At 49.2% G+C, this 65883-nt stretch overlaps 2 protein-coding genes across 3 annotated transcripts; one reads left to right on the top strand and one right to left on the bottom strand.

Moving 5' to 3' along the window:
* Positions 1-13573: 13573 nt before the first annotated feature.
* LOC127057773 (cytochrome P450 1A5-like) lies at positions 13574-28400 on the bottom strand. The gene is made up of 8 exons (XM_050966835.1): positions 28335-28400; positions 24612-24655; positions 23246-24110; positions 22252-22378; positions 16326-16415; positions 16111-16234; positions 15775-15861; positions 13574-13880 (listed from the first exon to the last, which is right to left on the bottom strand). Exons 3-8 carry the CDS (start codon positions 24089-24091, stop codon positions 13574-13576), a joined length of 1581 nt encoding a protein of 526 aa, XP_050822792.1. The 5' UTR covers positions 24092-24110; positions 24612-24655; positions 28335-28400.
* A 30191-nt stretch (positions 28401-58591) lies between these two features.
* Positions 58592-64939, top strand: LOC127057775 (cytochrome P450 1A5). 2 transcript variants are annotated; one of them, XM_050966837.1, is made up of 6 exons: positions 58592-59446; positions 60523-60649; positions 61189-61278; positions 61367-61490; positions 62251-62337; positions 64575-64939. In XM_050966837.1, exons 1-6 carry the CDS (start codon positions 58601-58603, stop codon positions 64879-64881), a joined length of 1581 nt encoding a protein of 526 aa, XP_050822794.1. In that variant the 5' UTR covers positions 58592-58600; the 3' UTR covers positions 64882-64939. The 2 variants fall into 2 exon arrangements, with proteins under 2 accessions (XP_050822794.1, XP_050822795.1); XM_050966838.1 differs by lacking the exon at positions 62251-62337 and having other exon boundaries at positions 58676-59446.
* The last annotated feature ends 944 nt before the right edge of the window (positions 64940-65883 follow it).

Here is a 65883-nt window from a genome sequence, read left to right as displayed (position 1 = left end):
ACGGCCTCTGCCCTGCGTGGCCCCCAGCTGGGCCTGCTCTGTAGATGTATTGGTAAAGGCATTGGGCTGGTACTCTGAGGGTCTGTCTACACTGCACACTGACCCTGGGTTCTGACTTAGGTTTGAGCCCAACCTCCCCTTCTGTCCACACACAAATCAGCCTGACTCGGATCAGCAAACACTCAGGACTCGGGTCTTAGGTCTCTGCTGGTGAGGGGGTCAGAACCTGAGTGGGTGACTCAGGGCCAAGCCCTGTCGCTCGGCAGCATGGATGCAGCTCAAGCCACACACCTGGGTCAGAAGTTCTGCACAGTATGGACGCGTTAGGGCAGCAGTGAGATCCAGGTTTACAGTGCAATGCAGTTGCTCAAGTGCAGGCTTGGAAAACCAAGGTCACTAACCCGGGTCCCCCAGCCACGGGTTTATAATGTGCTGTAGCCGTATCCAGAGGGGCTAGTTCTCTGCTGCCTTGAGCATTTGCACTACTGCAATGTGGGTGTCGACAGTGATCGTGATTGTTTATTTGTATTACCTTAGTGTCTGGGAGCCCCAGTCATAGCCTAGGGCCCCATTGTGCCAGGCGTTGTACAAACCGTTCCTGCCCAAAGAACTTACAGTTGTTGCCAGTCTGAGTCACTTTGCATTGCAGCAAATAACCACACGTGGCGCAGGGCAGTGGAGACACCAGCCCAAGAAATACGGGGTCAGTTCTCAGCTCTCCAGCAGATTTCCTGTGTGACCTTGAGCTGGCCACTTAGTCCCTCTGGGCCTCCATTCCCTCACTGTAAAATGAGGATAAGCAGATCCCTTTGCCCTGCCTACTTAGACTCTAAGCTTGTTGGGGCGGGGACTGTCTGGTACTATATATCTGTTCAGTGCCTAGTGCAGGGGTCTGTTTGCAGTTGGGGTCTCAACACGCTGAGGCCCAGCTCCTCAGAGGTATTTCGGCTCCTATTGATGTCAGTGGAAGTGAGGAGTCTACACACCTTTGAGGAGCTGGCCCTAAAGTAAAACAAATCATTGATAAGACCTGTGGCCTATGCTCTTCAGGGCTGTGAAGCCAGCACCCTGCACTGGCAGGACATTCACAGAAAGCATTTGTAGAGGGGGTTTTTACTTGCTGGGTGACCTTGGGCAAGCCATTTCACCTCTGTGTGCCTCAGTTCCTCCTCTGTGAGAACACAGCGACATAGGAATCGCCACAGCAAATCAGACCGGTGGTCCAGCTAGTCCTCTATCCTGCCACGGACAAACCAGGCCTTGTAGATCTTCATATGGCTCCTCTTTGTCTCAGAAAGAGACTCAGGAGCTTCCTTGGCATTGTGCTCCTCCTTGAAGCCCTCGTAGGGGATGATTTGGACTTAGCAGTGGCCAGCACCAGATGCTCCACAAAACTCCCTAATTGATAGCTATGGAATGGCCTGTCCATAGGGGACGTTTCTTCCTGACCCCATCACTCAATGGTTCCCTTATTCCTGGAAGCATGAGGATTTATATCCCTTCTAATTTAAAAAAAATTGAATTACTTTTTAACCCCTCTAGTTTCACGTGGGATGTTCTCATTATTCATATAAACATTTAGTCTTGTGGCAATGAGTTCCACAAGCTAATTACAGGTTGTGTCAAAAAGAAGGCATGCTGAATCCTGCCCTGCTCCATGGGGGAGGCGGGTTTAGTTTATGGGGAGATGGGGTGTTATGAGGGTTCTGAGACATTTACTAAGGGATCAGGGAGTGTTGCCCTGTTAAGAGAACCTGGAGACATTTCTATTGACTTGAATGATGATCCTCTATCAGCCAATTCATTTCAAAGCCAGCAGTAAAAGCAATCAGCCTTGGAGAGATAAGGGCTCCTCCTCCTTATCACAATGCCAGTTCCAGTAAAGAAATAATGGAGCTGGCAGTGTATACCGGGGATTATGGATTGAATGGTTTAATGAGGAAGCTCACTAGGAAAAGACAAAGCCAGAGGGAGGGCATCTCTTATCTAGGAACAGTGACTGAGGCTTTCATGAGAACAATCAATGGATTTGTTTATTTCAAGTCCCTGACTGAGAAGGTGGCAAAGGGCTGACTCTGGACTAGAGTGAGCAGAGAGCATGCTGGGAAATGGAAATCCTCTTTCTAGCTCTGGGTAGTAAGCCATCAGAAGCTGATCTCTGCTGGGCTGGTGGAGAGAGCATGGGCCTTGACTGGGCAAGTATTAATTGCAGCAGTACTAGAAACCCACGCCCAGATCAAGGTCCAAGTGTGCTAGGTGCTGTAGGGACAAGCCGCAAAGAAGTCAGTCCCTGCCCAAAACCACCAATGGTTGCAGCAGGTGAATGAAGCAAATGAATGGGGTAGCCAGGGGAAGCTGGAAGCGGGAGGGAGCATCAAAGCAAAGTCACACCCCTCCTATGCAGCATGAGTAAAGGGATGTAAATGAAAATGTCCCATGGAGCAGGAGGGAGTATGGAGTCAGACCAAGGTCTGTCCATTTGTCTTGGGACCGAAGAAGATGGCGGGTAAAACCCTAGGCTTTGCTCCATCACCGAGAAGCATCAGTCCTTCCTGACCCCCAAACTTTCATTTCCCAGCCACATTGTTGCACAGGCAGCCAGGTCTAGCACGCTGGGAGGAGAAGGACTCCTGAGTCGAGCTTGTAAAGAAAGATTCATGCTGGAAGTAAACTGTAAAGAACTGCTGCGAAGCTCAGGAGGGTTCAGAACACTTACCTCTGTGATCTGGGTGCTGCAAATAACACATCTAGTTCTTTCCTTTATGCTTTGATCATTTACCACCCAGGCAGAGGGCCAGAGTCTCTAAAGTGACCTGCATCCACCCTCGGGGCAGAGTTCCAGAGCGGCTCAATTCCCATTGACACAGCAACGTAAGTATCCCTAGGCTGGCTATGGATAATAATGCTCCTTATAAAGTGCTATAGCTGTATATAGCAGAAGATGAGGCATCATTATTAACTAACAATACAAAACTCAGCCCTTATGCTGTAGAACTAGTGGCATTATGGAATGCAGGGCACCTGTGAGTCATCAAACTATTTCATTCTGTTCTAGATCGGTTCTTATGCCATGTTCATCACTGTAGTATTTAAATAGCTTCAAATGGTGCCTAAGCAACATGACTAAGATCTGTTCTACACAGATACTATAACTATGTCTGTTAGGGGGGTGATTATTAATTGATATAGTTATACCAGTGCAACCCCCAGGGTGGACACATTTATACCAGTATAACGTGCCTTATAGATTTCCCCTTCCCATTCAGGAGTAGCTATACCGGCATAAATACCTTATCACCTGTATAACTGCATCTACACTAGGGAGGTTGTACGGCTTTAAGTCCTAACACCACTCAGTTACCCATCTCAGCAGGCACTGGAGCCAATGTAAAGCCAAGGAAGGACTCCTTAGGAAATGACTCTTTTTCAGATTTTACAAAATCCTGGGCTCAGGTATCTGGAGGGAACCTGCTTGGGGTGTTGTAAGCCAAGTCTTGAGAACTGTGCTGTGCCGGCAACTGTAGCACCAAAAGCCGTCAGTGCCGCACCTCTTACAATCAGCATAGCAATCACAAGGATGGTTGCATTGCCTGACCTCTGAGGACTAGCCCACGTACATAGTGATGGGACAATCAGGCTGCTGGGGTGAGGGTTGAGTTCTGATGGGTCCCTTACAGCAGCAGATCCAGCCACTGGTGAGATTCCAGGGGCATGTTTGGAAAGTACAGCAGCACTTCCAAGCAGAAGCCCACATACCCTCTGACGTTACAGGCCTTTGTAGCTAGGGCTGGTCTATACACCTTGAAAAGGAGCTACCCCCCACTCTCTCCAACAAACCAGTGAGTGTTTATAGTCTAAGGGCCAAGGCAGTTAAGCACCATAATACCTTTAAAATACCTTTGAAATCTGGCCCATAGTGTACCCCACACATCCCTGGGACCCTAACACCCTAAATCTGGCCCATAGTGTACCCCACACAGCACTGGGCCCATTAACAAGCCTACTGGAAACTGTATTGACCAAGGGCTGTGAGATTGGATGGGTCCCAGACAGCAATGAGTCGGGGCCAGGGGCGGCTCCAGGCACCAGCACGCCAAGGACATGCCTGGGGCGGCAAGCCGTGGGGGTGCTCTGCCAGTCGCCACAAGGGCGGCAGACAGGCTGCTTTCAGCAGCATGCCTGCGGAGGGTTTGCTGGTCCCAAGGCTTCGGCAGACCTCCCGCAGGCTGCCGCAGAATCCGTGGGACCGGGGATCTCCCGCAGACAAGCTGCTGAAGGCAGCCTGCCTGCCGTGCTTGGGGTGGAAAAATACCTAGAGCCGCCCCTGGTCGGGGCAGAAGAGCAGAGGGGAATGCAGCATTTGCTGGGCTAGCTAGGGCACCTCACTTGGGAGGAAGACCAAGGGCTTAGGAGTGAGCAGAAGATCAACGTCCACCCAAGGGGGAAGGGCAGGGGGCAGTGTGCTCAGCTACAGGGAGGAGTCTTGGGCAGGGCAGGGGGGTGGCTCAGTGTTTTGGTGTCTCCAGACTCCATTTAGCCTTGATCGCAGTGTTATTTGTGGTGGCCCAGAAGTACAAGCCACATGGAAATTCTGTCTAATTACTTCTCTGCTCCCCATCACTATAGTATCTGAGCACCTAGACACCAGGTGTGCAATGCACGGGAGAGGCCCCAGGCCCACCAAGCACATGTAAATTGCCATTTCCACAGTGTAAACTCTATAGCTCAGCTGGGCACAAGTTCAGTCACCAACCAAAGCACCCAGCTCCTAATTTCAGAGCCTGCTTCTTGTCTGGGTGGTGAGCCCAGGCAGGGCCAGTGCAAGGATGTTTCACGCCCGAGGTGAAACTTCCACCTTGCGCCCCCCTGCACCGCATCCCCGCCCTAAGGCGTGCCCCCCCATGGCAGCTCCCCCCCTACGCCCTGAGGTGCCCCCCTTGTGGCAGCTCCCCACCCTCTGCCCTGAGGCACTCCCCCCACCCCAGCTCACCCCTGCTCTGTCACGAGCATGAGCACCCTGAGCACACCATCACTGCTTCACTTCTCCCGCCTCCCAGGCTTGCAGCACCTAAGCTGATTGGCGCTGCAAGCCTGGGAGGCGGGAGAAGCGAAGCGGCCACGGTGTGCTTGGGGAGGAGGCGGGGCAGGGGTGAGCTGGGGCGGGGAGTTCTCCTGCGTGCTGCCCCCCCCCCCCACTTGCTGCAGGCAGCCCTCCCCGCGCTCCCCTGCCCCAACTCCCTCCGCCTAAATGCCGGCAGCGACCAGGGCAGCCGAAGATCCGGCTGCCGTTGTCACTGCTGAAGAAAATGGCGCCCTCCAAATCCCAGCGCCCTAGGCGACTGCCTAGGTTGCCTAAATGGTTGCACCAGCCCTGGGCCCAGGGGAGTTCCTGCTTGGGACGAGGTGGTCCTCACAATGAGACAGAACGGTGGAAGGGGGTGTCTAGCTCAGGGACTGACAGGCGTAAAGTGGTTACACTAGCTCTCATGCAATCCGCGTCATTGGAGACTGAGCTTGTGTCTGGGTCACTGGCTCATCTCCTTGTCCCAGTGAGGCTCATTATTCACTTGCATGCCAACTCCACCAGTGGGCAGAGAACAACCTGGGAACGAGTCTAACCAGGAGAGAGGAGTCATGGTTCAGGGCTCATGCAACACGCCCCGTCTCACATCTCCCCAGCCATATCCGCACGCCCTAGCAGTTAGAGCTAGTGAGGGCTCCTTTCACATCCTTCCTTCCATCACTCAACATGCATTGCACAGACAGCTCCTTGAACAAAGAGGAATGAAGCAACAGGGTGCAGGGAGGGAGTGTGGAAGCCAATAGCCCAGGACCCTAAGGAGATTCCAAACACAGAAGGAAGAATTTACACCCCCCTGCCTGCTCTGCATCAAGCAAACCCAGCCTGACCCAACGGAGAGAAATGCTTCGTGCTTGGTAAAATCAAAGCCCAGGTGCAGCCTCTATGGCCTTGTCTACACTACCCGGGGGAGATGATGATTGGGAAGTTAAAATAAATGCACAGCTCACAACATTGCTACCATCAGTGGAGCTACCTCATGCCAGAGCAGCGCTGGGGATGTTGATAAAGAAGTCACAAGTTGGAAAGGGGGGAACCCTAAAGAGACCCAGGATTCTTCTTTAGCCCATGCCACCAATTGGTGGTGCAACATCGCAACACAAACTCCTCCAGCACACTGCAGCTGAACTTGCCCATGCATGGGGTCAGCTCAGCAGGCCACGTCACTTCACTGAGCCCATTCAGAGACTGGTCTTAACCATCCTGTGATGCAGCCTTAACTGTGCAGCATGGAAAACAAAGGACCCTCTGTAACTAAACGTAGTCTTTCAGTTCCCTTGTTAGGTCCCTATCTGGCTGCAAGGTGCTGACTGCCCCGCAGCTCCCATGGATCTGAGGTGACTCAATGCCTCTCAGGAGGCACTAAGAGACAGGCCTCATAAGAAACCAAATTTCCTTGGGCTGCAGTTCCCAGTGGAGCTGAAGCTGGATTGCAGTGCAGAAGCTCCAACATGGGGTCAAAGAAGACTGAGATGTGTTGGGATAAAAGGCCTTGTTCACTGGAGCCAGTGTGCGACTTCACTTCCTCTACCTGGCTTAGGTCAGATGCCTTCACTGAACCCAGTGATGGTTGCATTTTCTGATAAGGGAGCCCAAGGCATTATCCCTCCCGCCTCTGGCCCCAGAGACACAAGCGCAGATAAGGAAGCGGCTGTGTTCTTTGGTGGGAATGAGCGTTTTATTGCTGCAGGCGAGATAAGCAAAGCAGGGCATGAATTCATGCTGCTGAAGTGAAACCACCCCTCATTGACAGAAGACTTCTCAGACTCAAGCTTACTGGAAGCTGCCATTAACCCGCCATGAGACCACTGCTGTTGTCCCTCACACAGGTGCACAGAACAGAGGCCATGAGCACAAGCTTCTCAGCAGAGGATGCGTTTGGGGTTAAACACCAAGAGCTAATTTAGAGCAATAGCCAACACACCAGGGACTGAACCAGGGACCTCCAAGGCTAAAAGTATGAGTTGCTACATCGTGGGCTGAAACTCCACAGCTGCCTACCTGTAACAGACTCAGCCCCTCTGCGGATTGGCACAGAGGGAAACCTGTAACCCACACTCACCTCTAGGTTACACACACAAGCATTGAGAAAGAGAGAGAGAATGGACATGGCCTAGATGAAGGAGTTGCAAGCAGTTTTAAGATACTTCCCAGCCAGATACTTTTGCCCAGCAGAAGGTCCATATCTCCCTTGGGCCCCCTAGCTAATAGCAGGGGGAAATGTACGGAGCTTAAAGGGTCAGAACCTCTGCTGGTGTGAATCACCATCGCTCCTTTAATTGCAAGGAAGTTCCAGTGGGGCACAGCATGAGAGAGCCTGAGAACTCCTGGGCCATGTGTTGTGATTCTGTCCCCAGCTAACACGCAGGAACAGACACTGCAGACGCTCAGCAGCTGCATTCAATTGCATCTTTTGCAGGCAGGTGCCTTCAGAAATCTCCCTCTAGACAGAGCTATGGCCACAAAGCATAAATAATCAAACATGGATCAACAGTCTGGAGCTAATGCAAATACCGCAACATTGGGGCTGCTAGACCTAGACACACTTTACTTTCTGAAAACACAGTATAAACCTTTCTGTGGTTAAGTGCAGAGCTCCCTCATCTATTGTAACATAATATGCCCCAAACTCTTTAATAGCTGTTACTCCATAGCCAAAGGGCCAAAATCTGCTCTCATTTACACCCATGCAACCCCAAGTAACTTAATGACAAAGACAAGGAAGACTTGGGGCATGGATACAATTCATTTAGGCCCCAGTTTAGCAGCGCATTTAAGCATGTGCTTAGGTCTAACTGAAATTAGTGGGACTTAAACACAAACTTAAATGTGTTGTTCAGTTGGGCCTTAATGCAGCAGAACGGGGTTGGGAATACTCATTTCTTTCTTCATTCTGTTTTGGTAGAACAAGTGGAACATAATTTGAATTGCTGGCATCTAACCCCTGGGATGCACAGTGCAGTCTGAACTGTTTTATCTTTGCAAATTTCAATTATCCCCAGTAAATCCTTATTATATCCATGAGGCTGCAGTCGCTCCCTCTAGTGGTCAGATGACAATTCCCGTGTTCTGGCTTTTTAAAGCTGTGTGGTGGAGAAAGTTTCTGGCTTACGACTGAAAACTCCAGATTCAAATTAGGACGGGGGTTCATTTTCATGGAAACTGTCCTGTGTTAATATTATTTTGTCCTCCGTGTGCTGTGGATAAATAAATACTTGCCGCTTAGTTACTTTTCTAAACAAAACAAATGTATCTGATCAAAAATATCTAATATGAGTAAAAAGCCAAGCCTGAAAAAGGAAAGGCCAGCATACTTCAGAGTTCCTTTTGTAGTAGGAACAGAGCCTGAGACATAAGCCTTTGTAGCAGAGGCTTGGTGTGAGGCAGGAATTGCTCACAGAATCTGTCAAGAACAGGGCTGATATTGCAGAAATACACATTGCTAAGAAGCACTAGTCACAGAATACTCACACAAACACATCCTGATATCAAGTGATACCAGAACATCTCAATAGCCAGGGTGGTACAAAAATATTCCCTCAGGATAACAGGAACACGCTGACCCCTCCTAAAAGATAAGGTCAGGATAATAGTATGTAATAGAGATGTTTTGATTGAACCAACATATACAAGGTGATAACTAGCCAGGGGGCAGTTGGGGCAATGACTAACTATGTCAGAGGCAATACGTAAGTTGTTTGTATCAGCATATAAAGATGTATCTCAGAGGGAGTATCTTTGCCCAGCCAAGGGAGGAATGGAAAGTTCTGCCATTCACAGAGCTGGTCCATTCTCACAGGCATATATGTCTTAGTATCCTTGTAGACAGGGACAGTGCTACCATTTAGGCCAACTAGGCAGTTGCCTAGCGGGGCAAGATTTGGGGGCGCCAAAAAGGGGAGGCCTCCCCCAAATTTTTTTAAAGTGTTTCAGCGGCTGCTGCGCTGGGAGGGAGAGGGAGTCTGAGCCGCCGCCGGCAGCCCAGGGGTTCCCCAGGGTCAGCATGCAGCCGGCAGCCTGGGGGTTCCACCGCGCAGTTGTTGCTTCACTTCTCCTGCCTCCCAGGCTTGTGGAGCCAATCAGCTGTTTGGCGCAGCAAGCCCGGGAGGAGAATTAAAGTGGGGGCAGGGTGCTCGGGGAGGACACGGAGCAGAGGTGAGCTGGAGTGGGGATGTACCACACGGTTCCCCGGGCCAGGGGATGGGAAGCTGCCCGGGGGGAGGTGCCTCGGGTGGGGGGGGGAGCCGCTGCAGGGCTGGGGGGGCATAAGGTGGAAGTTTCGCCTAGGACACGAAACTTCCTTGCACCGGCCCTGCTTGTAGAGTCTACCAGGTGCCATTACTGTGCTTTGTTGACAATAAACCTGGCCTGGCACCTTCGTACCTTAAAGGATCTTGTGGTCATTGAGTGATTCGCTCGAGGTCTTTTGTGCTGGCTGACTGTGCAAAGCTGCAGCAGCACATGGGGATAGGGTGACCACATGTCCCGTTTTTAAAGGAACAGTCCCGTTTTTTGGGACTTTTTCTTATATAGGCACCTATTACTCACCACCCCCTCTCCCATTTTTTCACAGTTGCTATCTGGTCACCCTACACATGGATAATACACACACACAGCTGAACATCTAACCACACCTTTCACTGCAATAGCTAAGCTAGAAGGCAGTTTTTCTGGGTATGTGGCCACTTAAGCTAATATCAGCTAGTCCGAAAAAAAATACATCCTTGAGCAAAATGCTGGTCCTTCATAACTAAACTGGAACTATGAAGTCAGGGAAAGGGTGGTGGTATGGCCTAGAGAACAGGGCACTGGACTAGGAGTCAGAAGACCTGCATTTCATTCCTGGCTCTGCCACTGACCTGCTGTTTGACCTTGAGCAAATCACTTCCCCTCGCTGTGCCTGCATTTTTCATGTAGAGTACCAGTGCTTCAGGTGTGTTGGCACCTAAAGAAACAGATGGCTGCCTTGTAGGACTTTCAAAAGTGCATAGGTGACTAACTCCCACACGCAGCTATGCACTTCAATGCTTTCGAAAATCCCATTCAGGGCCTATGTGCATCTGTTGGCACCAAGATGGCTTTAAAAATCTGGACCTGTCTCTTATTATGTGTGTACAGCACCTGGCACAAAGGTGCGCCAGTCTACGGTTTCTGAGTGTAACTGGAACACAAACAATCACAATAATCTCTTGCACTAAAATGCACCAGCAGAGCTGACTCTACCAGCAGGCAGAGTGAGAGACCACCTGTGCCTGCAGATAGTGGGGGTGCAGAGTGAGGGCAGACAGCTTCAGTAGTAAAAACAACAAGGAGCCCTTGTGGCATCATAGAGACTAACAAATGTATTTGGACACAAGCTTGCATGGGCTAAAACCCACTTCATCAGATGCAGAGAGTGGAAAATACAGTAGCAGGTATATATATATAGTACATGAAAAGATGGGAATTGCCTTGCCAAGTGGGGGGTCAGTCTACCGAGACAATTCAATTAACAGCAGGATACCAAGGGAGGAAAAAATCACTTTTGTAGTGGTAACGAGAGTGGCCCATATCAAACAGTTGACAAGAAGGGGTGAGTAACAGTAGGGGGAAATTAGTATGGGAGAAATTAGTTTTTGTAATGACCCATCCACTCTCAGTCTTTATTCAGGCCTAATCTCATGGTATCCAGTTTGCAAATTAATTCCAGTTCTGCAGTTTCACATTGGAGTCTGTTTTTGAAGGTTTTGTTTGTTGAAGTATTGCCACTTTTCATTCTGTTATTGAGTGCCCAGGGAGATTGAACTGTTCTCCTACTGGTTTTTGGTGTCAGATTTGTGTCCATTTATTTTCTGCATAGAGACTGTCCGGTTTGGACAATGTACATGGCAGAGGGGCATTGCTGGCACATGATGGCCTATATCACTTTGGTAGATGTGCAGGTGAACAAGCTCCTGATGGTGTGGCTGATGTGCTTAGGTCCTATGATGGTGCCCCTTGAATAGCTATGTCGACAGAGTCGTAAATTGGGGGAGCACATGACCCTGCATGAGCCTCCCTGGGGACTGAAGGCCCAATCAGGTACTCACAGGGACATCTATAAATGCAACTCCCGAGGCATTAGAGGGGTGTCCCGCCCTTTGTTGCTAGAAGGCTACATTGTAGCCTGAATGTTTTTCATTGCATTTTACATATTTATGAAAAACACTTTTGTTATAACCCATGCATGGGAAGAGCCTGGTCCCCTTCTCATGCTACCATGGACTGGAGTTACTCTTGACTTGTACTGGTGTAAACAAGATTTAAATCAGGCCCTGCAGCTCAAGAATGAAGTCTTGGAAAAAAATGTGCCTGCCTCATGAAGATGATCCACCAGCTTTATTGCCAGAACAAAGAACTGAACACATATTGCATTTATCATGTCAAACAAATCTAACTGCTTTCCTAATACCAGTCATCACCGTGAACAATTGCTGGGTGTTACATGATGGCATATGGGAAGAGAGATCACCCACGCAACTCCAAAGGGCAGAGGAAGTGGTTGGTGCAAAATTGGTGGGGCTAAGGGAAAAGTGTTGTCTAGGACTGTGATTAGGAGGGGAGGTGTTCAGGAGGCTATGTGCTGTCATCCCTACTTTATGGTTCAGGGACTCGGAATACATACGCTAGGCACGTCACGAGACTGAATAGCTTCCACATGAGATGCCTGCATAAGAGTCTGAAAATGAAGTGGGAAGACGAAATACCAAACAGAGGTGCTGGAGCGCGCAGGACTGACATACTTAGAAACCACTATCAAGAAGAGGAGGTTGCAATGGCTCGATCATGTCGGGAGAATGGGAGGACAGGAGACCATATCCCCAAGAATATTTTGTACAGCGAGATTCGGCACGGCTCTAGAAAGTTGGGGTCTTCCTTTATAGAGGTACCAGGACATGTGCAAAAATGATATGAAGTCATTCAACATCAGTGTAGACAGCGCAGAGAAGCATGCAGAAGCCCATTCAATCTGGAGGGAACATCTGGCACTGAGTGGAGTGCAACATGCAGTGGCTCTGAGCAAGAGGATGAAAGCCAAGCAGGAAAGAAGAAAGCAGCATGCTGTCATCTTGGACTCCAACTCAGACAACATCTAGAGCTGTGAAATTTGTACCAAGCTGTGTCGTTCTTGAATTGGGCTTGTCAGCCATAAGCGGATTCGTCAGACACCTGATCAGACCTCTTACCAGTTTGGCAGGGATGGTTGCCAATGATGCTCAGGAGACAATCTCTCTCATAAGAGGGGGCCCATGCTAGGAAAAAGTTTGAAACTCCTAGTGACAAAGTTAACTGGATTCCAGCAGCTGGGGAGATGCTTACCAGGGCTCTGCTCTCAAATGCAACTTCCAGTGGGGCAATGTTGCCAAATGGATAGAGCACTGGACTGTGCCTCAAAAGATCTGGGTTTGCTTCCCAGTTGGGTGATCTTGGGCCAGTCACTATCCATCTCTCCATGCCTCAGTTTCCCCAGCTGTAAATTTATGCTGATCTCATTTGCAAAGTGCTTTGGGATCTATGGATGATACGATTTAGGGTTGACTATTATTTCCTTTCACTTGTTCAGAGATGCAATATCATTTTGTCCTCACTTTCTTCTCATGGCACCCATAGCGTTTCAAAGGCTCTTTGGAACCTGCAGCAGCGTCATGTGACCTTTTTAGCATACGTGAGACATGGGTCTGAGCAACAGTTACTTGCTAACATCAAAAGGTTAATCTACCGTGTGTTCATGGGCTGTCTTATAACACAGAGCTCATTCATCGAGGCAGCCTCAGTTTCTGGGGCTCTTTGGGGGAAATCAAACAGGTCCGAGAAACCAGAAAGCTAATCCATGTAAACAAGTCCATTGTATTACACATATTCATCTGGGAGTGAGCTGCTGAACTCCTTTTTACCTTCCTTGACAAGCCTAATCTCCTTCTACAATGTAATAGACAAGACTGAACACAAGGATTAGTCGTCAGTTGTCATTGTCCTAGCTCCAGTAAGGAGTTTATTTCAGCTGAGGATCTGCCTCCTAAGATGTCCATGGACCTTAATACTCTACCTGGATGAAGGTCATCATGACATTTGGGACAGGCTTAGGTTCCAGTTTAGCAAAGATCTTAAGCACATGTATAACTTTAGGAACATGGGTGGTCCTGACACCTTCAACTTTTGGCTATCTGTTATAAGAAGGCATTAAGAGAATACACCTTAGTAGCATTCGAAGAGGAATTCAGTAGAGAGCCCCAACTATCATGCATCACCCCCAAAAGCAGTTACACCTGTGTGAACAAGCCAGGCTACCCTGGCATGTTTGTTGTGATTCTACAGGTGAGGGTAATGGAGCTAGTTAACAGACGAGCAAGACAAATCAATACAGATTAGTCAGATAGAAGCTATATTGTGTCCCATTTATCTTAGCATATGTCCCCTAAGGGTAAAAATTCAAATGGGATCTCCCCTTTCCCTCATCCAATGTCCAGAGGTAACTCACTCTGAACTCTGGATTGGGAAGCGCTGCTTAACCTGGAAGTGCTCACACCTCTTGTGTTTCATTAACAGGCCGTACAGGGGCGTCATGTCCACCTTCTTTCCATTAGAGACGCTGAACTCCAGCTGCTGCAGCAGAGTGGTCAGGAAGAGGAAGACCTGCCATCTGGCAATGGTCTCACCAATGCACCTCCTCTTCCCTAGGCCAAAGACCAGCACCTTCTCACCATCCGCCTTGTTTACTTCAGTCCCTCCGGCATGGAGGAAACGCTCTGGGTCGAACTTAGATGGTTCTTTCCAAAGCTTCCTAGAACAGCAAGAGCAAAGCTTCTGAAACTTCCTTTCTACCACTGCCTGGAGAAGGGATGCTGGAGAGCAGGGAATTCAGTTTGGATGGGTGTCAGGAACAGCTTCAGAACTGGACCTAGGACCAACTACTATCAACACACCTTTCTCACTCAAGAATGCCTTTTCCATTTAAAATAGCCATCAGAAGGCATTGGGACAAGATAACCTCTGCCGTAAGGCCTTGATGTTACTGGTTGGCTTTTGCACTGAAGCCTGAGGGGTTAGATCCCTTATAAACATGTTCTTAATTCTCTCTGAAGTTACAGTTAATGTTCTCATTATCCACTAATGTCTAATCCTTTTCTGAATCCTGCTAAGCCCTTGACCTCACTAGCATCTTGTGGCAATGCTTTCCACAGGTCAAAGTTGTGTATGCCACAGATTAATAGGCCAGAAGGAACTGTCGTGGTCATCTAGTCTGATGTCCTTTATAACAAAGGCCCTAGAACTTCCCTGAATTAATTCCCGTTTGAACTACAGCAGATCTTACAGACAAATATCCCATCTTGATTTATAAATTGCCAGTGATGAAGAATCTACCACATGCCTTGGGAAATTGTTCAAATGATTAATTACCCTGACCATTAAAATTTGCACCTGACTTCTAGTCTGAATGCATCTCGTTTCAGCTTCCAGCCATTGGATCTCGTTGTGCTTTTGTCTGATAGATTGGAGAGCCCTCTATTGTTAAATTTCTGCTCCCCAGGTAGGTACTTGCAGGTTGTGATCAAGTCCTCTGATCAGTTTTAAATTTGCTGCTTTCTGATGCTATGGAATATCACCTTCCTCCTTTATTATAAGAGGGTAAATAGAAGCACTCTGTACCAATCATTATTTTGTATGCTCTATCACGTCCCCTTCCTATTCAGCTGCCCACTCAACTAAGTAGCCCCAGTTTTCTCAGTCTCTCTCCATGCACAAATCTTTCTAACCCTCTAACCTTTTCCATTAGCTGTTTCTGGATCCTTTTCATCCCTGCTCTGTCCTTTTGGAGATGGGGTGACCAGATCTGGACACAGTATTCCAGGAGAGAGGGTGTCACTGATGTACAGAAGAGCAGTATAATCATCCCAATGTTTTCTACATGGGGAACTAACGGGAATAATTGCCATTAGCTATACCAAAATCACTATAGGCCAATAGTTATTCCATTATACCAGTCAATTTCCACATGTAGACAAGCTTTCAGTGTTTTTCCCAATCTCATTCCCTATGCACCCTAACATTCCGGTTGCCTTTTTCACCTCCGTTGCACACTGAGCAGAGGCTTCCATTGAGCTGTCTGCAGTGACTCCCAAGTCTTTTCCCTGTCTCACAAGAGATTTCTTCCTGATCCTTTCATCAGCAAAGACTAGGGTGCAAATCAGGCATACAGATCCAGCAGATCCAGGGAGAAGCTTGATGGGGACCGGGGCCATTTGCGTGGAGTCTGTGGCCTCATCAACTCACTCAGTGCTCCTTGGCAGCTCAATTCCAATGCTCCACACACTCCCCCCCCCCCCCCCCCCCCCCGCCTGGCCATCTCTGTGTCTTCCCACAGCAGAAATTCCCAGTCCTGTGGAGAATGGGGAAAGCACAGAAATACAGCCAGGGCCACCTCATCTAGGTTTGGTTTTTTTGATACAATGGGGCAGGGAACATTCCTTCTTGTGTGCTTGGAAAGTGGCTAGTACATCATGAATGACACCACACAAACAGAGCATCATCCTGATCTGTTTGTCCAAGTGCCAACTGCCAACCAGTCATATTGAAGGTACATGGTAGTGACATGTTCTATGTGACTAAATGGGGACTGGTACATTCATCTGGATGGATTGCACACTATTACCCTAAGGGACTCTGCATATACTTACTCATCATGATTGACTTGCCATTGGTTGACAAATACACAGAGGTCCTTCGGGATGTAGTAGCCATTCAGTACTGTGTCTCTTGTTGTGCTGAAGGACGAGAGTGAGATTCTTAAGTTTAAAAAGCTGCCTCTGTGTTCTCATTTCAGTCAATTCCTGGGCCCAGTTAAATCAGGATTGGGCCCAGAGGAGATCATTTTCATAAGCATTATTGTACTTTCTAAGGGCTGGGATTTGCCTGTCTCACACTGTGAGGACCATCAATGGAGCGACAAGCTGAATAAAAGTACCACTCAATGTGTTATGCCCCTACATCTCCTCTGCATCCATAGCACTTACCAGTGAGGAATGGTGAAGGGCAAGAAGGAGGAATGTCTGAACATCTCTAAGATAAAGGCTTCTGTGTAAGGCACCATGGGCCGGTCTGAGAGTCTGGGTCTCCTCTCTCTGCCAATGGTCTGATCTACAGGTTATAAAGAGGAGGAAAAGAACAGTTGGAATCCAGCCTTCTAGAGAGATGCATTTTAACTCTGTGACTGAAAGCATACAAATACCTAATTCTTCCTGAATCTTCTTCTGAATGTCTGGATAAGTCACAAGATACATAAGGCTCCAGGACAAAGCTGTTGTCACAGTGTCAAAACCTGGACAGACAGAGAGGAAAGACAGATGAAGACAACTCAAGGGAAAAATACAAGCCCCAGACTTTAGAATGTCATCAGATTTTCCTTGCTTGCATACCAGTTTTTGTCCAATTCAGAAAGCTGTGATAAGAAAGTTCCTAGTTAAGAGTTTTTACACTTGATCCACTCTGTGCGTAGTGATGCTGATTCGTCACTGTGCTATTTCAGTTTTATACCGGTGTAACCTCTATGAAATCAATGGGGTTTCCCCAGTGTAATTTAGTGATGAGTCAGGACCAGTACTGGTAAATAGAGATACATAACTGTCTTTTGGGAGATTCATTTTCCCTGAGCACTGTCTTTCTATAAACTCTTCCTGGAATAGTAGGAAGCCTCTTGGGGTCATTGCTGGTAAGTGTCAGGGTGAAAAAACTAATGTGATTTGTTTTCTGCTACTGAGAGCATCTGGATGGAGTGTTCTTATGGAGGGAATGTGGCAGAGCTCTGACCTTGCTCCCATGGGTCCTGCGCTTCTAAGTAGTTTATGCTAGCCTCAGTGGCTCACTGTGACCCTCCACATAGCCCTTCTCTCTCTAAGGCCAGGGTCGCAGTCTGCTGAGCCCTTTTCATCATATCAGCAGGACTTTAATTAGAGTCAGGTGGTCACATTAACTTAATTGCCTCACCTGACTCTTTACAGGTTAATTAGAGTCAGAAGTTCTCATTAGCCTGGAGCAGCCCCTGCTCTGGTCAGTTAGGGAACAGAAAACTGTTAATCCAGTGACCAGTATATCTGCCTTCTGCTATACCCAACTGGCCTGGGTCTATCACATATCCCTCCCCCCTGCTCAACACCAAGGGGTTGGGCAGCTTGGGATGCCAGACAGTGTATGTGTGATAAGCCATCGGCATTGCCATGGCGACTCCCTGCTCTGTGCTCTATGCGGAACTGGAATGGTTGGAGGGATAAGAACCACCTGGTTACCCTTGTGTTCTTTTCCTTGTTCCATTGCATCCATTGAAGAGGGGCATGGTCATTCACAAGGATAAATTTGCGCCCCAGCAGGTAGTAATGCAACTTTTCCATGGCCCATTTTACCACAAGGCACTCTATCTCTACTACTGCATATTTTTGTTCCCTCAGAAGGAGTTTCCTACTGAGGTAGAGAACTGGGTGTTCCTCCTCCCCAACCATCTGCGACAGGAAGGCCCCTAACCCTACCTTGGATGCATCTGTCTGTAGGATGAAGACTTTGTTGAAATCTGGGGATATCAATACAGGGTTACTGCAGAGGGCCGTCCATAGGTCCGCAAATGCCCTCTCTGCTGCATCGGACCATCTGACTGGATCAAGACCACGGGCCTTCACTAAGTCCGTTAGGGGACTTGCCCTTGTAGCAAAATGGGGGATGAAACTCCGGTAATACCCCACCACCTTTAGGAATGTTTGGACCTGCTTCTAATGACTCGGCTGAGGTCAATTTTGGATGGCCTCTAACTTATTCAGTTGGGGTTTTACCAGACCTCTTCCTACCACGTAGCCAAGATATTTGGCCTCTGTGAACTCTACAGCACACTTAACAGGGTTTGCCGTAAAGCCATCTCGCCAGAAGTTATCAAGGACCACCCCCACTTTTTCCAAGTGGGTCTCCCAGTCTGGGGTATGAATCACCATGTCAGCCAAGTAGGCCACAGCATAACTGGTATGGGGGCGTAATAACTTGTCCATGAGGCGCTGAAAGGTAGCTGGAGCCCCATGTAGTCCAAAGAGAAGGACCATATATTGGAAGAGATCCTCTGGTGTAGAAAACACTGTCTTTTCCTTTGCATCTTCCGCTAGGGGAATCTGCCAGTACCCCTTTGTCAAGTCTAAGGTTGTCAAGTACCAGGCATTCCCCATACAGTCCACTAGTTCGTCTATGCAGGGTATAGGGTAGGCATCAGACTGGGATATCTTGTTTAGTGGAAGGAAGTGGTTGCAGAACCTTGTGGTGCCATCAGGTTTGGGCACCAACACTACTGGGCTGGACCACTGACTGTGGGATTCTTTGATGACCCTCGTCTCCAGCATTTTCCTGACTTCAGCTTTTATTTCCTAACTTTTGGCTGCTGGCACCCAGTATGGACTCATAGTTACTCTGGCCCCAGGGTTTGTGATGATGTAGTAATATGTCCCGGTTGTGCGACCCAGCTTTGTCGAGAATACATCTTGATATTGGGCAATCATCTCAGTTACCTCTTTCTTCTGGGCTGTCGTTAGATCAGGAGACACTCTCACCTATTCAGGATTTTTGTTTCCTGGGTGCAGCTCTTCTTGAATTACTGTGCATGCCTCTCGTGCATGCCATGGTTTCAGAAGGTTGACATGATATGTCTGCTCTACTTTTTGATGTCCTGGTTGTCGCACCTTGTAATTTACTTTTCCTATGGGTTCAACTATTTCGTAGGGCCCTTGCCACTGGACCAACAGCTTACTTTCAGCCATGGGTACCAGTACCATTACTCAGTCACCGGTTTGAAACTGATGAAACTTGGCTTGACAGTTGTGGTACGTTCTCTGGGCCTCTTGGGCCTTCTCTAGGTGATCTCTCACTTTGGGAGTGACCCGGGCTATCCGGTCCCTCATCAGTAGTACATGTTCTATTACGTTCTTCCTCTCACTGGGTTTCTCCTCCCAAATTTCTTTGGCTATGTATGCGTCCATACAACAGCTCAAAGGGGGAGAATCCAGTGGAAGCTTGGGGGACCTCACGGATGGCGAACATGAGATACGGTAGTAGGTTGTCCCAATCTTTCCCATCCTTGCTTACCACCTTTCTTATCATGGCCTTGAGGGTTTGGTTAAATCTTTCCACCAGACCATCGGTTTGTGGATAGTAAACCGAGGTCTGCAGGGTCTAGACATGGAGCAGGAAACACAAGTCCTTCACCAACTTGGACACGAATGGTGTTCCCTGGTCTGTGAGGATTTCTTTTGGTAGCCCTACCCGGGCAAAGATTGCCACAAATTCTTTGGGAATGCTCTTGGAAGCTGTGTTTCATAAGGGGACAGCTTCTGGGTACCTGGTTGCATAGTCTAAGATGACAAGCACATACTGGTGGCCTCGGGTCGTTTTCTCTAGCAGCTCCACAAGATCCATGGTGATCCGCTTGAATGGAACTTCGATGATTGGCAGGGGTACCAGAGGAACTCTTAGATGTGGACAAGGGCTGTGCAGTTGACATTCGGGGCAAGAGGCACAGTACCGCCGGATGTCTTCATGTACCCACAGCCAGAAGAACCTGCATAAGACTCGGGCCTGGGTTTTCTCCACTCCCAAGTATCCTCCATAAAGATGACTGTGAGCGAGGCTTAATATTGCCTTCTGGTGTTTCTGGGGGACTAGAAGCTGGTGTACCTCTTGCTCCTGCATTTGCATGACCTGATATAGGAGATTCCTCTTGATCATAAAATAAGGTCCTGGCCCCTGGGCCTTTCCCTCTATGGTACCCATCTATCTCAGCCACCTCCTTCCTGGCGTTCTCGTACCTTGAGTCTTCCACCTGGTCCCGTCCAAAAGTCTCTCTCTCTGGGCTTAACAGCGCGAACTCTGAGGGATTTGCCTCTGCCCTCTCGGCTGGCTCCGTGAGGTTGGGGTTGGAAGTGGTCTCTGACCCCTCCTCTGTCTCTGGACCCTCTCCTTCAGTTGCCCGTGTACGTCTGCCTTTACAGGCAACCCTCTGTCCTTGTTTCAGGATTCGGGTACTCAAGGCCTTGGACACCCTTCTTTCTCCTTTGGTCTTCCTGCCTTTCCCTGAGACAGAGAATAGCTTCTGGGACATTTCCGCGAAAAATGAGAGGTGACATTCTGCCACGGAAGCCTCCTGAAGTTCAGGGAGCTCCTCTCCCTCTAATTCCTCCGGTGGGAGCAAGTTTCCAAACCCAGGGAAATCTCTACCTATGAGCATGGGGTATGGGAGGTTTGGGACTACCCCTGCTTTCACCCCGGTGAGATTTCCCTGAATTTCAATTTTTACTGGTATGATGGAGTAGTAGCTAACAGTCCCATGGACACAGGTTACTCCCGTACGCTTGGCCTGCATTAACTGGCTGTGCTTCACTAATTTACCCGAAATTAGGGTGATAGCACTCCCCGAGTCTACGAGTGCCATGGTTTCTACCCCATTCAACTTAACCTGCCTTGTATATTTATGTGGGGTGACTGCGACCCCTACAATATTGAGTAGGTTGCATGGGTCTGCCCTGTTCCCCAAGTTACACTGCATTGGCTCTATGACATTGGGGCATTGGGCAGCTATGTGCCCCAACTCCCCGCACCTATAACACCTATAATTGCTCCTAGTCACTCCCCAACCACATGGGTTAGGGGGTTTAGTCCCAGGGTTCCCCCCACTCAGGCCTTCCCCTTCCTTGTGGGTTCCCGACTGGTTTTTGACCTCTCTCTTCTTCCACCTAGGACTTCCTGGGGGTTTGGCCACCCAACCCTCCATGGTCAGGGTCGAGTGTTTGCTTCGTGAGGGGCCTTCCTTGGGTAGTTGGGTTAATTCCCTGGCTGTTGTCCATTTTTCCATCAATGTGATCATTTCATCATAGGTGGATGGATCGTTCTGGCAGACCCATTTGCAGAGATCTGGCGGCAGTCCCCGCATGTAATGGTCCATGACCAAAGTCTCTAAAATCTCCTCTGGGCTGCATGCCTCAGGCCGTAACCACTTCCGAGCGAGGTGTATGAGATCGAAAAGTTGGGACCTTGGAGGTTTGTTCTCCCTGTATTTCCACTCCTGGAACCTCTGGGCTCGTACTGCTGCCGTCGTGCTAGGATCTCTGCTAGGAATTGTGCTAGGATCTGTGCTCTGAATCATGCTAGGATCTCTGCCCTCAGCAGGGAATAGTCAGCAGCATCCTTAGCGGGCAGATCAAAGTAGGTCTTCTGGGCCTCTCTGCACAAGAAAGGGGTGAGAATGCTGGCCCACTGCTCCAGGGGCCACGCTTCACGCTGTGCAGTTCTTTCAAATGAGAGGAGATACGCCTCTATATCATCGTCTGCCATCATCTTTGGCAGACAACTGGTGACCCTTAGGGTTCACTTCTCATTGGACTCCCGGGCCTGGGTTGTGAGGATCTTCAGCTGGTCCACAACCTTGCGCAGGAGGGCTCGATCTTGGGTCTCCTGGCTCATTAATAATTGGTTGGTTTCCTGTTGTAACCTCATGGACTTCTGTTGCGCCATCGCCTGAGCCCAGGTTGCCTCCTGCTGGGCCGCTGTGGCTTGCACCAGCACTCTCATCACCTCCTCCACGGTGGTACAAACGAAAACACCCACAACTAAAAACCCCAGTGCACTTTTTTTTTCAGTAAAAACCTCTTTGTTCCGCCATGCTGTGAACAATCATGATCTCACTGCTAACACCAGTTGTGGCAAAGCTCTGACCTTGCTCCCGTGGGTCCTGCACTTCTAGGCGGTTTATGCTAGCCTCAGTGGCTCACTGTGACCCTCCATGTAGCCCTTTTCTCTCTAGGGCCAGGGTCACAGTCTACTGAGCCCTTTTCGTCATATCAGCGGGACCTTAATTAGAGTCAGGTGGTCACATTAACTTAATGGCCTCACCTGACTCTTTGCAGGTTAATTAGAGTCAGGTGTTCTCATTAGCCTGGAGCAGCCCGTGCTCTGGTCAGTCAGGGAACAGAAAACGGTTAATTCAGTGGCCAGTATATCTGCCTTCTGCTATTCTGCTATACCCAACTGGCCTGGGTCTATCGCAGGAACAAAAAAGGGCTAATATTTATCAGAGTTAATTGGAATGCAAAAATAGAAAGTGGTTTCAGATTTGAAAGTCTGAACTGGAATGTTCTTACCGGCTCCAAAGAGGTCATTGATCAGGTTGACAATTTTTTCCTTCGGGAGCTGAATGTTGGCATTGGCTTCCACTTTATTCTGCTGACTTTGTTCAATCAAGGAGTCCGTGATGTCTCGAATGTTGTCCTGAAAGAGGAAAGTCCAGAAGAAGATGGCATGAAATTCCAGACCAAAGGGCAGGTAAACTGAGAGGTAACAAAGAGCAATCTACTATGGAAGAGACACTCTGCTGGAAAGTTCTGTATCTCCATGTCACAGAAGTGCAAGTAAATTCCAGTCATGACAGGAATAGGAGGTCAGGAAAATATTTTCTTCCCCTTCAGTCAGTAGGTAACATTTCACTGAGCCATAAACATAAGGAGATGAGAATATACAGCTTGAAAGCGCAAGATGTCAGAATGATCCTCTTCTTGGAAAATACAAGACAAACATGCTAAACAAATTAACTCTCAATATGTGCCTAGGGAGAGAAACTTATTGGTATAGAAACTAGGGTAATTTGTGTCCTAAGAGGGTCCTACAATAGGTAAGATGAAGATTCATTTGTAAAATTCATAGAGGTAATAAAGTGCTATTTTGGCTAGACAGGTTGGCAAAAAAGCAGCATAACCTTTCACCTTGCACCTTTCCAGACTTTTATTTAGGTAGATGCTCGAACCAACAGGCTAGTGTGTCAGTGCACCATTGCTCTCTATTGATTGACATCAGTACTGTTCAACAGTGTGTCATAGGTACTACGCCCTGTGTTGCTAATAGCTAATGGATATTCTTCTTTAGCTCAGTTGGTAGGGACCTGTGTATTTGGACAAGGGTATCAATTCTATCCCACTCTTTCTTCGAAGTTTTGAATGGCCATCATAGAAACACCGGTGAGTGTTTAGATTTGCTACAGGACAGCCTGCTGCAAGAGGAAAAGTAACTCGCAGATGCTGAAGGGCACAGTACAGAAGCTCATCTCAGGTGTGAGCGAATTCCACCCCCCCAGGCTCTTACCTTCTCAAAGCTCTCATAGTGCTCTTTGACAATGTCCTGCAGGAGCCTGAGGAACCTTTTGTTGAATTCCATAAATTTCTTCATGGTGCTGTTGGGGAGATACTGGAGCACTGGGATGAAATCTACTGCATTGCCAGAGGAAGCCACCTCTTCAAATTGATCCGTCACGTTCACTATGCTGAGCAGCTCCTGGTCATCATGGTCATAACGCTTGCCAAAGCACATGGCACAGATGACATTGGCCACAGAGACCACCATGTACCGATAGAGATCAAACCTCTTCTTCTCCTCCATCAGTTGCAGGAACTTTCTTACTAGGTAGTCAGCTTCTTTGGAGACATGCTCCTCGAGGAGGCAGGTGGATGAAGAGTTGGGGCTGGGTGAGACAGAGAAGGTCTTCAGGGCATTCTGGGCCAACTTCCTGCGAGCTCTCCACACCTCTCCTGAATCAGTGCTGAAGGTCAAGCTCTGGCCATCTGCAATATGGCGAAAGCTGTAGAGATCAGGGCGCCCCATGAAGTCCTCCCCTTGCTTCACCAGGGCTTGTTTGATGGTGTCCAACCCACTCAGCACCAGCACAGGTCTGGTGCCGATCTGTATCTGCATCACATCTCCATAGGTCTGGCTCATCTGAGTCAAGGTCAAGTGTGGATTGCTCCCCAGCTCCAGCACGTTGCCTATCAGGGGGTAACCCCTTGGTCCTGGAAGCCTCTTCAGCCCCTTGGGGATCTGCTTCCGGAAGGATCTGATGACTATGAATGTCAGACAGAAGACAGCAGAGGCAATAAGGATCTCAATGACTGAGATAATGCCCTGGCTTCCCACCAGTGACATTGCAGCCTTCATCTTCAAGGGCCTAAGAAGCCTGAGAAAATTAAACAAAGGGAGGGTGTTGGGTGTCTCACTTCCTCAGGTTGCTATGGAAATGCTAGCCTTAGGCCTCAAGTGGGCCAGACTCCACACAGGGCCATGACACACTCAGGCCTCCTTGCATTAGAACTTTGAGGGATCCCTTCTTCATAAATCCTTCCCGTAGGTTGGCCATTAACAGGGATCCAGCCCTTTGACCATAGAGCCTCTTATCTGCTGGGACATTTTTTCTACACTAGTTCTAGTTCCAAAAGCACAGGACAGGAGTCAGGAGATCTGGGTCCAAATCTTGGTTCTGCCACAGACTTCCTGGGGAACTAAGGCAAGTCACTTCATCCCATTGTGACTCTGCTTCCCATTGGCAAAATGGGAATAATCATACTTATTACCTCGGTGTGTTGTGGAGCTAAATTTATTAACGAAATGTTTATGATGCTCTTGGGGATTTGCAGGTAGAAAGAGCTCAAGAACTGCAGGGACTTGACGTGCCAATTACCATTTCACTTTCTTCTTTGTGGAGTTGATTGGTTTACTGCGGGCCTGCCATGGAATGAAGAGAAATTGATAGGGCAGTTTGAAATACACAGGACCTGTCAGCATTATCTCAACCCTGGGACAAGTGGGGGATCAATCTATTGTTCTATCATTATCCTCTCTGGCCACTGATTGTTAGGTTTCGGGACATAGACAGCCTGGCCTAGGGGTCAGAGTCAGGAGCTGAGCCAATGATCAGAGCAGAGATTAACAGGCAATGATCAGGAGCGGGACATAGGGGCAGGAACCAGAGATGAGGCTAGGAACAGGAGCAAAGGCAGGAATCGGGTGCAAGGGCAGGAGCCAAGGACAAGACGGGAGTGGAGCAAGGTTGGATGCAGATTGCAGGGGAGAGGCAAGGAGCAGGGTCCAATGCAGGTGCAACAAGGAGTCTGCATAGTTTCTCAGACAATCCACCCAATCATAGACGATTCGTTCCTCCTGATACTGGGGGGGGGGGGGCACAATGTAAAGGGAGGTGTCACCTGAGGCCCCGGTGTTGCCTCCAGGAGGAAATTCCAGGCCCACCTCCCTGGGCCACAGTGACCATTCCCGCTTGCTCCTGGGGAGCTGGGGCCACAGGAGTGGGGAGCATCTGTGCCTGGCTGGGGTGGGGGCCAGCCCAGGGAGACTTCACAGCACCAGTGTGCCTGGAGCTCACAGACTCCTCAGCAGGGGCAGGGCGGGGCACAGGCAATGCTCCGACCTCCAGCTGAGCAGAAGCCAGGGAATCTGTTCCCAGCACCTTCCCCAGCAACCCATGTGCCCAGTCTGGCGACCACTGTGCTCTCCTCACCCCACCAGAGTTACCTGCAGGGGGGCAAGAGGCTCTGTCCTTCTTCCACTGCACCTCCCACAGGCAAGTTTAGGGCTCACTCAGCCACTGTCCCTGGCAAATGGGCCTGGGTGGGGAGTGGAAGGGATGGGCTGCTGCCAAGTCCACAGCTGAGTTCTCACAGGAGCCACAGCACTGGACAGAGCAGTGACCCAGAGCCACGACCTTCAGCCAGTGTGATAATTGACTCCATCCCACCCCTTCCACTCCCTGTCCGGGCCCAGCTGCCAGGAACAGGGGCCGAGCATGCCAGGGGACAGGCACAGCAGGAGAAGGACAGAGCCCCTCTCCCCCAGCAGGCTAAGCAGAAATCTGCGGGAGCAGGGAAGGGGCCAACTTGACCTCACACACCCCACCACCTGCATGTGTCACCTATACAGCCAGCTCACTGCCTGGCTTAAGTAGTGGATGTGAGCCAATCAGGTGATCCAGTGTCTGTCTTGGGAGTCCCTCTAGGACTTCCTGTGGGGCCTGACTTTGCAGGAGCAGTAAGGGGCTACTTTGTCTGTCTCTCTTCTGTGGTGGTGATCAGGGCCAGTGCAAGGATGTTTCGCACCTAGGTGAAACTTCCACCTTGCTCCTCCCCCACTTCCCCACCCTGAGGCGCACCCCCCCCGCAGCAGCTCCCCCCCTCCACCCTGAGGCACCTCACCCCTGCCCCAGCTCACCCCTGCTCGGCACACGAGAACGAGCACCCCAAGCACACCATGGCTGCTTCACTTCTCCCGCCTCCCACGCTTGCGGTGCCAATCAGCTTAGGCGCCGCAAGCCTGGGAGGCGGGAGAAGTGAAGCAGCCGCTCTGTGCTCGGGGTGGAGGCGGGGCAGGGGTGAGCTGGGGCAGGGAGTTCCCCTGCGTGCTGCCCCCCCTCCTTACTTGCTGCAAGCAGCCATCCCTGCATCTCCCCCGCCCCAGCTCCTTCTGCCTAAATGCCGGCGGCAACCGGGGTGGCCAAAGATCCGGCCGCAGCAGTCGCTGCCAAAGAAAATGGCACCCCCCAAATACCAGCATCCTAGGCGACCGCCTAGGTCACCTAAATAGTTGCACCGGCCCTGGTGGTAATGCAGCAGTGTCTGTAACCCAGGGCCTCCCTGAGCCTCGGTCCTAGACCCTCTACAGCTGAACACTCAGCTCCTTCCATTGTTTGCCCTTAATGAGTTGGGGCCAGAACCTCAGCTGGGATAAATCAGTTCAGCTTAATCGATTTAAAGGAGCTAGCTCAGGATCTGGCCCTAACATTTACCCCCAGTGCTACAGGAGATACAGCAGGTATTCCATAGAGCCAGGGTGCAACTAGTGGCTTTGAGATAGCACTGCACTCCTGAAACTGGAGATCCTGGCCTGGAGTCTCACTGACTGGTCTCTTTAGCCTTCTCCCAGCTTGGAGTGGGACACCTGACAGCAGGGATGTTTGCTGAGGGAAAACCCAGAGCTCAGCTAGGGCCCCCAGGGTTTTATGTTGCCCCTTGTCACTGTAGTATCTGAATGCCCTAAAGCCAGTATCAAAGTCTCCACTGGATTTAATGGCGTCTCTGGCACTTCTCTCTTTCCAGAGTAAAAACTCTGCTCGGAGTAAGTTTTTTATGTATATTTTTGGCAGGAGTTTGGCGGTAGAAGGAGATGTCAGTGTGCGGGTCATTCAGAGCGTGGAAAGCCATTCTCAAAGAGGAAGGTTTTGCAGCATTTCCTATAGGTAAGGGCACGTAGAATTTTGTCAGGGATGTTTTTAATAAAAGTCCTGGACAGGTCACTGCAATAAACAAAACATCGGGGAACCCTGCCCTGCCCCTGACTTTACTAAAACATCCCTGACAAACTTGGGAGGATCTGTCACCCCGCCCCACCTGCAGCGGCTGAGAGCTGCAGGGAGCCCATTGCCCAGAGGCTGGGGAGCCCCCTGCTGCTCTGCGGGGCTGAGAGCTGCGGGGAGCCCATTGCCCAGGGGCTGAGGAGCCCCCTGCTGCTCTGTGGGCCTGGGAGCTGTGGGGAGCCCGTTGCCCAGTGGCTGGGGAGCCCCCTGTTGCTCTGCGGGGAGCTCTCTGCCAGCGCTGAGCAGCTCCGGGGTCCCTCTGCTGCCCCAGTCGTGACTTCCAGCTACTTCCGAGCCTGAGCGGGGGGCAGGGGACCCTCCCCCAGCTGTCCAGCAGTGGCGGGTGGCAGGACCCCCGCAACTGACTGGCTGCCGCCGTCCGGGGCAATCCCTAAGCTGCCCAGTCGCCATCGATGGCAGCCCCCCAGCTCCCAGCCTGTGGCAGCAGAGGGATCCTGGAACTGCTTAGCAGGGGGAGCTCCCCAGCTGCAGCTAGCAGCCCCTGCCAGAGGCAGAGGGACCCCAGAGCTGCTCAGAGCTGGCAGGGGGCTCCCTGCAGCTCCCAGCTCTGCAAGGCGGCAGGGGAACCCCACCCAGCCACTAGGCAATGGGGTCCCCGCAGCTCCCAGCCCCGCAGGGCGGCAGGAGGACCCCACCCAGCCACTAGGCAATGGGGTCCCCGCAGCTCCCAGCCGCTGCAGGGTGTGGGAGCTGGACTCTCCTCCCTTCCCATTTTGTCAGGAGTGTTCTTAGTAAAGTCAGGGACGGGGAAGGGCTCCCCTGATTTTTTTATTTATTGCAGTGACCTGTCATGACTTTTACTAAAAACATCCCTGACAAAATCCTAGCCTGCTCTTACCTATAGGTGATCAGGCTCCATTGGCCTGTTCTTTCCTGGAAGTTTTGTTCCATAGCCAGATCCCCTCAACCAAATGAAGCTACCTCTGAACTCAAAGGACTGCAAGGACTTGGGGCGGGGATCCTGGTGAAATTCCCTGAGGCGAGCTTGACAGAGAAGAGGAAACTGTACCTTCGTCTTACCTGGGAAGGAGGATCCGATAAAGAGGGAGAAGAGGAACCAAATCCACCTACTGCCTGCCCCAATCTCCTGATATGGCCAACAAGAAACACAGCTGAGATGAAGTATTGACACTGACACGTATCGATATACACAGTCTCTCTAGCTGGGAAAACACACCTCCCATGGTAACTAACAGTCCATGGTTTTCAAACTGTTTTTCTGGCAATGTAGCTGAAGAAAACTGTTAATGCCCAGGACCCGAAGGAGCTGGGGATGAGGGGGTTGGGGTGTGGGCGGGGCTCAGGGCTGGGGAAGAGGGTTGGTGTGAGGGCTGCGGGGTGCGGCTGGGAATGAGTGGTTCAGGGTGTGGGAGGGGGCTCTGGGCAGAGGCAGGGGGTTGGGGTATGGGAGGGGGTCAGGGCTCTGGGCTGGGGCTGGGGATGAGGGGTTTGGGGTACAGGAAGGGGCCTCCGGGGTGCAGCATGGTGTCAAAACAGGTGGGAACTAGCCTGCCTTAGCCAGGCAGCACCTCCGATGGGACTTTAAACGGCCCAGTAGGCGGTGCTGACCAGAGCCACCACGACCCATTGTCTTCCATTCCAAGATCCAGTACTGAGTCGTGACCCCAAGTTTTAAAACCACTGACCTATGAAATGGAGAGCACTTCAGATCCCATCACCCCACTGAAACTGTAACTCTAACCTACCCCTTTTGCAGAGCCAATAGAACCAAAAGGTGGCCACTATACTGTTGAGTTCAAAGGGATTTTAATCGAAGTGTTTTCTGTGCCTAAATTGAGCTTGTATTTCACTATCGGAATTAATGCTAATGATTTATTCTTTGCATTGCAGGAGCTGTCATCTGGATCAGAGTCCCATTGCTCTAGGACAGAAAGACACAGCCCCTGCCTTAAAGAGTTCACTAGTTTGAAACAATGTAATGTAACCAGATGAGGGAATTGGGGAGGAAGCATTAGTGGAGCCATGAGAAGATCACACCATTGCATAGACCAGACAGTACCTGAATCATAAACAAGGTGCATTGGTCAAAAAATGCAGGAGGGAGGGAAATTGAAAATCAAATTAAACAAATAAATCCAAGAAAATGTTCTCCGCTTTTGGTCAACATTTTGAAGCCGTTGAAATTTTTCAGCAAGCTGATTTGTTTGATCTCTGTAACCTCAGGGCTCCGTGAATCTCAATGACCCCGGCCATCTAAAATTGGCTAGTTTCTTGAAGGTGGCCCAGGCTGAGAGGGTGAAGGAGGAAAGGATTGTGACTCAGTTCAGAGAGGGTGTTTTGTGCCCGGAAGGAATTGCAGTGATATTTGTGAGACGAGTGGAGAAATGCCTGGGTGACCGGTGAGCCAATCCCATGAAAAGTGATGTTTTGTTGTGCAGAGCAGTGCACTGAACTGTATTGACTGATCTAGGATTGATTTCCTGCTGTCAGGACTAAAAGAAAAACCTATTTTACCTCCCTTGTGGAAAGATCCTGTCGACTCTATTATCAAATAATCTCCTCCCCATTGGTTTTGGCTCATCCTCTAGAATTTAATCCAACATGAGATCTCTGCTAGAGAGTTTTAGTGGCGGGGGGGGGGGGGGGGCCAGTCCCAAAAACCTATAGCAAAGCTCTCTCTGTTAAATTATATTGGTTTTTACAGGGATTTTTATGGAACTCTCTTAGATTGCTATAGAATCCTATTGGTTTCTTCCCTGTTAAATTCTATAGGGATTTGCATAAAGACAGGTCTCCTGAGTTCTGAGTAAGTTTTCTGTTTTGAAAGAGCCCCAGTTATTTAGGCTATTGGCTAATTACAGCCTTCACATATGTTCTATGAGCTGAACAGTTAGTGTTATTTGGACCTTGTTAGCAGAATACTGGCCAAGCTTTCCCAAAGAGACTAGTGGTTTTGAATGGGCCCTGGTTTTGGGTGCCCTGGGGGGCTGGTTTTCAGAGAGTGGGGGCGCAGCACTTTCTGAACATCAGACTCCCTTTTAAGAAGTCTCGGATTGGGCTCCTATAAAATGGAAGTCCCCAAAATTGCTTTGGAATGCCTGGACCAGCGATGCACACATACAACACATCTGAGAGAGACCCGCCCTGGATAGCCACGTCCCATCGTCCCCCACAAGCATTTAAACTAACTCTTGTTTTTCAATATATTGCAAAGATAAGGAGCTGTGTGAAGCAGCCTGCGGTACCTGGATGTCCCGGAGGAGGGATGGTGCTTGGGCTGGAGTTCCCACCTGTGGCTAGAAGTTCTTTGATGGTGTGAGGAGTCTCTCCCCAGTGTGTCTGGAACTTGCTGTTCTGGACAGTGAAGTAGGTTCTCCTCCCAGCAGCTGGAAGGATCAATTTCAGACAGCTTTCTATGCACCTCCCCTGAAACCTGGTTGGTCAACCATCCTCCTGTTGCACTGCAAAAGTATCCCCCAAGCCACCTGTCTTGGAACTCCAGAATGATTAGCTACAAAATAATCAACAGTCTCCTCCTTGTGCTGGGCCTGATCCAGAGCCTATCAAAGAAGTCAGCTGGGCATCTTTCCATTGACTTCAGTGGGCTGTGGGGCAGACCCTTAGTCTGCATGGGCAGGGGCCATGGCCAGCCTCCAGCTGACCAATGCATATTTCACCTTCAAAAGCAAAGGCTGGATGGCAGAGACTAGGGTGCATGTGGCACTGTGGTCGGGAGGACCAGAACATGCTCCTTTGCTCTGGCAGGATGTCCCCTGTCTCAGGTATATGGCCACCTGCCCATTGCCCAGCCAAGCAGTTCTTTTCAGTAAAGAACTTCATTAAAAGACCATCTTCTCTGGATGTGGTGTTTTGAACTGATTCATGAAGAGTTTGCTCTCTCCCAACACAACTTTAGTGGCTATGGTGCTGGAGGGCAGAGTGAGCATGTGGGGCTGGGGGCAGCGAGGGGGAGGCAAGGTCATGAGGGCAGAGACAGAGGGCAGGACAGTCCAGAGGGGTTTGTGGTCTGCAATCAGGACAGGAGAGTGTAGCGTGTCAGGAGCCCATTCAGAAGCAGCCCCCCCCTGCCCCCGGATCAGTATCAGGTTAAAGATTGCCCAGGTTTGCGTGAGAAGCCATTTGGCTGAATTTCACCACTGTTTCACCTGCAGCCAAACAGGGTGAGTTTGGGAACAGAATGGGGGGAGAGTTCAAGGGGGACTGGGAGGTGGGGGCCAGAGCAGAGGCATTCGTTCCTCTGCAAGCACCTTTGACACATGGCAGGATGTGATATTGCGTGAGAAGGCAGCAGGGGCAGATAAGCAAGAGCTGCACTTTGGGAAAGTCCAGGGCAAGGTGCAACCAGCAGAAAGACCCTGACTCGTCCATGCCTTTCACACATGGAGTGAGAATCCACTGCAGACACAGAAGCAGAAGACGCCTACCTGACAAGTTCCTTATAAGAGAAGAAATTCTCCCAGAGCACAGGGGAGGTGTGTTGACTTTGCAGCCTTCAGCTCCATAGAGGGGCAGCTTTTCACCCCAGTCTCTGGGCTGACTCGCCCACTTTGTCTGATATGGCTACACTGATACAGCCCCCATGTAAATGGGTAGATGTAATGTGGGGACGGAATGGGGAGATTTCCCTTGCCTGTTAGATATAAGATACTTGTAAACCCTGTAGCTAGGTCTCCAAAAACTAGCTTCGACGCCTGGGCTTCTAAAAATTGATTGGGCCAAGTGCTGTGTTTTGGGACCTGGAATCAGCTACGGAAAGGTCAGCGGAGGGGAGAACGAATATTGATTTTATTTGTTGGAGAACTTAGAGAAAACACAGATGCGAGAACTGCAGCCTGTGAGTCAAATTTCTCGGGAGCGGCCTCTGGCTTTGAATGTCTCCATATTTTGGGTGCTCATCTTGAGCCATCTTGCGATTGATGTTCAGAGGTAGAGTGTAAGGCAGTGGTCCCCAGACTATAGGGGGAACATTAATGGAGGCACGGCGGTGCCCAGGCCAGCCCCCTCAGGGAGTGGGGAGGGAGCGCGCCCCAGCTCTGCTCCTGGCCCCTACCATGGCCCTGCTCCTGTCTGTGGCTCCTGGCTTCTGGTTCCCAGACAAGGCTCCTGGTTCCCAGCCATGGCCCCACTCCCGGTTCCTGGCTCCTGACCACGGCTATAGTCCTGGACCCGACTCCCCACCATGGCTTTAGTCCTACATTTGGCCCTGGCTCCCGACCACGGTTCTGAGGGACCAGGTAAGGGGAGTGCATGAGCAAAAATGTTTGGGGACCACTAGTGTAAGTGGTTTGGGGCAAGGACTGTCTGTGTTTGTACAGCGCCTAGCGCAGGAGGGTCAAAGTCCAGACTGGGACTCCTAGGTGCTACCGCAATACAGTGCTGATCCCTGGCAGATCAAATGACTCCAATTCAGTTCTTTTGGGGGGAAATCTGACCCAAGATGTCTTACAAAATCAGATGGTTGTTTAAGGTTTCTGCTTGGTTATATCTCACTGACTGAGCTTTTCCAAGGGGTACAGATAAGTGTCCCCCACAGCAGCCAGATGTCCCACAGGCACCCTGCCACAGTCCTTTCCCCCACACACACACACCTCTAAGGGTCCTGTCAAACACACCTCCCATACACTTTCAGGCTGAGAATCTCACAGGTGAAAGTCCCCCGTTGCAACTGAGAACACTGCTGGCTCTGCCACCATCCATCACTTTCGACTCTTCTCCAAACCCCAATGTTCTTTCAAACGAAGGGCTCCTGTGTGTCCCCCTATATCCCCTACAGGAACTCAAAGGCAGCACTAATGCAAACCACATTCACCCACCATGAGCCTAATTAAAGTCTCATGTCCCTCCTGGGTTCATCTCCCGACTCCTGGGACAGTGGCCACATGGCCGCTCTCCTGGGCCTTCACCCCGGCACTCCCAGAGATTGGCAGGAAATGCCCTCACTACCACTGTGCAGGCCCTTAGCTGCCTTCAGCCTCTGTTCTCTCCCAGTTCTCTGATCCTTATACAGAACAGCGGCACCCCCTGGACCTTTCTCTGGCCTGAGTCTCCAACACTCAGGCCTCCCTGTTCCTGGCCTGATTCTCCTTCTCCCAGGCTCCCAAGCCTCCTTATATATCTCCTGACCACAGGCGCTTCCCTGCCCCCTAGTCAGGTCTAGCCAGGGCACCCCTGTGCAGTCAGGAACCCAAATAGATTTTTTGACGTTTGCGCTTACCCCCAGGAGTCTGAGTAACATGGAGGTCGAGGCTCCAACAGATGCTCTTCTGCAAAGATCATAGGACTATAGTCAGTGAAGGAAACAGAGCCCAAGGGCGAAGAATGTTTTGATGCCCATAGGGGCTTAAGAGATTGCTGCTCAAATGTGTGATGTTCATGCCAGGCCTCAGCAGCAGCACCTAAGATAACAGGTAACCAGGTCTGTAATGGGAATCAAAGCAGAATTGCCTGAGTAGCCAGTGCAAGGGAAACTTTCACAAGGCCCCTGTCTTGTCCATGTCAATGGCAGAGATGTGTGTGTGTGATGGGGCTTCCCAATCCCACACAGCGACTGAGGGAGGGAAGAAGCGGTGCTGGGCCCCTCAACTGCTCCAAAGCGGGGTTCTCTGACAATCAAGCAGGGAAGGAGAGTGGAGAGGCTTGTCGAAGGGAGGAAGCCAGTTTGCAGCTTCTGGGGACAAAGCAATCCCCAGGAGAGGGTCTGGACCAGGGGTAAGACCCAACCAAGAGGTTAGGGGTCTGCCCCTTTTCCCGTCCTCCACTCCTTGCTGAAGGAGGATGTCAGGGCATAGGAAGAGATCTGGGGAATGCTTGTTTTGATGGACTGAGCTGCTGGAAAGTCTAGCTGTGGGGATAGCAGGCTGTGACCACTCCCCAGACTGAAGAGAGAGCAGGGAGGTAGGAAACAGCCCAGGCTGGTGGTCAGCTGCAGTGACCAAGGCCCTCCAGGCCTCTCTCGCTTGGGCCCTGGGCTGATACCCAGTGGAGAGAGAAGGGAGAGGGACCTACCTCCCTTTCTGTGCAGGAGAACTCTGGAGCACTGGGAATTGATGGGCCAGGGCCTGCCCCCCAGGCCAGCCGGCCTCTGAGTGAAACCCGCCACAGGGTGTCAAAGCTTCTCAGAGACCTCAGTTCACTTTCTGCCCAGGCCCCAGTTCAGACTCAGGTTAACGACTGACCTGGTTTGCGTGAGAAGCCGTTTGGCTGAGTTTCCCCATCTGCTCCCTGGTAAAGGGTGTGTGTGGAGGGGAGGAGGAGCAGCACGAGGTGAGCTGGAGAGATAGGGGAGGTGAAAGGGGCAGCACAGTGAAAGGGCAGAAGAGTTTATTCCTCCAACAACCCTGCCTGAAATGTGGTAGGGCTGGCCAGCGGGTGAGAAGGGAGCAGGGACAGATTAGCAACAGCTACCCAGAGGGGAGGCCCAGGACAGTGTACAGCCTGCAGAAAGCCCTTGACCATCCCCTACCCTTGCTCTTGGTAGGCACTATTAATCTCTCCATGTCTTCAGTGGGCTTCCACCAGGGCTGGATTTCCCTTGCTCAAGCATGGGGAAATTCTGGCCCCACTGAAGTCAACAGCAAAGCTCTAGGGCCTGGATTTCCCTCTCCATGCACAGAATAGCAGAACATTCTGTTATTTTCATTTCCCTTAGTGAAGGAATTACAGGAGGCAGGTGGGGCTTGGACTTTTCAGCTTCTAATCACATATTTTAAAAATCTCATTTGTTCCAAACACCCTCTTGTTTCCATGCAGCTCTGTGTGCCTGGGATCCGCTTCCATCCATGGGGCCTGATCCTCCAGTCCCTGCCCCAGGTATGAGGGGCTCGTGACAAATCCAGTGAAATAAGTGAGAATTTGACTGAGTGAGGGCTGAGTAAAAACTGCCTCAGGATCTGGCCTAATAATGATCATTAATACCAATGAATACATGAGTTGGCACTTGTCATTTCTTGAAGGCAAAGGAAGAATTGAAAGGAAAGAAAAGCCAGGATGAAATTCAATGCACTATTTCAATAGAAATATTTTCACTTGGTCTAGCTGCAAAATGTGGCCCTGATCCTGCATTGGGATTTACTAGCACAGCCTGCTGGGATTCCACGCAGCAGATCCCCAGGCAGGGGGTGTATTTTTAAGCAAGGTAGATAGATGGCACCAGGCCCACAGGAAGAATGAAAGCAAAAAAAACAAAACAAGGAGAGAGGTGGGAGAATGACAGCCTAGGGGCTGTTACTTCCCAGGAGAGAAAAAGTGACTGGAGAGTCTGGAAGGGGCATAAGCAGGGAGCTGGAAAGAGGTGTGTATTCCAGTGCCTTTGCCTCTCAGTGCCCTGGGGGATTTGCAGGGCCAGCTGCCAGCTCCTTGGAAGGTGAAAAGGCAGCTTCTTAATGTAGCTACCTGACATTGGGGGAGAATGTGAGAAATGGTGGAGATGATTGAACTTTCTGGACAAACCTGCAATGTCCTGATTATTTATGCTATTGGAGAGATCTTAAAGGGCTAGTGGGCTATCAAGGGCAAGCCAAACTAACTGAAAAGCCAAAAATGATCCAAAAATCAGAGACAGAAACTTCAAAAGAGGAGGCAAGGAATAATGAACCCAGATCTGCAGCCTTTACTCACCTAAGAAGTCCCATGGAAGTCCATTGAACTACTCTGATGAGTAAGGACTTTGGGATTAAGGAGAGGGACAGACAGGTAACGCTGTTTTATGAACAGGCTTTGGACAATTCTTGTATTCATTCTTTGTACATTACACAATAGTGACCTGCTGATGGGAACAATTACAAGGCCTAAATAGATAATTAACATATGAAGAGTTGTATAACCTCATGGCAGGTGTCACACTGTAATACCAGACTATGGCTTCTTGTCTAGAATAGGAGTTAAAGTCAAGTGCAGATAAGGCAGTGTACAGCTTAATATAGACTAAGATGGTTGAGTTAAACCCTAAGCTTTGACTTGGCCATTGCAGCGCATGTTAAAAGCAGTGTCCCTAGTCTAAACATGAGACTTTTCTAGCATGTGTTGTTTGTGTTTGTTAGCTAGCATGTGTTTGTGTTTGTATTTGTGTTTCTGTTTGTTAGCTAGCATATGTTTCTGTTTGTTAGCTAGCATGTGTTTGTGTTTGTGTTTGTTAGCTAGCATGTGTTAGGTAGCATATTCTAACAACACAGCTTTTATCCCCATCTAGACAAAAGACATAGAGCCATAGTATTATGCCACATTACACCCGCTGAATAGCTGGCACAGAGTCTTCAGTGCAAAAGCAAAACAACAACACCACCACCACAAACAAGAAGTAAACATAACATTAAGGTTGCACAGTTAGAGCCCAATCCTGATCCCACTGAAGTCAATCCAAGTTTGCTCATTTACTTAACTGGGATCAGGATCTCGCCCTTAAAGCAGACAGTGCCAGCAAATACTTTGTTAGAGTCTTACTGGTTGACTAAACAATGTTGTGCCTATAAATTACAAATGCCCAGTCTTTCATTTTAAAGGCACATGGGATCTCAGTTAAAGCAATGTCAATCCAGAATAAGTCCATTGACTCAAATGGACCTACACCTGTGTAAGTGACAGAAGAAAGTGGGTCCGCAATGTTTTGCAGATCATACTTTATCACAAGAGGTTTTTTTCCTATAATCTTAGTCATACATAATTGATTTACATAAAAAGAAAGAATTTATCTTATAGTGACATTGATCTTATTGTGACAAACTCTCTTTCACATTAGTGTGCTGCAATGCAATGGCTCTCAACTTTTCCAGACTACTGTTCCCCTTTCAGGAATCTGATTCGTCTTGCTTACCCCCAAGTTACACTTCACTTAAACTCTACTTGCTTACAAAAACAGACATAAAAATTCAAAAATGTCACAGTACACAGTTACTGAAAAATTGCTGACTGTCTCATTTTTACCACATAATTATAAAATAAATCAATTGCAATATAAATATTGTACTTACATTTCAGTGTACAGAATATAGAGCAGTATAAACGAGTCTTTGTCTGTATGAAATTTTAATTTGTACTGACTTCACTAGTGCTTTTTCTGTAGCCTGTAACAAAACTAGGCAAATCTCTAGATGAGTTGATGTACTCCCTGGAAGCCTTCTGCGTACCTCCAGGGGGACATATACCCCTGGCTGAGAACCACTGCTGTAGTGCACTCTAAGTGCATTTTACCATTATCTTTTTATAAAAATTACGTACATTTGCTTTTTTGGTTGTGATGCACACACAGTATTGCACAGAAAGACAAATACAGCACATCTGTGTACCTAAGACTCATTATCTGAGAAAGGAATGTGTTCACACAATTAGAGATTGTATTGTAATTCACATGCCGAAGGGGACCAAGCTGAAGCTGCATTTAACATAGATTGCTTGGCATGGAATTTCCTTGGTTGATTTGTTTATTCTAAAGGTAGAGAGAAAAGTAAAACTAAAGGAAACAAATGGTCCAGCATGTGCACAGATACCAGGGCTGTGCAGGGCTGGGAATACAGCTGAGGCCTCTTAATCATGTCCAAGTGAAGTCCAAGGGGGGAGAGAGGTCTGAAGGGGCAGGGGCTTCAGGTTCGTGCTGATGGCTATGTATGGAATTGTGTCTGCAGACGGGCTGTGTGAGACAGGATGGGTAGGGGGCGGTAATAAACCTCTCTCTCCAGTGAATGTGGATGAATGATTGTAAAGGATCACTAGGCATATCCTCTGCTCTGCCTGCCCCCTCACAGTCACCCCAACAGCTGTACTCTTTGCTCCTTCGTATCAGCTGCTGCAGGGAGTATCTGCTGACCCCAGATAGGCCAGGCTGCTGAGGTTTATGGGGGGAGAGGCCAAGAATCAGACCTGCCTGCCCTAAGCCTTGGTTGCCTGACTATCTTCTCCCCTTGAGGCAGACTTCAACTGGAGACACCGCCCCTTGAAGAGAAACTTTTGTTGCACTGCAGGTTGCATCCTTCCCTGGGGCTCTCCTTTCTTCTATGGGTCCCCCTCCCAGGTTATATCACAAAGCTGGGATAGTCTGCTAAGGGTAGTGTGTGTGGGGGGGGGAGGGGGAGATGGATCGCTCTCTCTGTGAGTGTGTGTGTGAGGGGGAAGTCTGCACTTCCTGGGGGAAGTCTGCACCACTGCGCATGTGCAGAATTTATGTCCCCACAGATTTCTTTGCTTTCCTGCAAAAAAATGACATTGCTTCCCCATCACAAAGGGAAGCCACAAGAGTGGTTACGCAACCCTCCCCAGCAGTATGTTTTGGGTGCCCAGAGCAGCCGGCAGAGAGGTAAATCACTGTGGCGCAGGAGGCAGGACTGAGGATGACCTGGCTGGTGGCTCCTACCTAGCGCCAGGCTCATCTGCTAGTCCAGGCTGAGCTGGGGAGGACAGGACTTCCTCTTCCTCTGCATGGCATCCGGGGCTGGGTCAGGCTCCCCGCCCCAGATTTCTCCCCCGGCTGCAGGAAGCTCTGTAAACTCCCCTGTCCCCACTTCCTGCACCCATCACTCCTCAGCTGTGGGGGAAGGGATCCCTGTTCAAGGAGTTTCTCCCCCATCCATCCAACCCCTGTGCATCCAGATCCCCTCATATGCATACTCTCCCACTGAGCCTAACCCCCCTGCACCCAGAACCCCCCCAATGAGCCCCACTCCCCCTGCACCTAGACCACCCTGATAAGTCACCCACACCCAGATCCCCACCCCACTGAGTCCCACTCCCCCAGCACCTGGATCCCCTACTGAGCTCCCCACACCCAGATCTCCCTGACGAGCTGTATTCACCCCCACTTTCAGACACCCCCCGCTGAGCCCCAACCACCTTCACCTGGACCCCTCTGTAGAGTCTCATTACCATTGCACCCAAAAGCACCCAAGAAGCCCCTGTGCATCCAGATCCCCTCCACACCTGGATCCCCCACTGAGCTGCCTGCACCCAGATTGCCCCACACAGAACCCTCTCAGCCCACATCTGGTTCCCCCCACACTAAGCCCCTCTGCACTTGGATCCTGCCTTGATGAGCCTGCCTGCCTACACAGAGAGGCAGGGCCCTGGGGTGTTTCTGGGGCAGGCCTGGTCTTGTGCTGTGTCAGGGATGGGTGCAGCCTCACTGCCGAATCCATGTCTGGGGCTGGGAGAGCTGCACAGTGATCTCCCACCACTGTGCAGCCAGTGGCCTGTGCTCCCCACTGCCATGTTGGAGCCTTCATATTTATTTGACAAATAAAATTTGCAGAATTTTTAAAATATTGTGCACAGAATTTTAATTTTTTTGGTGCAGAATGCCCCCAGGAGTAGTATTTGTGTGAGGGACCGATCACAGTGTGTGTGTGAGGGTGACTGCAGTGTGTGTGTGTGTTACTGTGTATGTGTGTGTGTCAGTGTGATTGTGTGAGATTGCAGTGGGGAGGGAGATTGCAGTGTGTATCATTGTGTATGTGTGTGTGTCAGTGTGACTGCAGTGTGTGTCAGTGTGGGGGGATCACAGTGTGTGTGTGTATTACTGTGTATGTGTGTGTATCACTGTGTACATGTTTGTATCAGTGTGATTGCAGTGTGTCTCTGTTACTGTGTGTGTGGGAGGTCGCAGTGTATGTGTATTCACCCACGAAAGCTCATGCTCCAAAACGTCTGTTAGCTATAAGGTGCCACAGGATTCTTTGCTGCTTTTACAGATCCAGACTAACACGGCTACCTCTCTGATACTGTGTACATGTCAGTGTGATTGTGTGTCAGTGCGTGTGGGGAGATTTCAGTGTGTGTATCACTGTGTACATGTTTGTGTCAGTGTGATTGTAGTGTGTGTGTTACTGTGCGTGTGTCAGTGGGGGGGCGATCGCAGTGTGTGTGTATCACTGTATACGTTAGTGTGATCTGAGTGTGTGTGTGTGTGTGTGTTACTGTGGGGGGGACCGATCACTGTTTGTGTGTGTATCACTGTGTACGTCAGTGTGATCGGAGTGTGTGTGTGTGTTACAGTGTGTGAGGGGGACCTATCGCTGTGTGTGTGTTTCCTTCTTCGTCTAACAGCAGGTTTTACTTGAACGTCTCCTTCCCCTCCATTACCCAACCTGCCGCGTTTCGCTCCCTTGATTATCCGCCTCTTTGATCAAAACCTCAACAAAACCCACTTCCCTCCCCAGCAGAAACGCGCGGGGAAGGGTTCACTCGTGGAAGAGCAGCCCCACGAAACGAAATGTGACAGTGCTGTTACCAAACCTCCCAAACAGCTACAGCCCAGTTCCCTGGGGGACACGGGGCAGCTGTGCGCGCTATGAAAGGGCCGGGGGTGCCCGGGGCTCTGGGAACGCCCCCCCCCCGCTCTGCTCTGGGCTGCAGCATTTTCTCTTGCGTTCAGCTGCACTCGGGCGGGCTCTGGGGGAAGAAATAGGATCAAAACTGGCCTCGTGCTGGTCACTTTCCGAGCCAAAATATCGTCTCCAGCACCCCCGCGGTAATGGCCATAAAACCTGCCCCTGGCTCGCTGAACCCCTTGGGGGCGATTCGTTCACGCTGAAACCCCGCGAACAGCTCCGCGTGTCCAGGGCCGAGCTCGATCCTGCCGAAGGCGCTGAGCCCCCGAGAAGTCAGGGGAAGTGGCGCTCAACCCCGCACGGGATCGGGCCCTGTCTCTGGAGCAGGGGGCCGGCTAGTAACAAGGGGGGTAGGGATATTTCCCAGCATTAGCGGGTTAATTCCAGAAGAGCAACCAGAGGCGAAATAATTTACAACAACCAGGAGAAGTCGTTTCTCCCAACAGATTTGAATTCTTCCCTCTAGACCCAGCAAGAACAGCCTTCCCGGGGACTGGCCCAAAGCCTGTTGAAATCAGCGGCTACTCCCCGCGAAACTGATCAGGGCCCCTAACCAAACTCCCTCACCGAGCATCCTTGCTGTTTGCTCAGATGCCTATTCCAGGCTGCTCCACCGCAGAGACAGCCACATTTCGTTTGGAGTCTACTTGTACTTTGTCAAGTCTCTTGCAATGAAAGGCACCATATACATTAAAATATGACCCCTGCTGTATGCAGGAGGGATCTCAGCCTCCTGTGATCCCCTAACACCCAGGGAGCTTAGAGCCTCCAGAACAAAAAGCCATCTGAGCTCAAAAGGACAGTGAGAGAACAATTACTCCTGGTGTACAGCTCCTTCACAATCAAGTCCCCAAGAAGGGGTGCTAGTAGAAAAGCCATGGTAGCAACAGATGTTAAAATTATTAGTTCCCACTCTGCGCAGTGTACCGTCACTGAACTCAAAGCAAATTGAATGTAATCTGCAATTGTGTCAATACAGAGCAAATTACCCAACTCTGCACATTTCAGTATAGGTAGAAAGGTTTTTTTTTAAATTCTAAATTCCCTACTGTGGTTGCCAAGACATAGGTTTTGCTGCAGGTCTGTAACTACAACCTCCCCCTCTCCTTTTATTTTTCAAAGCATAATATCAGGGTTGGAAGGGATTTCAGAAGGTCTAGTCCAACTCCCTACTCAAAGCAGGACCAATCTCCAGATTTTTGCCCCAGATCCCTAAATGGCCCCCTCAAGTATTGAACTTGCAACCCTGAGTTTAGCAGGCCCATAAAGATTTCAAATGTTCTGCTAGACCCAACTGCCACATTATTTAGGGAGGTCAGGCAATTGGTGAATTTCAAGAGAAAGAGGGACTCAGTAATATTAGGTGTAACTTGCCAAGATTGACATTCAGAGACCTCTACTCATGCAGCTGAGTTTTGAGTGGCAGCACACCCTGCTCTTCCACGGTCAAGCCACTGCTGAGCACAGATGGGAAACTGGTTAGTGCCAGGTGGATACAGAAGTTTCCTTCCCTCAGACAAATCTGCCAATGTAACCACCCTGAACATGGTTCCAATCTTGGTTACCTGAAGAAAGGCATTAGATGGGATGTTAGATGGAGTGGGATCTGAGTTACCACAGAGAATTCTTTCCTGGGTACTGGCTGATGAGTCTTGCCCACATGCTCAGGGTTTAGCTGATCGCCATATCTGGGGTTGGGAAGGAATTTTTGTCCAGGGTAGATTGGCAGAGGCCCTGGAGGTTTTTTGCCTTCCTCTGCAGCGTGGGGCACGAGTCACTTGCTGGAGGATTCTCTGCAGCTTGAGGTCTTCAAACCACAATTTGAGGACTTCAGTAACAAAGACATAGATTAGAGGTTTGTTCCGGTAGTGAGTGGGTGAGATTCTGTGGCCTGCATTGTGCAGCAGCTCAGATTAGATGACCATAATGGTCCCTCCCTTCTGACTTAAAGTCTATGAATCTATGAAATAGGAATCAGACTTAGTTTCATACTCCAGAGAAGCAACTGTTAAAGCAGGTGTGGGCAAACTTTTTGGCTCAAGGGCCACATCTGGGTATGGAAATTGTATGGTGGACCATGAATGCTCATGAAATTGGGGGTTGGGGTGCAGGAGGGGGTGAGGGCTCTGGCTGGGGGTGGGGGCTCTGAGGTGAGGCCAGAAATGAGGAGTTCAGGGTGCGGGAGAGGGCTCCAGGCTGGGTTAAAGGTGCAGGTGGGGGGGGTGAGGGCTCTGGCTGGGGGTGTAGGCTGTGGGGCACAGGAGGGTGGGACCAGGAGATTCAGAGGGCAAGTAGGAGATGAGAGCTGGGGCAAGGGATTGGGGCATGGGAGGGGGTCGAGGTGCAGGCTCCGGGCAGCACTTACCTCAAGCAGCTCCCAGAAGCAGCAGCATGTCCCCCCTCTGGCTCCTATGTGGATCCACGGCCGGGCAGCTTTGTGTGCTGCACCATCTGCAGGTGCTGCCCCTGCAGCTCCCATTGGCCCTGTTTGCTGGCCAACAGAAGCTGTGGGGGCGGTGCTTGGGGCAGAGGCAGCATGTGGAGCCCACTGGCTGCCCGTACACATAGGAGCCGGAGGGGGGATGTGCCGCTGCTTCCGGGAGCCACATGGAGGAAGCCCCCAACCCCACTCCCTGGAAGGAGCTCGAGAGCTGGATTAAAATGCCTGAAGGGCTGGATGCGGCCCCCGAGCCATAGTTTGCCCTCCCCTGTGTTAAAGGCATATTACCAGGAGTCATTCTCCATCCTGGGACCTGACCCAGATGACAGAACATCTGTTTTCCAAAAGCACCTTTACTGATCTCACTGCCTACCGTGAAGTGACGGCTATAAGAGAAAAATCAGCTGAAGGATGCTTTAAAAGTCCTCACCTTTATTATATGTTTGATAAACACATGGTACATGCTGGGTGCTTCCATAAACAAAATATTCATAAGTAATCATAATACATAGCACATCACAAATGCAAAATGCCATACAACATCAGTGTATCTTCACAGTAAATAAACAAGTATAATTACCCCCATTTTACAAAGAGAGAATTACAGACACAGCGCAGGCGATACTTGTATAAATCCATATGTACTTCAGTGAAGTGGAGATTTTCACCAAAGTTCAGGATCTGGCCCACAAAGAGGTTAGGGCCAGAATTTTCCACAGTGTGGTCTCGATTTTGTTTGCCTCTGTATTTAGAGGCCCAGTTCAAGACATCATGGATCTGATTTTCAGAAAAGTGCTGAGTACTCACAACTCCATCAGAAGGCAAAAGGAATGGCAGGAGATCAAAGCCTCTGAGAATCTGGGCCGAAGTGTCTCAAATTGACAAGGGCAATGCTGAAACAACCAGATAAGTGATCATTTTTTGAAAGGATGTGAGCAGCCCGAGACCAAATTAGAAATTTATCAGAGCCAGGATTCAGCAATTCCTGATTCCCAGCCTCCTGATCTGTCCCCTAGACCAGGGTTCTCGACCCATGGAGCACCATCCAAATTGGTGACACCAGAATTAGATAAAAAAAATCACATGGGAGGCCTGGAGGGCAGTGTTGTTTTTGGGATACCCAGGAGTGGGAGTCATCTTGTTACCCCTCCTCCCTCCCCACCTCCAGTGTGAGGGACGCTTGCTTGTGCTTAACTGAGTCCCAAGTCTCTGACTACATCAGCCTATCAGCCGCTCAAGAACTCTCCTCTGGGCTATGCCTTGCAGGTTACACTAGGTGCATGCCAGTCCTCAAGTTCCTTTTGAAGTGTCCCCTGTAGTGCTCAGCCCATTATCCATTGAACGCTCACAGGGATACCAGGCCTGCTGACCCAAAGGAACAGTGTACACACCAGTTCGAATGATTCAGTTCAGGCTTATTATCACAGCACTGAGATATATTTATAATGAAAACTATTAAAAGTTCAATATTCCGGTGATCATGAGTAAGGAAATGGGAAACAAAAGGTTACATACAAAACAAAATCATAACAGCTTTCTAGAGACTAAACTTGATTTACAACATACTCTGCTGTCTAAAGAAGCTTCTCACCCAAAGTTTTCCGCAGCTTCTTCAACCAAGTTTGGTGATGACCCTGTTTCCATGCATGTAAATGCAATGCCTGTTTACATCTTAGAGGCAGGATAAGAGGGTGGCTTCTTTGCCTCCTACTATATCCCTAAAATTCATTGTCTGTAGTCAGAGACTACATAAACTCCCACGTGGGTTATTTTTCCTGAGTGCTGCTTTCCTGTTGACTTCACATCTTTGGATAATTTCCTATGGAAATGGGCATCCATTGTGCTAGCTTATAATGCTAACTTCACATCCAGTGGAGAGACAGCTGAATAAACATCTCTTGTCTGACAGAAAACCTGTTTCTCCACCTCTGCTGTGTTAGACAACCCAAGACCATATTTCCAGTAGACATACACAACTCCTTACATAGAATCTGTGCATACATTTCACAATGATCAGTGTGACCTGGCTTTCATTTAAGACCTCACCTGACATTCTTTAATGAACCAGAATGTGCATACCAGAATCAGGATATTCTTGTAACCCCTTTACCAGTTGACATTAAGTGGTTCTTACATCAAGGGGAGGGGGCAAGTCCTGCTCCTGGCGTGTGTGTGTGGCGGGGGAGGCTGCAGAGCTTACCCCATATTCTATCCTGCAGCTGCAGCAGCTTCTGCAGCTCCGGTCCCATGAGGCCGGCTGGGTTTGGCTCCCCACTCCAGGCACTGTGACCTAGTGCACAGGTTTACAGTAAAACTGAGTTTTGGCCCAGATGCCCCTCCATTGGAATGACAGGGATCAGGCCAAATTTGAGTGAGTGGCACTGCAACCCCATACACAAGACTGCAATGCCCCTCATACAAATTTGGCCCAGTTGGTCCTCTATCAAGGGGTCCAGGACAAACCTGAGAGGCACTGCAACACTGGAGGAGGCAATACCTGGAGTGAGGAGCTGAGCCCAGCCAGCCCTGTAAAACAGGAGCTGTTACTATGGCAATCCCTTGTTCTTATTTGGTGCTTATTATGTTAATATGTATAGCATATATCCTGGGGAAGAAGTATTCAGTAAGCCAGATAGTTTTGCACTAAAGCTATTTACTGGCGGCAACTGACCTTGGCAGTTTACGAATGGCTCCTGAGCCCCCGAAAGGCTGCTAACCACTGCTCATGGCCATGCCCCCCCTTTCTTTTCCGTTATTTTAACAACGACTCTCAAGACCAACACTTTGTGCTTTTCATTCCCCTTCTGTACGAAGATTTAAAAGCTCTTCAACAGACCTTAATAAAATACAATGCCCTGCTCCCCCCGTCCCAGACTATAATTGCCATTTTACAGTGGGGAAAATGAAGGCCCAGAAAGATTAGGAGAAGTGGCCAGGGTCACAAAGGAAATATGTGGCGGAGTAGAGAACAGATGCCAGAGCTCTTGCATCCCAATGGGTTGCTCTAAGTTCTAGAGTTAACATGCTTTCTCCAAGAGGGGATCTCTCAGAGGGGCACTCCTTTAAGAGACAGGCAGCCGGCCTTTCTAGCCTTAAAGAAATAGGCCCCAACCAACTGCGGTCCTAAACAGGAGAGAAGGAATGGGTCTGTCAGCCAATGCAGGGCAGGAAGACCTTTGCGTGACTGTTTGAAACAGTCAAATATTACAGAGCATGCCAATTAACTGCCTGAGCCTTATGAAATTGCTCCCACCCCATGCTATAAACAACCTGGCGTTTAATTTGTGGCTGTGGTGCAGCTGAGCTCTACCCAAGAGGTGCCCACAGAAGGTGTTTGGACTGGAGCAAGGGCTTGTACCTAGCCCTTCCCTTGCCCCAACATGCTGTAACTTGTCCTCTGCCTTTGTTAGCTCTGTCCTGGGCCGCTCCCTCTATAACCCAGGGCTCGATGGGCTGCGAAACCAGCAGTCCAGCGGCCAAAGTGTAGGTGCTGGCCAACTCTGGGGGCTTATGGGCCTCGGCCTGAGTTCTCGACGTGCCTGGGAGGCCACTGCAAAGTGCGCTGTCCCTTTAAGAGCGCTCAGCGCGTGCCTAAGTGACCAGGGCGTGAATTACAGGTTTGCCCGGGGAGTGCGGGCATCCCGGCCCCTTCTCACGCGATCCCTCGGAGCCAAGTGGCTGCAGCCAAGGGCTGCTGCTGCACCTCCCCCGGAGCCAGCCCGGTGCCCACGCCTGTCTCCCCTGCTCGGTTCCCACGTGTCCAGCGCTGCTAACTGGATTCATTTCAGACACGTGTGGCGCGTGTCCCCATTCACGTTGGGAGAAAACGGATCGCGCGGCTAGGGGGTCAGTGGTCGCCCCCTTGCCTGCCGAGCCCAGCTGAATCTCCCAGGGTGTGATCGGAGCCCCGGGGAGTGTCGGGGCTCGGTGGGGGGGCGTTCTCCGCCGGGGAAGCCAGGGCTTTCCGCAGGTTGCACATTGGCATCGCCCTTCCTGCAGCGCGGCCTTCTGCCCCTGCCCATCTCCCTTCTCACGCCATGCCCCGTCCTGCCAACGTTTGAGAAAGTGCCTCCAAGTCTGGAGCAGTGACCTCCCTTGGCCTCTGCCCCTCAGCTGCCTTTGCCTTGGCTCCCCCACACGCAGCGCCCCAGTCCTGTTTGTGTCTGCACGGGAAAAGCGGGGGAACGCAGCCAAACGACTTCGCACGCGAACCTGGGCAATCTTTAACCCGAGCGAGGACAGGGGCAGAAAGCGCTGCTACCTGATCAACTTTAACCCGCTGCTGCGGTCCCTGCGCATCCCTCTGCGTTCCCCTCCACTCCATCTCTCTGCCCTTCATTCCTGTCCCTCCGTCCTTCTGGGCCACCCCCGCACCCCTCTGCACCGGAGTCACTGGGGGGCCGGGGGTGAGAAATGGACACAGCAAGAGAAAAACAAATCTTACCAGCCTGGGGAGGAAGGGCAGCCCCTGGGACTATACCGGGGGTCTCACTCGCCATTTCCAACTGCTTCTTTTGGGTGCGATTTCCCGGCGGACTTTATAGACAGAGGGTGAAACCCTGGCCCCACTGAAATCAATGGGGAGTTTTGAAATGGTCTCCAACGCGGCGAGCCTTTCACAGGCGGAGATTAGTGCTTTAGAGAGAGAGTTTTGCTGCCCTGGTTATTTTTGTTTCACAAACTGAGCAGAGGTGACTGTTCTCCCCTGCACTCGCCTATAGTCCGTAGGAACCAGTGCATATTTAGCCAGAAGGATCTCTGGTCAGTTTCACTGAGTCCTGCACGCAGGGGACCTCGAGTTTCTGCGATCTCGAGTTACATGCGACAGGGGAAATTCCCTTTTCCTGAGGCACCTGCTCCCACCTCAAATCCAACAGGGTGAAATTCCGCCTGTGGTACACGTGTGTGTGGTTTCTAAGACAATGCTGCTGCAGATGTTGTCTGACACTACCCCAGAATTCTGGATGGGTAACCCGATAAACTCCCCTCATCCGAACCTGACCAAGTCCTTCAGATGGGAACCTGAATTCCACCTCTCCCTATGATAATGTAATTCCCATGCTGCTGTCCTGTTCCTTTACACTCAGCACAACTCCGGCAGTAATCAGGCTGTAAATTTGCCACAGCAGCAAATGTGCTTTGGCCATTTCCAAGCAAGGGCACATTCTAACATTCCCTGCTAGCAGCAGTATCTCCCCTTGGCAGCAGAGAGCCCTGTCCTGATAAAAACTTCGGGAAGGGATATTTGCAGGGTGGGGAGAGAGTAAACAGAGGAACTGTAGGGTCCTGATTCATTCCTCATTGCAGGAGAATTTCTGCCTGAATCCACCCCTCACCCTCAGTCAGAGGTCAGCCTGGGTCTCCCCCACTTTAAGAAACAGAGTTGCTACAGCTCCTTTGCTGCTGGAGAGGTCAATGTCTTTGTCTGGAATCCTGGAAGAGATAATGACCTAGTTCAGTGGTTCTCAAACTTTTTTTTTTTTTCCCCCCGCAGACCACTTGAAAAGTGTTGAGGGTTTGGGCAGACACTTATTGATCTTTCCAAATGTTGTTTGTACCCTTAGCTAAGTATTGTAAAGCACTTTGGATAAAAGTGCTATATATAAAATAGTAATAATATTTTCTGTTCTGCAAATAAAAGCACACAACTCATATTTTAATATCCGTAGTCTTATCTTTCTAATGTGATGGATGTGCCCTCTCTCCCCTTCCATGGCAGCTCCCAAGCTGGGACTGGGAAGAAGGGCTGTTTCTCCCTGGCAGCCACAGACCTGGAGCTGGGGAAAGTCACCTCTTTCTCTGGCTGCCGCAGCCTTGCACTTCCCAAATTCCTCCACCCTCTGCACAGCTCCAATAATTAGGTGGGTGGCCCTTTATTGTCTCATGTGCAGCCACCCAGGCATGCACCTTAGAGGAAACTATCCATGGACCATCTGAATGGCACTCGCAGACCACTGGTGGTCCACAGACCACAGTTTGAGAACCTCTGGCCTAGTTCATCCTTTGAGAGATGGATCCCCCACTTGTTTATCTCCAGGTCTTTCAGAAGAATGCATCACATTGGAGTTAGAGCCAGCAGTTCTTAATAAACCGATGATTATTCATTGGAATCCCAAGCATTGTAGTAAATAGGTGCAATATGGAATGTTTTTTTAAAATGCAGGAACGTACACAGTGTATGAAAACATTTCTGCACATCAAGTACAATCCCACTGGCCTGGATGATTTGGCCTGTGGAACATAGTTCATAGGATGTGGGATCTCATAATATAGTTTCTGGGATGAGGTACAGAGAAACCCAGCACATACATATAATCAGTCCTCCTGTTACTAATTGCTTGTGTGACTTTAGAAATGAATGACATAAGAGAAACAGACAAGACCAAACTCAGCTCCAGAAGCAAGCGAACCAGAATGGAAATGGAGCAAAGTAGCTTCTTCTATCTATTTTACCAGCCTTTATGGTCACTTGCTGGTTTCTTTTCAGGAATGAAGTTAATTTTAAGTCAAAAGGGGGAAAAGACTGAAGAGATCCTGTGCACCCTAGAGCTTGCACTGTAACTACCTGAGGTTTGCAACCATGTGCACACAAGATTTTAGGGCCTTCACATTCAAGAGGGTTACAATGTGTTCATACATTTTAAGGCCAGAAGGGACAATTATGACCATCTAATCTGACTTCCTGTTTGATATAGACCATAGAACAACCTCTAGTGACTCCTGCTTTTAGGCCAGCAACTTGTGGCGGAAGTAAATCATACCAAATTGAGTTAGAATCATGTTAAGACTTGTTAAGACCATGTTAGGATCCAAATGTGTTTGTTTAAAATAATTCCCTGGCCACAATAGACACTTAAATCACCACAGCTACAAACATGGTGAAAACAATTTATCTGGTTTAGTACTTATAACAAATAGATCAGTCTATTTGGGAAAAATATGAGCCACTTCCTGATCCTACTTGGATTAACTGACCCAAAAATGCATCCATTTGCTCAGCCAATGCTTATATTGTTTTTAAAGGCAGATCTAGGCCTTAGTCCTCAAGTCAATCTTAAACTTGAATTTTGCAGCTGTAACTTCTAAATGCTCAATTTTATATGCATCATACATGTAACAAACTAATAGACTGTAGATTGCATTTTAGAAAGCACATCTCTCTCTCCTCTTTTGTTTTGTTTTGTTTTGGTGCATTCATTGTCTTTTACTGCATATTGCCTCATGGTATCTAGGTGATCAGATAAGGCTGCATGGCTGTGTTCTGCATGATCTATATGGACGTGTGTGTTTGAAACTCAAATTCTATTATGCACTTACTTCCTGCATTTAGTAGTAATATGTCTATGTAGTTACATTAAAAAATTGTTGTGTGTCAGTATTCTAAATGTAACGTTATTCACATGTGAGATTCGTAGCCAATATATAAGATAGTTATTACACTCCATGGTAGTCAGAGTAACCGATGGCAGATGAAGTCACTTGTACAGGCACATCTGTGCATCTTGTTTAGCTAAAAAGATTTGATAGGTTTGCTGCATTTAGATGGTAAACCTCTTTGAATCAGAGATCTTTTTTCATATCTGTCCCTAACTCTAGCAAACTGTTGTCGCTGTACAAATAAATTGTGATTCATGCAGGTGTGAAATGGCTGAGACGAACACACTGGCACTGAACAAAGATAGGCATCAGTGTGAGAGTTTTCAGGTGGTGATGTGTGCATGTGTAACTTTGTGTAGTTTTTAACTTCTGTACTCACAACGCCAGCAAGAACTATGCTTTGAATTAATGATACTTACTCTGCAGAACGAACTCTCTGCAGGAGGCACAGTGTTGGAGGACAGGGATTTTCAATCTTTTTCTTTCTGAGGCCATCCCCACAACATCAAAGCTCCATGGCCCACCTGTGCCACAACTGTTTTTCTGCATATAAAAGCCAGGGCCAGGATGTTAGGGTTAGCAAGCAGGGCAATTGCCTAGAGTCCCATACCACAGGGGCCCTATGAAGCTAAGTTGCTTAGGCTTCAGAAGGGCCCACTCCAGGGGTTTTGCCACCCCAAGCAGCCAAAAATAAAATAAAATTAAAAAAACCCCATGATCGTGATCTGCGGCAAATCAGCAGGAGGTCCTTTCCTCTGACTGGGAGTGAGGGACCCTCAGCCGAAATGCCACACCTGCTGCCTCTCTCCAGCATGGCCACCCCAAGCACCTGCTTGCTAAGCTGGTGCCTGGAACCAGCCCTGGGCTTCAGCTTCAGCCCAGGGTGGCAGTGATTGGGCCCCAGGCTTCAGCACCAGGGCGTAGGCTTTCTGCCCTGGGCCCTAGCAAGTCAAACACCCGCCCTGCTTGGTGGCTACCCTGAAACCTGCTTGCAGCCCCCACCTCACAGGGGCCCCAGACTCCTGGTTGAGAACTGCTGCTGGAGGAGACACAGTTTCTGAAGGCTGCAGGCTGATTAGCCAGGACTGGTCAGATCTCCAGCCGGAAAGAGCAATCGGTTTTTTGGGTCTTGGGGAAGGCGAATGAGCTAAACTGCCCCCACACAGCCCCAATTTCCCTCCAAAGCTGCATCAGCAGCTCCCTACTGCTAACTGCAGCTCACAGCTTCTGCCAAGCCCAGGCAGAGCTGAGTGGCTCCTGGCTGCCGGGGTTAATGAGGACAAGTTCAAGGAATCAGCCTTGCGTGCCAGGCACCTTCAGCAGAGCCTCACTGCACCTGAACACACCCTCACCCTGAGCCAGTCTTCAGCCTGGGACCCTGCGCCTGTCTCTTCAAGAAGCAAACGCTTCTGCTGGGCCTTTTTGCCTTTACTGACTGGGCAGCCCTGGAGGGCTCCTTTGGTCCCTCCTGTCCGGAGAGGGTGCCCGAGCTCGTTCTGCTGTAACCCGCCCATGTCTCAGCCCTGGCACAGCAAGCGAGCCCCTAGGGGATGGCGTGGCGGCTATCAGCACTGGCAGCAGGTTATATGTGCCTTGCATGCTAAGCGGCAGTTTGGGCGTTGCGTAATTGTTCCCCATCAAGGATAGCGGCTGGAGTGTGATTTGGCAGGTGCCTGCGTGAGGGAAATTAGCTCAAGGGGTGTTGACAGGATATTGATACACAGGGACTGTAAATAACACCCCCCCCCCGCTGTTTTCTTGTGAGCAGCGGGCTCTGCATGCGAACATGCTTTAGCTCTTTACACACACCCCTTCCCGCTCCCTCCAGCATCCTGCCCCAAAGCCATCCATTGACAAACAGCTGGGGAGAATAGAGAACACGCTGTAACAGGGCGCTGTCCCTTTAAGAGCCCTCCCATTGCGTGACTGAGTGACCAGGGCGTTACAGGTTTGCCCGGAGAGTTTAATTATTCGAGGCCCCTTCTCACGCGATCCCCCGGAGCTCAGTGGCTGCATCGGAGGGCTGCCCCCTTGTCCCCTCCCCAGCACAGCCGGGGTGGGGGATAGGGAGCGAGGCAAGGCAGCTCATCCCTCCCTCCAGGCTGCCTGCACCGTCAGGGCGGCAGGACTCCAGCCCTGCTGCCCAGGGGCCCGATCCTGCTCCCACGGAAAGCCAAGGGAGTTTTGCGATAGACTTAGGTTTTCAAGGGAGCCAGCCCGGTTACTTTCCATTAGAGCAGCGCATCCCCCACCCCCAACTCTCCAGCCTTTCCCCTTCTTTAACCAGTTTGGTGCCGAGGCTTCGGCTGAGCCTATGGGAGTGAATACTCCGTGGGGCCGATCCTGCTTCCCTCGGGGTGTTTTTACCCAATGACTTCAGTGGGGCCCGGGTCGGACCCTGCATTAACTGGCGATATTGCAGACGCGCTTGCCGTAGGGTTTCTCCCATTGCCCACTCGTTTTAACTACAAATTAAGAGAGACCTGGCTAGTGTGGAAGCAGCATCTGGCTGTGCTGTCAGTCAAAGCCCACCATGTGTCCCCCCCACGCGTGATCAGGGCTGCTGTGGCTGCTGGGAGCTTTCCGTGGGGATCGGGGGGGTTCCGCAGGTTGCCCATTCGTGCAGTCCCCTGCTCCTGCTAATCTGCCTTTGCTCCCTTCTCACGCGATGGTCCATCCTGCCACGTTGCAAAAGGTGCCTTTGGAACAGTGACCTCCCCTCCAGCTGCTCCACCGCCTCATCCCCCTGCAGCCCCCCCTCCTCTTCTGCTCCCCAATCTCCCCCGGCTTGTTTGCACGAGGAAAGTGCTGAAACGGAGCCAAAGCGCTTCTCACGCGAACCTCACCAATTTTTAACTTGGCCCGGCTCAGGGGCAGAAAGCTGCTGCCTCCGTTGGGCGCACAGTCCGGCCCCCTGTTTCCCCGGTCCCCCAGCTCCCCGGAACCCTCGCTCCAGGGCCAGGAAAACTTTGCTTCCCAGTGATCAGGGATGGCACCCGTACTCCGCAGCCCAGGGATGAAATGGAGCAGTGCATGGGGCAAACGAAAGAGGAACAGAGCAGCTGGTCCCCTCCAGAGTGAGATGTAGGGGTGGGGGGAAGGTGTGTAAATGGAGCTTTCCTCCCATACCCCTGCCGTGAAACTTTCCAAGTACGAACCCTACGTCCCAAGGTTACTGTCTGCGCCTGCTCATGTTACAGGCGCTTATAGAAACACACGGGCTGTGGATCTGCCTCTGTCCCTAATCGGCTCAGTGGCTAATTAGTGGGTATGCTCGAGCCCTCGGGATTTTAGGAATCCTTGGGGCTGGCTGTCAGACCCCCGCTTTTCTAATAATAAAAGGCATTTTCACCTCGGTTTTCTGCTCAACACCCTCCTCGCTCCCCAAAGGCAACCCGGGTCGATTCTCTTCACAGTTGCAATGGTATGAATATTTGGTCCCTTCCGAGAGAAATCAAAGGACAATACTATTTCTCCTATTCACTGGGGGCCAATATCCTGTGGGGAGAATGTCCCTTGGAGCAGAGCAGCCGGTCAGTAGCTTCAGGAGAGGAGGATACTTCTAGGGCCACTGGCGAGGGAGGATGAGAAGCGAAGCGCTAAGTTGTCTGCGCTAAGGGGAAGGGTGTCTGCACAGAGATCACCAGAAAAAGAGCTCTGTGTAAGCTCCAGAGCTTATCTCTTTCACCAGCAGAAGCTGGCCCAATAAAAAGGTTACCACTACCACCTCTTTCTCTCACAGATCAGTGACAGCCGCTGGAATGGCACCCCCTCGCCATGGGGGGCTAGTGACTCCCGCCTCCCCAGGACTGCACCGGGCAATAGAAGAGATGACAGGGCACAGGGGGCGCCAGCCTCTGCCCTGGATACTGGTGAGTTGCTGTACCGGGTTGTTGGGCTGGAGAGTTAGGACTGGTTGCGTATTTTGCGCACCAAACCCACCAGGCGCATTCAGCACTCTCGGAAACACTCTGAGCTGAGCTCCTGAAGCCCTCACGACTCCGGGCACAGAGATACCCACCCGACCCGACCCCCTCCCCCTCTGCAAACAAAGACTCCCCAGAACTAGTGAGTTCAAGGACCAGCAACAGCCGAGGCAGGGGATCCGGGTTTCCAGAAGCAGGATGGAGGAATCGCGCTCTTGCAGGGACTGAGCCAACCTCCCTTTCTCCCGAGCTTCCTCCAGCAGGCGCAGCGGCCCCTGCGCTGGAGAGCCCCTGCTTCTGGCACTGACATCTCTGCGCTGCTGCTCAGAGCGAACCCCTGGCGCTCTCCGGGGACCCTGTCCATTGCAAACCACAGCGGTTGTTATGATGGGGATGGAGCTGCTAGTCATTAGTTCGCTGTTGGAAGCTTTGGGCACACTTTTGTCAGGTGACGGGAGGATGCTCGGCCAATCAGGATGCAAGGCGGTGCATATAAAGCTGGCAAAAAGTGGCACTTCAGTCAAGTTGCTGAGGCGGAGCACTCTGTAACCTCCCCGCCTTACACAGGCTGCAGACCTCGGGCATCTCCAAGCTGCAACCAGGAGCACCTGACTCCTTAGAAGAGGTCTCCAAGGCAAGCTGCGCCAAACATCTGGACGCACAGGTACCTCAGGCTGCTTTCCCCCGCTGCCCGTCTCCGCAGTGCTTTTCTGCAGATCCAGCCGCAGTGTAAACGCTTAGGGGGCGATACATGTGGCTGTCTGGTAGCTTTGCACATACAATGTAGAAAAGTCTCTCCCTCTCCCCCACTAGTGATAGAATGTATTAGGTGCTGAAATTACCTGGAGTCCTGGGCTGTCGTGTGATGCATTATCAGGTCGACCTCAAGACTGTTTGCAAAAAATCAGAGTGGAACCTAATAGCTGTTGTGATACCCTACCCCCATGAGCACCTAGCTTGCAGATGCAATACCATGGGGGCAGTTATAACTCTATCTCCCACATTCACAAGCAAGAAGTTGTGCAAACAGTCATATCCAGCATCCTGCACAGACATATCTTTGGCAATATTAAGGGCCAGGTCTTGATCCTGTCAAAATTATTAGCAAAACTTCAATTCAACAGCAAAAGGATGGAGCCCTAAATCTTCTGTTACTGACTTATTTGTCTGGATGGGAATCTCATCAGTTAAGGGAACTCTAGCCAAGCTTGGTTTGTATGTGTGGGTGTACCAGAGGAGCTCTCCAAAGAGTTCCCATATTAAGGCTCTGACCTCTCTTCCTTAAGATTCAGATGAGGAAGCAATATAGGACACTTGTTGGGGGGGATGACTCAAAACCTAGAGATCCCCTATAGAAGGAACAAGAAATGGAGACAAATAGTGTCTGGCAAAACTGTTCTAAACCCCACAAATTTGCTTTAGATCAATTCAGATGGTCTGATTTAAACATCCCCAAAGATAGGACATTTAGAATGGAGGACATCTTATGGGAGACCCTTATTTTCAGGTATCAGAGGGGTAGCCGGGTTAGTCTGGATCTGTAAAAGCAGCAGTGTCCTGTGGCACCTTATAGACTAACAGACATTTTGGAGCATGAGCTTTCGTGGGTGAATACCCACTTCAGCAGATCCACCTCTGCCCATTGTGCCTTGGTTCTGCAGGGAAGATGTGTCTTCCTTGGGAATTGCCTGGTTGCTTATAGGGGTGGAAATCCGCTGCTTAATGCTTTCCTAGTCTCTCTCATAATTTCCTTTCACTAAACAATTAGGAAGACTGTTCCTGTTTTTGCATGAAACAAGCAAATGTCCATTCAGTGATGAGCACAAAAGTCTAGTCTGGGTTTCCCGATGACTTAAAAAAGCACCTCCCACCCAGGAGAACTGACCCCTTTTAAAGAGTCTACCCATCATCTCCTTGTTCTCAGTGAATGAACAGACTCTCTTCCTTCAGTGTGACTGATTTCCTCAGTCACTAGCTTACATCTCTCCCTTTGTGGAAATGAGAGGCACTCCCTCCCCTATGTCAATCTTTAATGGGTGAATCAGTGACACTATAAACCATACCATGCTCTTTGGAACTGATAAGATCTAGTGTGTTGGAAACAAACACACGAAAGGAACCAGTGTCTAATCTATGTGTGCTACTATGCACAGGTCAGTAAGTAGACAGATTGCTGCTCATTCAATAGACCCTTCTGGAGAGAGGGACATATTGGTTATAACAGAGACTCTTGGCTAAAGCTGAACTAGGCTTTGCCTTCAGATTACACTTTTTTCCCCCCTGGCATAAAGAAATGTGGTGTGGTCATACTAAGAATCTTACAGAGATCTTGGTAGCCCCATCTCTCCCTTCTGCATGTGCATATTCCAGGTGATCGTAAACTGAGATCAAACACTAAAATCCTGCATCCTGTGATACTCCCAGCAGCATCAGACCCAGTGTTAGGGCCAATTTATAACTTGGCTAACTACCTTTTATACCCTAGAATTTCCCCTTGGTAGCTCCAAGTCATTAAGGCACCTTCTCTTCATTCCCCTAGGAAATGCTGGTATAATGCTGCCATAGACTATTAGGGAACCATGATGTTCCACTCCAGAAATGGCAACCTTTCAGCAATGAAATTCTTCTTGGCTATTCTAAGCAAAACCCTGCACGCATTCTTTAGATGAGCTGGGGTGGAATGCCACAGGATGGTGACCCCTAGGTAATCAATGGGACTCACTAACCATATGAATAAGAGGAGGAGAATGTGACCCTGTAAACAGGACCCCCTTCAGTTCCTGGAAACCCTGCCTGGGTGAATTAAACAGCATACGTAATCCATCAGAGCCTCTGTATTATTTCTCCCTTCTGTGCCAAGTATAACACCAACTGAATATAGCAGCAGCTAGGAGTCCCCCTCCTCTGGTTAAGTCTTGTATGCTGCTTGCCTTCTTCTCCCGGCTATCCAGCTGATGAGCTAGTTTCCTCATTAACTCATCAGGTTCTCTACAGATCCAAGTGATCTCTTCTAACCTTCCAAACCTGCTCAAATCACCTAACACCCTCAGATACAGCAGGGAATGTCTACCTAGGGATAAAAAACCCACAGCTGGCCTGGCTCAGCTGACCAGGTTCTCAGGGCTCTGGTTCCAGAGCTAAAAACTTGCTGTGTAGATGTTTGAGTTCAGGCTGGAGTCTGAGCTCTGGGACCCTGCAAGAGTGGATGATCCCAAAGCTCAGGCTCTAGCCTGAGTCTGAATGTCTACACAGCACATTTTAGCCCCACAAGCCTGAGTCCAAGTCAGCTGACCTGGGCCAGCTGCAGCTTTTATCCCTGTGTAGACATAACCTAGCAACCAGGGTGCTAGCTTCCAACAAGCTCCGTTTATAGCTGCTTAAGTGCACACTGGCATAGGCATATAGTATGTAAAATGTTTTAGGATCCCTTTAAAGGCTTCTATATAAATGTAAGGTATTATAACTCTTGGGATGAAAGGAGCAAGATCTCTGGTTCTGAGATCATTTAGGAGTAAAATCAATGTGGCAAATTTTTTCACTATGGTCATTTAAAGTAATGTGGTTCAAGTAGAAATAGTCTCTGGGAAATAGATGTTGCAATGAAATTTGCAACTGCATCTTAATAAGAACACTGTAAATTAGAGCTAAGGCAATGAATATTGTCACTTAGTGAAGGGGTGCTGGAACTTGGGGAACAGCAGCACCCCCTGGCTTGAAGTAATGTCATTATATACAGGGCTTACCATTTTGTTCAGTGGCTTTCAGCACAGCTACTCTAAAAATTGTTCCAATGCCACTGACTGGTGAAGCTACAAAAGCACTATCTCTAGGAACCTGACTGTACAACAAGTATCATATAATGTTTAGAAAGCAACACTTAAATATCCTATCCTATCTCCTCTTTGGTAAAGATTTTGCTGCAGATATATTTATATATCTTGTGAGGGTGTTTAAAAGGCAGTGATGTCCACAGAGTCAGTGATTGAATAAACCCCACAACTGCAAAGTGGGAAAATCAATGGGACAACTCACAGAAAAGTATTACTCAGTCTGAGTACAATGCATCATAATGTAACCCTAAGTAGCTTGCGTAAGGTCATAAAGCAAGTGCCCCAACCAAGATTAGAATGCAGGTTTCCTGACTGCTAGCTTTATGAAGTAACCATCAGATAACACTGCCTTACAACCTGAGGTACCTTCTGGACTTTATTTACCTTTTGTTTGTTTAATCTTAGGGTTCTTAGTCCCTTGATGAAGGCTGCAATGTCACCAGTGGGAAGCCAGGGTATTATCTCAGTCACCGAGATCCTTATTGCCTTAACTGTCTTCTGTCTGACCTTCATGGTCATCAGATCCTTCCGGAAGCAGATCCCCAAGGGGCTGAAGAGGCTTCCAGGACCAAGGGGTTACCCCTTGATAGGCAACGTGCTGGAGCTGAGGAGCAATCCACACTTGACCTTGACTCAGATGAGCCAGACCTATGGAGATGTGATGCAGATACAGATCGGCACCAGACCTGTGCTGGTGCTGAGTGGGTTGGACACCATCAAACAAGCCCTGGTGAAGCAAGGGGAGGACTTCATGGGGCGCCCTGATCTCTACAGCTTTCACCATATTGGAGATGGCCAGAGCTTGACCTTCAGCACTGATTCAGGAGAGGTGTGGAGAGCTCGCAGGAAGTTGGCCCAGAATGCCCTGAAGACCTTCTCTGTCTCGCCCAGCCCCAACTCTTCGTCCACCTGCCTCCTCGAGGAGCATGTCTCCAAAGAAGCTGACTACCTAGTAATGAAGTTCCTGCAACTGATGGAAGAAGAGAAGAGGTTTGACCCATATCGCTACATGGTGGTCTCTGTGGCCAATGTCATCTGTGCCATGTGCTTTGGCAAGCGTTATGACCATGATGACCAGGAGCTGCTCAGTATAGTAAACCTGAACAATGAATTTGGGGAGGTGGCTGCCTCCGGCAACCCTGCAGATTTCATCCCAGTGCTCCAGTATCTCCCTAACCGCACCATGAAAATTTTCAAGGATCTCAATAAGAGGTTTGTCTCCTTTCTGCAGAAGATTGTTAAGGAGCACTCCTGCAGCTTTGATAAGGTAATCGCAGGGCTGCTGCAACAATTTAGGTGACTTAGGCAGTTGCCTAGGGTGCTAGGATTTGGAGGGCGACATTTTCTTCGGCAGCGACCACAGCAGCCGGATCTTTGGCCACCCCAGTTACCATCGGCATTTAGGTGTAGGGAGCTGGGGCAGGGGAGCGTGAGGAGGGCTGCTTGCAGCAAGTAAGGGGGGCACACAGGGGAACTCTCTGCCCCAGCTCACCCCTTCCCCACCTCCTCCCTGAGCACACTGTAGTCCCTTCACTTCTCCCACATCCCAGGCTTGCAGCTCCTAAGCTGATTGGCGCTGCAAGCCTGGGAGGCGGGATAAGTGAAGCAGCGACAGCATGCTCAGAGTGGAGGTGGAGCAGGGGTGAGCTGGGGCTGTGGGGGTCCTCAAGGTGGAGGGGGGCAACTGCCGTGGGAGGAGCACCTCAGGGCAGGGGCTCAGGAAGGGTGCAAGGTGGAAGTTTCGCCTAGGGCACGAAACATCCTTGCACCGGCCCTACGTAACCGGTTTGGAGGCGACTCATTTGCATCGGTTTTCCTGCTCTGTCCTTTGTTGTCTGCTCATTATCTTTTCTCTGTTGCTTTCTGGCTCAAGCAAATATCAGTCGAAGCAGAGGTTAGAGAAGAGGTAGTGGAGATTGTGCACCATCTTCTCTCTAGCCAAATAGCATTTCTCCCACCGAAACGTTACAAATTAAAACCTAATTATTTCTTACAAACAGATGACTTAGAGGCATTGATTGCTATATTTTGCTATAATTACTAAATTTTTTCAATTGATTATAACACTTTTTTAATCTAAGTTTCATAGCTGCTGTAGGAAGTAATATAGTTCTTTCAATTATCGTAACTTGGGACAAATAGCATTATCTGTTGGCTAATAACTGCAGGGGAGAAACTTATTTGCACGTCTGAACCTGCAGTGTAATCATGCTTTGGAGTTCACATACCTGTGGCAACGAGGCACTAGATTTTCCTCCCTCCAGCAGTGGACTATTCCTATCTAACTGCCTTAGTGTTTTGGAATTTGGTACCCTTTGCAGCCTGTGAACTTTCCTATTTCAGGACAATATTCGAGACATCACCGACTCCCTGATTCGGCATTGTCAGGAGAAGAGAGTGGATGAATCTGCCAACATTCAACTCTCAGATCAGAAGATTGTCAACATTGTCAATGACCTTTTTGGAGCTGGTAAAAATACTTGCATTCAAATCCAAAGCAATCCCAGAATTTTCGGTTCCAATTTATCTTCAGGCCTTTGATTCATGCAACTCTCATTCTCTGAGGCATAAAGGATACTTCAGTTGGCTGCTGTTAGGAGCAGAGCAGTTAAATTTTTACAAACTGAAAGCTTGGAAGTTCTTGAATAAAGTCTGTGGCAATTCATTCCCCCTGAAGGACTTTGTAGGAACTGTAGCCATGAAACAAGTTCTCAAGAGACAGTTGTGTACTGCTGTTTTAGTGTTGACAATCCAGAGCTGGGATGATAAAACTACTAGAGATGGGCCTGAACTAAAATTTTAGATTCAAACACCCTTGAATTTAAGTTGTGGCGCATCCACATTTTTGATAATCTTACAGTGTTGATAAAACTAAAAAGCACTGCTACTAACATTAACAACTTGCAAAATTTACCAAGAAATGATGAAAATCTAAAGTCATGGGGTTGTAAATTTCCTTTGACTTGTCTTCACATGATGACTAAATGCTTTTACTTTGTGTCTATCCAGGTTTTGACACTGTGACAACTGCGTTGTCCTGGAGTCTCATGTATCTTGTGATATATCCAGAAATTCAGAAGAAGATTCAGAAAGAATTAGGTAGGTTCGTGCTTTCAGTTATATACAGTTTCATGGTCTGTGTCTCAAAGGCTGGGTTCCAAACAACTTCCTCCATTCTAACCCGTAGATCAGATGATTGGCAGAGAGAGGAAACCCAGACTGTCAGACCGCCTCATGCTGCCTTATACAGAAGCTTTTATCTTAGAGATGTTCAGACATTCCTCCTTCCTGCCCTTCACCATTCCTCACTGGTAAGTGCTGTAACTGTCAAGGCTGGTTTGTGCTCTTTTTTTTTTCAGTGCTGCTCGGTGAGAATGGTCTTCTGACTCAGCTCCCTTCCTGTGCAGACTAACACAGAATTCTTTACCCTATTATCCCCTTAACCACCTCCCGATATGAAGCCAAGTAATGCATACTCCTCTGTGGGAATAGTGCAGAAGCCACTCTCACTCCTCAAGGTGAATGGGGGGGGATACATTTGACTTAATTATTCCACTCCTTCCTATGGCCTTATCTATACATGGGATTAATTCCAATTCAGCACCTGATGTAGCTGTGATGCAAAGGGTGGCTTTAGTTGGGGTTTGTACTGGTGTAGCTGCACTGGTTGTTGATAGTAAGCTGCTGAATCCCAAGAACAGTTAGTTTCACTTCAGACCCTCCAATTCACCTGATGCAGGGCCATTAAGAGCTATAGCACAGTGTCTTCATGTTTTCTTCTCCTCCTTGGGAGAAACCATGTCACCTGATCACTTCTACAGGCATTTGTTTCCTGTGACAGGAACTTTCTTTGCTAGTAACATGAGTTTGAAAGTTCTCCTCCATTTCCCAGAAATGTTCACAATTAACACTGCAAGTACAGACAAGGATGGGCATCACCTAACACAAGTCCAAGGAATGCAAATAAGATGTACAAAACAGGACACTTCTCTAGAACTGTCACCTCACTTTGATTCGCCTGAAAGGGGCCTTGCAGCTTTTTAAACTTAAGACAACCCCTGTTTCTTTCAGCACAACAAAAGACACAGTACTGAATGGCTACTTCATCCCGAAGGACCTCTGTGTGTTCATCAACCAGTGGCAAGTCAATCACAATGAGTAAGTTCAGTCAGACCAAATAAGATGGGTTGGTGCTAAAATTGTTGCAATGCCTTTATATCAATAAGCCAGACCTAGGTGAGTCCTAAATGACTGTACAGAATTATTGGGAATATGCTGCAGAAATTATTTCAATGGAAACCCTGTAAAAGGTTGAAGTTTCTGTTGTTTTTCTTTTTGGGAGGAGGGGTGAGGGGAGGAGGGATCTCACTGAGGATTTACTGTATGACTGGTAAACAATAGGTCTTTATTCTCTTTACTAACGCTAGTAGAATTCCATGGATTCTAATGGAGTTCTGATTTTCAACCTTGTGAGAGGCGAACTGGGACCAGTGTGGCTTTTAGATAGCCTTTCCTCACACCCATATGCCACAGTAACTAATGTTGTTCATAGTGGGCCCGCAGGTAGCAGCTAGAGTAGGTTTAACCTAGTTTAAGGAAAGCCATACCTCACCAATCTTGCAGTTCTTTCAGGGAGTCAACAAACATTTGGATAAGGGTGATCCAGTGGATACTGTATGCTTGGATTTTCAGAGCTTTTGACAAGGTCCCTCACCAAAGGCACTTAAGGAAACTAAGTAGCCCTGAGATAAGAGGGAAGGTCCTCTCATGGATCAGAAACTGATGAAAGAGTAGGAATAATGGGTCAGTTTTCACAATGGAGAGGTGAACAGCAGGTCACCCAAGAATTTTTACTGGGATTTGTGCTATTCAACATATTGTTCTGGAAAAGGAGGCAAAGTGGCAAGTTTGCAGACAATACAAAATTATTCAAGATATATCCAAAACTGAATCCAAAGAGTTAGCGGTATCTCACAAAACTGGATGAATGGGCAACAAAATGGCAAATGAAATCCAACATTGATAAGTGCACAGTAATGCATATGGGAAAATCCCGTTTCTCTCTCCCTCTCTAAATTAGATGTTACCACCAAACAAAGTTCTAGGTGCCACCACAGATAGTTCTCTGAAAATGTCCATTCAATCATAGCAATGATCAAAAAGACTAACAGTATGTTAAGGACTATTCAGGAAGGGATAAAAAATAAGACAGAAAATATCATCATGCTGCCATATAAATAAATGGTGCACTCACTCCTTGAATACTGTGTCCATTTGTGGTTGCCCCATCTCAAAAAGTCTATAGTAGAACTGGAAAAGCTTCAGAGAGGGGCAACAAAGATGACAAAAGGGTATGGAATGACTTCCGTACTGGAAAAGACTAAAAAGATTAAGGCAGTTCTGCTTAGAAAAGAGATGATTAATGGGGGAGGATATGACAGGTCTACAAAATCAGGAATGGTGTGGAGAAACTAAACAGGGAAATGTTGTTTATCCTTTTACACAACACAAAAACTAAGTGTCTCCCAATGAAATGAATAGACAGCAGGTTTAACACCAGCAAGTAGAAGTACATTTTCACACAATGCACAACTAACCTGTGGAACTCACTGCCATTGGATGTTGTGATGGCCAAAAGTATAACTGAGTTTAAAAAAAAACTGGATAGGTTTGTGGCGGATAGGTCCATTATGGATGGTCTGGGATTCAATTGGTCTTTCCAGAAAAATTTCAAATTATGAAACCTCAAATCATCATTTTAAAAATAAAATTGAGCCCATTAATGACTTGTTTTCCCTTCAGCTGAAACTATATTGCCTTTGGTCACTAACATAATGGGTTAAATTCATCCCTGGTGTAACTACATGAGCTTTCAAGTAAGCAACACCAGAGCTGACTTTGACACAGAGGATTTTGTTGCAGTGCGAAAGGTAAGAGCACGAATGAACAGTAAAAGTAGTGGATTGTGAGGCTGAAAACTATTACCATGCTTCACATGAGTCTGTTCTGATGCTATTCATGCTGAAACGCCTGCTTTGCTAGTAATCCTTCAGGTGATGGTACAACCAGGGCCAGCGCTTCCATTGAGGCGAACTAGGCAATCGCCTAGGGCGCCAGGATTTTCGGGGGGCGACATTTTGCGGGGGGGAGGGATGGCAGGCGGCTCCGGTGGACGGTCCGCTGGTCCCGCGCAGCTCCAGTGGACCTCCCGCAGGCATGGCTGTGGCAGCTCCACTGGAGCCGCAGACCAACGGACCCTCCGCAGAAATGGCTGCGGCAGCTCCACCGGAGCCACAGGAGTGGCGTGCGGGGCGGCGAAATGGCCGTGTGCCTAGGGCTCAAAAAACTCTAGCACCGGTCCTGAGTACAACTACTGTCTTCTCCTTCCATTTCAGGAAACTTTGGAAAGATCCATCTACCTTCAACCCAGAGCGTTTCCTCAAGGCTGAAGGGACTGAAGTAAACAGGGTAGAAAGTGAGAAAGTGATGACATTTGGCTTGGGGAAGAGGAAGTGCCTTGGTGAGTCCATTGGCAGGTGGGAGGTCTTCCTCTTCTTGACCATCCTGCTCCAGCAACTGGAGTTCAGCGTATGTGATGGTGAGAAGGTCGACATAACACCTCACTATGGACTGACCATGAAGCACAAAAGGTGTGAGTACTTCCAGATTAAACAGCGCTTTGAAGTGAAGAAATCTGAGTGAGCTGCAGATTCTCATTGCTAGGACACAGAGGGGAAATGCAACAGCACAATAGTTTGGCTTTTGGAAACTACCACCAACACCGCTTTGAAGGCTGACATGCTCTAGAGCATAAGATAATACAAGCCATGTTGACTCTGCATCTGTACTGACATACTGGAGGTTTGCTCATATCTGACATGTTAATGTACTCTATCTGCAGCTCTCTACTGGCATTCAAAGACTGTACTGCAAATGACTCAACAATTGGCAAAGCCTGCCAAGTATGCCCTGAGAAGCATGCCCTATAGTGTCATCTGACACTTCAGTTAGCCAGCTCCATCATTCTTACCTGTAGAAACAACAGAATTGGGCAACATGCTTTGATCATGCAGCTGATCTTGAGAGGTTTTACACTGAGTATCTTGAGTTCTCTGCTGAACTTCCGTTAAGATCCCTGAGGTGTAGTTCTTTTATGACAGGCACCCAGGTTTTTTTGTGGGCCTTAGTTTAGAATAAGCAATTTTGGCCTAAGATTATCTCTGAAATGTAACCAGCTGGCTATAGCTGTGAAATATATATTGAATATAGAATCAGATGTATAACCTGTAAACAGAACACATTTTGCAGACATTATTTCTAATCTCACTGGCTCATCTCAGTTGTCTAAAGGTTTTGAGGAGAAACATAACCAGCCTTCTCCTAAATGGCTGGGATGAATAATTTTCAGATTAGGAATCTTTTGTGAAATTTCCAAATTATTTGTGCTGGCTGAAATGCATCTTTTGGCAGAGAGCTAGCTCAATACCCATGCAGTACTTAAGTCTTATTTTCAAGTCTTATGTGAACTTAAGTGTTGCAGAGAGAAATATCACCTGCTGTGTGGCTGGTCAGCTAAATCACATGGTATCCTTCTCCCTGAAATATTTTAAAGAGGAGAATAGTGAAACATGCTTATCTTGTAAGAAAATTCATAAAACCGTTGATTTGTGAGCATTTCCTTTAATACTTGGCAATTGTCTGGAT

Source organism: Gopherus flavomarginatus, chromosome 9, assembly GCF_025201925.1.
Source record: "Gopherus flavomarginatus isolate rGopFla2 chromosome 9, rGopFla2.mat.asm, whole genome shotgun sequence".
NCBI classification, from domain to species: domain Eukaryota; kingdom Metazoa; phylum Chordata; order Testudines; family Testudinidae; genus Gopherus; species Gopherus flavomarginatus.
This window is presented reverse-complemented; position numbering and strand designations above follow the sequence as displayed.

Coding starts and splice junctions, on each gene's coding strand:
- LOC127057775 (XM_050966837.1), top strand. CDS start 58,601: ATGAAGGCTGCAATGTCACCAGTGGGAAGCCAGGGTATTATCTCAGTC. Junction 59,447..60,522: donor ACTCCTGCAGCTTTGATAAG/GTAATCGCAGGG, acceptor TTCCTATTTCAG/GACAATATTCGAGACATCAC. Junction 60,650..61,188: donor CAATGACCTTTTTGGAGCTG/GTAAAAATACTT, acceptor GTGTCTATCCAG/GTTTTGACACTGTGACAACT.
- LOC127057773 (XM_050966835.1), bottom strand. CDS start 24,091: ATGAAGGCTGCAATGTCACTGGTGGGAAGCCAGGGCATTATCTCAGTC. Junction 22,379..23,245: donor ACTATGAGAGCTTTGAGAAG/GTAAGAGCCTGG, acceptor TTCCTCTTTCAG/GACAACATTCGAGACATCAC. Junction 15,862..16,110: donor CCCTTCACCATTCCTCACTG/GTAAGTGCTATG, acceptor CTCGTCCTTCAG/CACAACAAGAGACACAGTAC.